The sequence below is a fragment of the Falco cherrug genome, chromosome 6, assembly GCF_023634085.1.
Source record: "Falco cherrug isolate bFalChe1 chromosome 6, bFalChe1.pri, whole genome shotgun sequence".
Lineage (NCBI taxonomy): Eukaryota > Metazoa > Chordata > Aves > Falconiformes > Falconidae > Falco > Falco cherrug.
In genome coordinates, this window is record NC_073702.1 from 79557974 (window position 1) to 79628840 (window position 70867).

General features: G+C 44.8%; 2 protein-coding genes across 4 annotated transcripts; one reads left to right on the plus strand and one right to left on the minus strand.

Annotated features, from left to right (window-relative positions):
- Window positions 1–1916: 1916 nt before the first annotated feature.
- On the plus strand, window positions 1917–25143 carry C6H1orf198 (chromosome 6 C1orf198 homolog). Its single transcript, XM_055714222.1, has 4 exons — window positions 1917–2405; window positions 10870–10920; window positions 20209–20760; window positions 22670–25143. The coding sequence occupies exons 1-4, from the start codon at window positions 2058–2060 to the stop codon at window positions 22724–22726; spliced, it is 1008 nt and encodes a 335-aa protein (XP_055570197.1). The 5' UTR covers window positions 1917–2057; the 3' UTR covers window positions 22727–25143.
- A 17478-nt stretch (window positions 25144–42621) lies between these two features.
- Window positions 42622–70046, minus strand: CAPN9 (calpain 9). 3 transcript variants are annotated; one of them, XM_055714132.1, is made up of 20 exons: window positions 69833–70046; window positions 65218–65287; window positions 64657–64775; window positions 63903–64036; window positions 63144–63312; window positions 61526–61609; window positions 61186–61271; window positions 59291–59368; window positions 54699–54859; window positions 53839–53996; window positions 52971–53179; window positions 52343–52379; window positions 50732–50812; window positions 50153–50210; window positions 49480–49544; window positions 47075–47143; window positions 45604–45682; window positions 44818–44934; window positions 43731–43789; window positions 42622–42941 (listed from the first exon to the last, which is right to left on the minus strand). In XM_055714132.1, exons 1-20 carry the CDS (start codon window positions 70043–70045, stop codon window positions 42915–42917), a joined length of 2073 nt encoding a protein of 690 aa, XP_055570107.1. In that variant the 5' UTR covers window position 70046; the 3' UTR covers window positions 42622–42914. The 3 variants fall into 3 exon arrangements, with proteins under 3 accessions (XP_055570107.1, XP_055570108.1, XP_055570109.1); XM_055714133.1 differs by lacking the exon at window positions 59291–59368; XM_055714134.1 differs by lacking the exons at window positions 64657–64775; window positions 65218–65287.
- Between the last annotated feature and the right edge of the window lie 821 nt (window positions 70047–70867).

Sequence of the window (70867 nt, forward strand, 5' to 3'; positions counted from 1 at the left end):
TAATTGTCTCCTAAGAACCAGATATGTGGAGAAATCTATCATTTTCTATACTCCTCTGTGTTATCTTAGACAGCTGGTCTTAGCAATACCATTTGAACTTTTAAATGGGAACATTAGCGTATTGCAGCCCCAACCTGTTAAGTGTACTATTAAAGAAAGAAGGATGAGGGGAAAAAATTAGGCTAAGCAATGAAAACCCATTCATCTGAACCTCAATATTTGTGCGACTGTAATATATTTTGAAGATAATAAACATTTTCATGCAGCAACCTAGGACAAAAGGCAAATAGGTTTAATCTCAGATAAATCTTCTAAAGATTTGATCTCTGATAAATCTTCTAATATCTTTACCTGTCTTTGGATAAGCTTGCTTTTGGTTTTGTGGAAAGGAACTATGCTTTCCTCCCCCACCAGGAAACTTTGGGGGTCTCTTGGGAGTTTGTTAAAGCATTTGCTGAGGTACCACACACCTGTTAGGACTTGATACAGGAAAAGAGACTGTTTGTACAGTGAACGAGGAGCTATCTGAAAGTGAGAAACGAGGTGGTGAGTTTCCAGGCAAGCTAAGGTTAGTTGTGTAGTTTGCCAGTGAAATTTGCAGGCTATGGAAGGTTTGGCGTGTGTTAATATGAGGCACAGAATAGCAATTAACAGAGAACTCAACATCTGAAAGTACCCAAAATGTTCTTACTGAATACAATTTCATCCCAAGTATTTTGTAACTCCCCCAAATACTGAGTTCCAAGTTTGAGTAATACAGGTTGCAAATGTTATTAGTGGAAAAGGCATATAGAAACCCTTGCATATGCCAGGAAAGAGATTCTTAGTCAAGAATTTTTTAAAGATGTTAGACAGCACTGATGGGCTGTCCTCTGCAGTAGTGGTGTGTTGGGGAGTTCCAGTGGACAACTCTGGCCACCCGTGGTCCCTAAAGGTGACTTCAGACAGCACCAAGCATGGAGAAGGGCCAGTAGAATGAGCAGGATGCTGGAGCGAAGGTCTCCGGGATCTCCCTGTAAGTACATTAGTCAGAAAAATAGAAGAGTAAAGGTTAAACAGAGCCCTACTCGACACAAGCTGCTCATAATACTGGCAACTATTTCAGAAAGCTGGAGCAGTTCGGCAGGGAAACATTCTTTGAAGATGTTGGTGCTGTGCTACAATTATTCTTCACCAACTACTTTCTGACACCCCACCCCACCCCCCTTCTCCCAATTCATGGAACACTGGGAAGAAAGCATTCTTACTCTTGCCAAAAAACCTAGTTATTTCAGCCTGTGGGAAATCTGTTTTACCAACATAACTAATGCGCTACTGCGTGGACTTGTTACGCTTGGGCTGCAACTTTTTTATTTTACCAAAATAATCCAGAGGCTTTGGGCCGATGTGCTGCTGAGCCCCAGCTGGATGAGCTAGCCCAGCCCAGGCACGGTGGGAGCTGCTGGACCGTCCGTCGCATCCAGGAACAAGTAAGGACTTAAAGACTTATTTAGAGCTGGGAAAGGCAGGTCCTTGGCTCCGGCGCCGGCGTGCCAGCCGAGGCAAGGCGTTTCGCGGTGCTCCCGGCCGTGGGAACGCTGCTGCCCGCCGCCCGCGGAGCGAGGGGAAGGGCCGCGGGGGCCTGGGGGGCGGCCGTGGCCGCAGCCTGCGGTTCGGCCCGGGCTCGGCACGCAGGGGGGCTGGCGCCCACCCGGTCAGCCCCACGCTACCGACGGTACGGGCACCGAGGCGAGCTCGGGAGGTGGCCTCCCTCCCTGGCTGCCTCCCCCGCCGGCTGCGAGGCGCGGGGAGAACACACCCCACCCCCACACACCCCCCCCCGAGGGCCGGCGCCGCGGGGGAGGGCAGCGGGGGCTGCCGCGGGGCGTGCGGGAGGCGGGGTGTGCGGGCGGCCTTTATAGGGAGCGAGGGGAGGCGGTGTTTGCAGGAGGGAAGCGGAGCAGGGAAGGGAGGAGGGGGCCGGAGGAGGCGGTTCCCGTTCCCGTTCCCATTCCCGTTCCCGCCGTGCGAGCGCGCCCGGCTCCGTGCTGTGCGGGGCTGGCGGCGGCGGGGTGGCCATGGCCTCCATGGCGGCGGCGATCGCCGCCTCCCGCACGGCGGTGATGAACGGCAACCGGCCGCTCGACGAGCGGGAGCGCAAGCGGTTCAGCTACTTCTCCTCGCTGAGCCCCATGGCGCGCAAGATCATGGCGGAGAAGGAGCGGATCCGCGAGCGCTACGGGCCCGAGTGGGAGCGGCTGCCGCCCCGCCAGCAGGACGAGATCATCGACAAGTGCCTGGTGGAGCCGCACGTCCAGGCCCGCTACGCCGCGCACCGCGGGGCCGCCCGGCCCGCCGCGCCGCCCGCCTCCTACCCCAGCCTGCGCCTCAACACGGGCCAGAAGGTGGTGCGCTTCGGCGACGAGGTACCGGCGGGCACGGGGGCGCCGCCGGGGCCGCCCCTCCCGCCTGGGCGCCCGGGCGGGGGCGGGGGGGCGCCGCCTGGGTGGGGGGGGGGGCCGCGCTGGGGGCGGGGGGCGCTGCCCGGCGCCGCAACCTTGTCCCGGCTTCGCGGCGGCTGGCGCTCGCCTGTGGCGGGGGGGCGGTTCTCGCCGGCTGGCGATAAGGCTGACATGTGTCCCCCCCCCGCCCCCACGGCGTTGCCGCTGCCCGCCGGGGGCCGGGTCAGGCCGTAGGGGCGGGGGGCACCGAGCCGGGGCTCGGCCGGCCGAGCAGGGGTGACTCCGGAGGGGGCCGGTACCAGCTTCCCCCGAGCGCCCGGCACGGCCCCGGCCGGCTCTGGCAATAGCCCCGCGCTGAAAACCGGCTCTAGGGAGTGTTTACACGGAGTTCAATCTCTTCCTTTTTGTTTCTAATTTTAGACGCAGTTAAAAATACGACATTGAAGGCATTCCAGCTCTTGATATTTTTGACACCTTAAAAAAAAAAGAAAAAAAAGTAGCCTGTTCCATGTCACATGCCAGTAACAACAAGGGTGTGGAAAGATAGACGGCAAAAACTATGAAGTTTGAAGCTTCTGAGAGCCGTCTATCTAATGGTGAAGCGTGGCAGCCCTTCTAGAAACCCATAGGTGTTGGGGTGCCTGGCCCGGAGCAGTGGGTTGTGTTACCGAGTGTGATCCCTTGGAGAGAAAAATCTGACTGTGCTTGCAAAGACCTGACGGTGCCCTCCAGATACCGTCTCACTTACTCAACACATGAGATTTCCTTGGTTTTGTTTTCTTTTATGTCCTGTTACGATCACAGAGCCGATCTCTTTCACTGTGTTCAGCTAATGTCTTGAAGTGACCTATTGTTAATTTACGTGGCTTCTACCAGGAAAAAATTATTCTGCTTCTGTATGTGGTTCTGTAGTCGCCAACTGCATTTAAAGAGAACAGCGCTGCTTTTAACCTCCTCACCGGTGTCTCTCACAATGGGATTTGTAAGATGTGTTTGAAGCACGTAGATACTTGGTATGGTGGTTCCTGACCAGCTTTGTGCTGGAAGGCTGCTGTCCCATTTCACCTGCCGGGGAAGGCACGCACAAGTCTGATCTGGAGTTAGAGAACATACAGTCAAGCTCGGTTTTGTTCAATCCACGATACCAGAAAATTCTTGTTAAATATTTGCTAGTAGTACACTGTAACTCCTAGTGAAGAAGAGGTGTAGAAGGACACAAGACAGCAAATTTGTTCGTGCAAGTAGTCTTTGAAAGGAAACCCAAACCTGAAGTTAGTTGTGAAAGGATTTAGGTTAACGACTGTGGAAAGTATGTTCAGCTTTCCCAGTCTCAGACAGCTCTGCCATGCTTTCTGCTTTGAATTATGTGGTTCTGGAAGGAAGGCAAGCATGTTGTAGGTTGTTGTGCTGCACTGTATGGAAATAATAATTTTGCTGCTTGACAAAACAGCTAGAAAGTCTGTCTGAAATTTGGCAAGTTGTTTTCTTTCCCCTCTTCCCCCAAAATACAGCTATAGTACAAATAATGTTGTTGTTAGCATTTGCGTAGCCATTAACTAGAGAAAGCATGGCTCATCAAAATACTTGATGCAAAGTGTTTAATTTTGGAAGCATCTGCCTCAGCTGACTTCCTCCTTGACTTCCAAGCTGAAGTTAGTATAAATCGTATTTCTGAAGAAAAGAGATTCCACTCATTTTGGCATCCTCCATTTCCATTTTAGTTCTTCCAACTGCACTACTGAGCCTTGGAGCCGTTCCTGGCTCCTCATCTGATAGCTTCCTCTCCCCCTGCTCCCTTGCTGGCATTCGACCTGATTCTTGGACATTTGCCCTGGCTCACTAATTGTTCCTCCTTGTCCTGCTGCTACAGAGCCGCTGCGGCCGGTCTCTTGCCATGTCAGTTCAACTTTCCAGCTTGCAAAATGCTTTGCCTGCAGAGCTTTTATCATCTGGCTGTCTTCTGCTCTGACAGCTTACTGGGCTGTACCACTGCTGCCTTTGTAAGGCGCAACGGCTGCGCATCCCGTGGTCACCCAGCGCTCTCAGGGCAATTAGATCGGTCCTGTCTGCTGGCCCTGTCTCCTGGTGTACGGTGTCCAGAGGCAAGGAAACAGGAGAGTAGGCTGCATACCTCAGAATCACTTGTTGATGTTGCAGCGCTTTCAGTGTGAGTGTGTCAGTCTGATGATGCTCTTGCTGACACCTGCTCCAAAAGCTTCATGTTTCCAGACAGAGCTCATCTTCCCTGTTAACTGATGTTGAAATCTGTAGTGATCGATCCGTGCTTGCTTAAGCGTGGAAAGTTGATCTCTTTCACCTTGTGTTCTTTGAAGGACTTGGGAGAAAGCAAAACAAGGATGATGAATGCTGAAGATAACTGATTTACTTATCCAGGACTCTCACCATTTCAGTCCCACTTTCATGCCTGTGACCACTTTTATAAGGTGGTCTTGTATCTCTGGTTCCCTCTTTCTCACCCCTCCTCTTTCCCATTTATCTTTTCTAACACCAAACTCGTCTCCTGAACTTGTAGCCCAGGACTGTAAGTTCGCAAACTATAAGCATCTCTTACAGTTTCAAAACACCTTTCAGTATGTTGGCTGTGTGGGAAGGCTGTGATAGAAAATAGATGTGCAGTAACAGGACCGTGGCATCCTGTAGCCATGATCCAGTCATTTTGTAGTGCTAGAGCACTGCGGCACCATGTGTGACTCTTAGCACACGCCTAGAGTCAGCTGAGTGTCACTGCTCCTTCCCTTCCATTGTCCTGTCCTCACCTGCGGCATTGCTGGTCTCGGAGATAACAACTGCAGCCGTACATGCACTGTACGTGCAGTTCCTAAAGAGGTACCAGGACACCAGAGCTGCTTTTTTTTCATCTCCCATCTTGCTGTCAAAGAAGTGGAGGTATTTTAAAAAGTCTCAAAAAGCTTCGTGAAAGAAGTAGAAGTACAGGAATTGGACTCCCTGATCCCCAAACAGCATTTCTCTCTCAAGCACAGACACTGGGTTGGGCACCCAGTTCGCTTGGCATCTACTTGCATGCACCATGCTGTCATGGTGAGGATGCACACAGGTGCTGACGCTAGCTATTACCTGTCCACCGTTGGCCTCATGGTGTCAAGTCAGGACTTTGTAGTCAAAACAGACCCCAGAATGCAGCAGCACAATAACCCTGATGGGGTTGCAAGTCTTGGTATTTTCCAACCCTTCCTCCTAGTGAAACCCAACATCTCTTCCCACTTTATTTTCTGGTTTTGAGTTGTGTGGTCTAGGTCGTGTGTGTATTTTTCATCTCTTCCAGGCTAATAGGGTCATTTAACACCCCTAAGAAAGCAGTTTTGTCCTGCCTGCTGAAGACTGATGCCCTGTCATTGCACATGGGCCCAGCACCACCAGACTATTCGTTGCTTCACCATAATTTTCTGTGTCTAAGACAGCCTAGGCCTTCTGGCTGAAGGCTTTTGGAGGCTGCAGCCTTCAAGCAGAGCCTCATCTTTCCCCACAAACCTCCAATTGCTGGCGTTTCTCCATTTATGTCTAATGCTCTTAGTAGTAGAAAATAAGGTTAACTGAGCAGAGGAAAATCTGGAAGTAGACGCCGGGGTTGGATATAAATGTAATATAAATGGGCTATTTTTGAAAGACGCCATAAATTATGAGCCATCATGAGGGGAATAGGTGGAAAACCAGCAGTGCGTGAGAGGAGGCTGTCACTGTTTGACCGCTGTTGTAGTCAGCTTGTGTTAAGAATCTGATTTGATGTTGTTTGACACCACTGGATGCTCCTTGTTTAGTTCCATGAAAGACAGTTTAGATACTCAGTTTGCAACAACTTCTCACTCTTCTCTTTTAATACTGTCCCTCTTTATCCACAGGTGTGTGGCATACATACGGATTTCAGATCTGATTTTTATTTTTTTTTAAAGGGATACTGAGTTTTTGAGCAGTACTCAGCAGCTCAAAGAATTGGACTTGAAATAACTAAACTTTTCATTGGAGAAAATGCTATGTGCTTTAGGAAGCAGTAAACATTTTACGTGGTTTCAAGGCAGGTAAGAGAGTGCAGTTAGCTTCATTCCTCATCTTTTAACAGCTGTCGTGGTTTAACCCCAGCTGGCAACTAAGTACCACGCAGCTGCTTGCTTACCCCCACCCCTGGTAAGGGGAAAAAAGGTGAAACCCATGGCCTGAGATAAGAATGGTTTAATAATTAAAATATAACAATAATGATAGTTTTAATGAAAGGGGAGACAACAAAAAGAGAGAGATAAATCCTAAGACAGACAAAGGTGCACGATACAGTTGTTCTCCACCTGATGACCAATGCCCAGCCGGTCCCTGAGCAGCAGTTGGCATCTCCTGGCTGACTGTTTCCCCCAGTTTATATACTGAGCATGATGTTCTATGGTACGGAATATTCCTTTGGATAGTTTGGGTCAGCTGTCCTGGCTGTGTCCCCTCCTGGCTTCTTGTGCATTTTCCTGGTTGGCAGAACATGGGAAACTGAAAAGTCCTTGGCTTAGAGTAAGCACTGCTTAACACACTGATGTTGTATTTGTTGCTATCAACATTAATCTCATACTAAATCCAAAACCACAGCACTGTACCAGCTACTAGGAAGAAAATTAATTCTGTTCCTGCCGAAACCAGGACAACAGAGAAGCTTGACTTACGTATCTGGAGGCAGATACAGTATTTGTTTTGCTTAGCCTTAAGAACTTTGGTACCAAGCCAAAGGATCGACCCTTTTATCTCCTACTTAAAAATGCTTTAATGCAGCAAATATTCAATATGGCAATAACTTTTATGTTAGGCCTGTTATAGATTTGTGCTTTTTAAAAATCAAAAAATGCAGGGCAGTTTTTGAGTGCAGTTAAACCCCAATAACCGGCAAGTCCTGTTCTGGTAACACTTCTCAGACACATTTGTTTGTGGGTTCCTGACTGCCTAGTTACTGTCAGCTGCTCTGAGCAATGCTCATGTCAGATACGCTGATACATCTCTACCAGCGTCTTCCATTTTGAAAATCATATGCAGTTTTGCAACAAGCTGCCTACATATAGCAAACACAGTGTAATTATTTTTTATATATTCTGCAGCTGGTTGTTAAGTCAATTGTATGACTGTATTTTTGCCTCTCTTTCTCTCTTTCCTTTTTTTAGCTATGAAATATGTTGCACGAGGCCCCATTTCTTACAAATAGGTTCTTTAATGCTGGTGAACAAAAGTTTATTTATTTGCCGCCTTTCTGGAAGAAGCCTTTTGTTGTGTGCTGAAAACAAAAGCTGATCAGATATGGATCTCTTCTAATCTTTGTTGATGATAAATAGGCTTGAAGCCTTTCTGCCTAGAATTTCCACTCATAATTTACTTTTGTGAATATTGAAACAGTTGATGCTTTTGCTCCCATTTTCTTCAAGCATGTGAGAACTTGTTTATTCTACAGAAAGGCAAAGTTATTTCTCAGATTTTGTTGGCAAGAAACATGAATTGGGCACATCAGACAGGAAAGTATTGAACTGGGGTGTTCTGCTTCTCACTTGGTCCTCTGCATGTCCTCTGTGTGAGGGCACGAAAGGCGGGGACCACAGACTTCCCCGACAATGGACAGAACCTGGTAACTGTCTCTTTCATCCTGGCTTCAGGTACACTTCAAATAACGACAGACAGCAGCTCCTTGAAGTTTTGCATCCTGAAACCATGTCTCACCCTGTTTTATCCTGTGCTAGATCCTGTGGAAGATCTCTCAAATGTGGGTTTACAGCTCCTCAGACCTGCTGGCTCTGAGGTGTGCTGTGCAGCCTGAGATGCAGAGACCCATCTTTTTAAGAAGAAAAAGATATGGCCCTTTTCTTTCAGGGAGCCTGAAGGAAAAACCTGTGCCTGCCTAACAAGTGTCTACTACTTCCATCTTTTGAAATAATCTATGAAAGTCTTAGATTTTTGTCTCTGATGAGAACTTGTTAACAGCCGGTACCAAAATACTTTTAATTCATTTCAGGAGCTTTTTGTCTGCCTCAGCTGGAGGTTGAGGTGCCAGTAAGTGCGGTGGGGGTTGAGAAGACATCAGATTCTATCAAGTGGGAAGCTGACTTGCTCTGTCCTGTAGGGAATGATGTATCCTGGTGCTCGCCAACCTCATACCTTCACTTTGCCTTCCCTTTGCTGCTGTGCCATCTCTCTGCGGGCAGCCTTTGGTCAGCAGGGCTTGTCTGCAGCGGTGGTGTTGTCACTGAGCTGAGGATGTGCAGGGAGCGCTGGGTGAAGAGGTGTCCCTCTGAGTGGCCTCAAATACAGGAAAATAAAGAACTGGCTGTCTCGGATCCGGATGAGGATAGTCTTGGCTGGCTCCCAGGTTTAAAACTGGTCCGCGGCTCATCTGAATGTCCTGCAAACAGCAAGAAGTCAGAGCTGCCTTTAAACTCTTTCGGTAAAACCCATGGACAGCTATGCCTATGTGCCTGGAGCTTTAAGGTGCTGTGATGGCATGTAGGAGCATTACACTGTTTGCCGGACTTCGTTTCTGCTCTTTACTGCCGTGGTTGATGTTGACTACCGATTTGTCCAGACCCCATGCAGACACAAGGGTTACGGTCCTGCTTTGTGTGTGAGTCAATCCAGTGGCTGGGCTCTCCTTTCTCTGTTCCTTCCCGAACCGTCACGCCTGCTTCAGAAATGAAGTGCCAGCCTCACCAGTTTCAGAGGCAAAGGATATGGTCCTGAAATAATTTTGAAATATTTTGGTGCTCGCCTGCTGCGAGGCATCCCACCTAAGTGGTGTGGTGTCCCCATTTGGTCAGCAGCACTCCACGGTGCAAATACCAGTAGGATTTAGAACAGATCCTAAAAAGCAGACTTGTACTCCCTTTGTTTCTCTTAAATATTAATAAATATGAGTATCCATCTCCTGGAATGAGAGAACCTGGTATTACACATATTTTAGGCAAAAAATTCCTGTACCAAACTTCCTTTTTGGCCAGAATGTGTGGTCGGGCAGAGCTCAGGCATTTCCTTTTAGATGGTCTCAATCAGCCTAGTTCTTTTAAGAGCATGGGATCACCCTCATGCATACCACAAATACTTTGCTACTAGAAACCTTGTGTTTCACAGATGAGTAATAATTGGCAAATGACAAGCTTTCGTGTTTAGAAGATGGTTTGAGATGCTTCTAACTGTGATTTCATAGCCCTTGGCCAACAAAATCTGCCTAGGGTGAAATAAGAGATGGTGGGTCAGGAGAATGCTATCAGATGTCTGAGAATTGTATTTCTGTAAAGGCAGAGGTCAGAAATAGGAGGAAAGGGGCAGTCATGGTAAGATGGGGGGTTCCTGTGTTAGCTTAAAGCGTGGTCTAGTTCTGTTACTCTATGATTCTGTTCTCTGAACAGCAGGAGTGTCAAACAAGCACTCCAGGTCTTGTCCTGTCTTCTCCTTCCCGGTGCATGGTTATTCCCGGCCCTTCTCCTTCCTGTTCAACTCCGGTTCCCCCCCGCCCCCCCCCCCCCCCGATGTACTGGGGTGTGCTCAGGATGGAGGGTGCAACTCATTACCTCTACCAGCATGAACATCCAGCGTGTAAATGAATCTCATTCACAACTTGGAATAGAAGTGTGATTATTTTGTTGCAAGTCTCGAAAAAATGTGAACAACATTTATTTATTTATTTTCGACACCCCACCCCCCACCCCCTTTTTTTTTTTTTTTTTTTTAATGTGGGTCACGTGTATTTCTGGAGGACTTGCCACGTACAAAGAGATAATTTAAATTTCTCAAATTGGGATCTTTTTCGGAAAAATAGCTCCTTACAAGAAGCTTTTTCAGACTGGGATTTTACTCTGGACGTTGTGTGGTTCTTTCAACAGAACTGAATACTCATTTCAGACCGATCGTCATTGAAGTGGCGTAATGACGTGCCTTGTCAGGGCTGGATCCAGCTGTGGCTTGGCTCGATGGACACACAGCTGTTTTGCTGCCACGTGACTGCTGGCTTGCACGTGTGCTCCTTGGTCTGCAGAGGGGAGGAATTGGGACTTTGTTTCCTCAAGGCCCCTGCTCCTCTGGTTACTACCCCTGTGTGTTGCTAGTGGCTAGTGAAGAAAACGCCTAGTAGAAAACTGGAAATAACAATACATTTTAAAGCTATCTGTAGAGAAACCATTTAAGGAGGCTTAGACCGGGTTAAACCTTCATATATTTTGTAAGTTAAATTGGTATACTAATTTATAATCTTCACCTCAGAGAACTTGCCTTCAGTCAGTCTTAAAATGTAATCGGTGCCATCTCGAAGTAGTGCTCTCACTTTGTAGTAAGTTCTGTGATAGTGGTTGTGTGCTTCCAGTACTGCAATGTAATGTCATCTGTATGCTGCTCCTACGCAGGTAAAGCTGCTCTTCTGATTTTTAGTCATTCTTGAATTTTATTTCAGGACATAACTTGGCAAGATGAACACTCGGCTCCATTCTCCTGGGAAACGAAGGTAAATATGCAGCAATTTTATTTTTAATGTTGGTTTGTCATTTTATGCTGTCCTTGTGCATTTATATTGTCTTCATTTTGAGACTTGATAGACTAATGTCACCTTTATGCTATGAGAACCGTGTAAAGTGATCGTCCTGCAAATGAAATGGGACTGGTGTGCTTCACTTTACAACAGAAACACAAAATGTACTTTGCCAACTGATGTTCTGGCTTCAAGTGTAGGTGTAAAACCGATTAATTACCAATTATTTGATTTTTTTCATTGTAAACTTTTTGAACAGTTTCCCATGTTTACCAAGACCGGTGTCTCAGGTATTTTATAAACACAACTGCATTTCATTGAAGTCAGGACTAAAGTAACTAGGAAATGGGGTGAGAAAGGTATACATATCTAATAACTTCATCAGATTCCTTCTTAAAGCTTGTCTTACGCTTCATCTTTTTGTTATGTACTAGAACGTAGTGAGACTTGTTAACATATGGGGCTATGCCAGAAGCATTGTGTTACTTTGATACTTCCTCTCCAAAAAGCAGCTCCTTCAGAAAATAAGGTGCTTTTCTGTGGTGGGCTGGTTTAGGGTTGATTTTTTTATTTTTCTTTTTTCCTCATTTTACCTCTGATATTTTGTTAAAGCATTATTTACAACATACAGCCTAACATACAGCCCGAGTTCTCCATCTTTCTGAACCTGCAGTTGAGGAAATACAGTTGTGCCATATCTGTGGTTGGAAATCAAGTTTAATTCTTCTTGTGAATGACAATCTGGGAGCAAAACCACAGCTCGCTGCCTTTCTCAGCTGGGTATGGTGGACACGTTCATTTGATCACACATTTCAGACTTCGTATTTTGTGGCTTTATCTGCCAGAGAAAGCTGCTTCTCCCCTGTTTCTTCCGTTTTTGCCCTTGAACTATGTAGATAATCTTGTATGAGCTTATGAATATAATCTTAGCCTAATGCAGAGTAATCATTTGGAAATGCCAGTGAATATTAAATTAATCCAGTTGACCCAGGGCTTGTCAGCCTTCCCAGCTCAAGGTCACTGCCTGTAGCTAGCATCCCATCTGTGCTTTGCAGATGCTGATTAACCTATAACTTGATGTGACTCCTGGGTCCCTGCAGCCTATGGTGCTGCAGTTTAAGAGGAACCATTGCCACTCTTCACTTGCATTGAAACTCCCTTATAAGCCGTGGTGGTTTGGGAGCCGGTGGAGGATTTCCTGCAGTGGAAGCCTGGTAGCTCAGGCAAGCCCTCCTGTCCTTCAGAAGCCTCAGAAGAAGCAGCTGAGGAGGCTTTTACCATGGGTGTACTTGGGTGAAGCTGTCAAGAAAAGTGAAGTAGTGAGAACAGTTTGGACCTCACTGACAGGGGAAATAAATCACAGCGTTGGAGACATCGGCATTGTCTCTCCCCTGCTTTTTGGTGCAAACCCTAAAACTCAGTTTTGGGAACGTGGCAGCTATAATTGCATTTCTAAACTCAGTCTTGACAGGATTTTGAGAGTTCTGAATAGCTGAACTTCCTGGAGACAGTACTTCGTGTAACACGCTGGCTAGTGATCCACGATGAGATGAATGGATTTTCTCTTTAATTGACAGTTGTCTTTTCTTTTAAATGCTTGTATGTCTAGTGAAGTGTTTTTCAACCCAGCCTGTGGTTTACCCCTTGCTGATTAAGATGGTTTTTACTATCCTGGTGTCTTAAAATGAGGGACCGAAATGGATAGATGCTATAGTTTCATGCATTTCTGTAATGAATGGAGGGTTGCAGAATGATATGGGGGACACTTATTGTGACTGCTGAAGAAAAGTAAGGTGGGAAGGAGGTTGCTTTAGAAATAATTGCCTCAGCTAATCAATTTCCCTCTTTTCCCCCTGTCCTTCCTTGCTGACCAGAGATAAAAGTGGTGCCTTTGTCACCTGTAGGGTGAAGTGTTGCATGACCTTTTACTTTAGCAAAACACTAGAGAATCCATTTTTCCCAGCTTTATGGGGTGTGGGTTGGGTGGTTAGTGTGGGTTCTTCCTTCTGGTTTTTCCCCAGTGCCTCATACTGTGTCAGTCTTGAAAGCAAATCCTTCAGCTGCTGAGTCTTCCATTTCTAAAGGTGGAGATGTTTCTTCATGCTTACTCTTTTAATCTCTTCCCTAACCAGTACTTTAATTAAATGATGCTGAAAGGCAGTTTCTCCATGAGGTACTGGCTGAGGAAAAAGTATCCTTGCCCAATCTGTCCAGCGTGGGGAAATGGTGAAGAAACCCGAATGAGCTGTTTAATAAGGGTTCCCACTGTTAGTTCAGGCTGTCAGGCTCCTTCTATTCCATCAGCTCAGCCCCATGATGGGTTATTCTTTCTGTAATATTTTCCCTGATCTCCCTTTAACGCAGAGGGTCTTGTTTGGTTTGGGTTTTTTGCATGTTATTTCTGCGATGACAAAATTGCTTCATTCTTTGCAGCTTTGCATGAACATGCTCTGGCTTACCCAAGGAAGGGAGCGTGGTGTTCGCTTTCTGCTTTTGCAAAGAAGAAAGTAGAGATGTAAATCAGTGAAACCAATAGGCTTTTTTCTTTTTTTTTTTTTAACATTGAGACTAAGAAAAATAGAGCAGCAGAATCCGTATTTTTGTTGATTATCTGTAACTAACTTCAGGAGAACTGAGAGGGTAGTGAGAAGAGGTGAGGGCATGTTTTCTGCAAGTTGGAGCCTCTCTCAGCTGTTACAGTGATGCCAGTGGTGATTCCAGTTGATCAGTTATGAACAAAATTTTCTGATGGTAGCTATTGCAGTAGATCCCCTAATTCCATGGCTGACAAACTCACCCGGAGAACAGTGTGCTAAATTCCTGTTGTTTTGGGCAGAACATTGCTGAAGGGCTTGATCGCTTCTGCCAAAAGTAAACTTTCCGTGTTCTTTTTTTAAACACAAATGTGAGATGTGGCCTAAGGCATTTGTAGCTCAGCGAACACTTGCAGAGTGCCTCCACCATTTTTAGCTGTTTTATGTGTTATTTAAAGTTCTTGTCTTTCCTCTTTATTTTTAAACCCTCAAACCAGGCAAACAAAGCAGAAGTACAATGTAAACTGCTGAGTTAGTTGTTAGATAGCATTAAGAATACTAATATTTTTAGTAGGAAACTGTAGCACTTCTGAGAAGGAAAACTACTTGGGAAGCAAGGAGTTCTGGTGGCACTGCAAATAAGCTGACATTTTAAAATTAGAGATTGAATTGGAGGGAGTGATTTGGTTCATGGGTGGAGCCCTCATGAACATAACATGTCTTGAAATGTGGCCTACAGTTTCAACTGGAGCTAAAGCCAGGTTTATGAATTTAGGGCATTCTATTTATGGCTTCAGGTTTAACTGAGATGAAAGCCGACGTTTTGGCTGAGTTTAGCCTTTGAGGTTTCTTGGTTTGTTTGAAGTAAAAATTCAGCGAAACTCAGCACGGACTCCAAGATATAAATGGAAAACAAAAATCATGGCTGGGTTTGGAAACGAAATTTCTCTGCAACTCTTCCTGAACTCAGAACTTTCTGGTTTTGTTGTCGTTTTTTCCTTTTCTTTTTTAAAAAATTAATTTAGTAGTGGGCAGAAAATACAATTTCGGTCTGCCACCTCAGCTAACATGTTGAATGCACAGAGCAGCATGGGGATAAGTTGGAATCTATTTTTAATTCATGCTGTTAACTAAAGTAAGTTTTATTCCAAATGCTTAAGATTGACACATGCACATCTAAAAATGTGTTTTGTTACAGGTAGAATAGTTGCAAAGGTAGCTTTAGAGAGTCCTTTTTGTACTTTTTTCTTTTTAACTTCTGACTTTTTCCTCCTTCAGTTCTCTTCTGCTTTCAACAGGCCCGCAGATATTTGTTGAAAAGAGAGGCTACCAGGTGTGTTTACAAACAAACTTTAAAAAAAAAAGCAAAAAGAGAAAGTGTCAGGTTCAGTCCCTTCAATAATCTGGTTGCTGCCTCCCTGCCGAAATTCCCTACTTATATTGCTACAGAAGTGATCTAATCCCAGCAACAATTTAGAAAGAAAACAATTGTTGCACTTATTAAAAAATGTGCTTTGCAAACTATTTCCTTTATCTAAAACTAAAAGACAGTCTTCAGTTATCCTTCTTTATACAAGTCCTAGTTGATGTTGTGGTTTTTTGGTTTGGTTTGGGGTTTTTTTTTTTAAATAGGAAGAAAGTGGCAGGAAAGAATTTCTTTTCCCCTTCTTCCTTAGCAGCCTGTTATTAGATTATTTTTTTGTTTTTGTTGCAAACTATGTGAAAGAAAGAAGAGTGATGCCTGAGGTGCTCGGTCATCCTTTCCCTTTTTGACTAGGCTACAGATGTTTAAAAAAAACATGGTGCTGTAAGACTACTGGTGATTATTAGTTCTTGAGCAAAAAAACCCAAACCTGTAGTAACAGTAGCTGTGTTCAAGGTTTATTTTAATCCGCATGGGCAGGTATTCTCAGCTAAGCATTCTGTTACCTGCATCAATCTTTAGGCAGTTGGGTTTGAGAGTAAACCCATGCACATGCCAGATTCTGTCAGTATGATTCTGCTCAGGCTAACAGTGGCAGATGAGAGTGCTGTTCATGTCACTGAAGAGTAGATTGTGACATTTCTTTCAAAGCTCCACACTATGTATCTCTGGGGTTGTTTGTCCTTATGGACTAAAATTACTTAGATTGGGTTTGAGTGCTTTGCTCTGTTTTTGCCCTTGCAATTGGTCTCTGCTGACCTAAGGATGTCTAAATAACTCTGAAAAGACCCTGAAAACACCCATGGTGTGCACAAAGCAAAAACTGCACCTACTTTGGGTCCCATATTTACTTTGGTTTTGTCCATTCAGGAAAGCAAAGTCATCTTTTAAGTCATTTTAAACTGGGCTTTCTTACCTCTGCATATATCAGGCTATGCTTAAAACAAGTTGCTTTTGACAGTGTTTCTGCAGTTATAGTCCCAACAACTTAGATTTTTCAGGCTGCCAAGCAAAACAATTTATTTTGGCTGTGTTTGCTTGACTGCTTAGTAAAATACTATACATTCCTGATGAGTGCATAAGATACTTAAGGGAAAAAAAAAAGCTCCTGCGTTCTTTTTGATCATCTTGTTTTTAATACTGAGACCTGATTTTATACAGTGTTATTATATCATAATTTTCTTAGGGTGTAGTGCCTCTCTTCTAGAATACATTGTTTCCCATGAGTATATACAGCCACTGTTACGATTTGGCGGATTATCCCTGCCTTGAGACTGAAATTAGGTCTAAGTTTTTTAATCCAATAATATTCCTAAACACCTTAATACGGTCTTTTTAAGGAAAGATGGACACACAACTTCCGAACCCCTGCAATTTTTAATATTACTTATATTTATTATTAGACAGAGAAAGAAGACCCAAGACCTAGGCATCCTTTATTTTAACCCTTGCAGTGGTTTGGGATCAGAGGGATAAGACTGAAAAGAACACAGACTTCTGGGTTTGCTCTGCCTCAGAATACTGCTTTGTGCGTGCTTTCATATGCACTTTTTCTCCCCCTCTCTCAATGTGTTGAGAATGACTTACTTTTGCCATGTCTTGAAAATACTACAGCTCTTGCTAGCTTTTATTCGAACTCTGATAACTTTTAGAAATTGCAGTTAGGACTGTACTAGCCTGTCTGTAAACTCTCGAGACTTTCTGGGCTGAACAGTTCCCAGAAATACAATTTGGACAAATGGTAGGAAAAAGAAAGTGGTTTTATTGTATTGCTTAGATGGGGAATTAAAAGTACAGAAACTGCAGCTCATTCAAAGTCATACAAAATCTGTGAAAGCAGCTGGGGACTGGAACCCTATCTCTAGAATCCCGAACTGTGCCTAAATGACAAGTCACTTTGGACCATCAAGTTTTTTTTGGGGTAACTCTCTTTTAAATGTCACTTCCTTCCCCCTCCTGCTGACCCAATCAATTTCCAATTTGCAATCTGATATAAGAACCTGAGAGCAGAACACTAATTAAACTCCCATTTCTAGTGTCTAGTGACTCATTAGAACGTACAGTACTAATCGTGACTTAGACGTCAGCGTGGGTTGTTTCACACATAGGTCTTCTCCATCTCTACGTGAAATTATCTCCCTACTTACATTGCTGTTCTGTTGGGATTTTTTTGGGGGGGAGGAGGGCGCTTATAATATTTTATTGCCAGTTTTGTGACTTGAAGGATATTGCATATTAATAATTTTCTTTCATCAGCTACATTTCTTAGGGGTTCAGATGTCTTAAGTAACCTTGCAAGTCAAATAGAAGCATTATATATTTCAAGGAAAATAACTTTTGACTGGTCCACAGAAGTTCTCAGCTTCTTGAGCTAAATGCTAGAAGCAGAATTATTCATCTGACCTCTCAGGGCTGTATTTACATCATGCTGAGATGCAGTGCTTTCAGAACCTGTCAGGGTAGCCTTGTTGTTTTCACCCTCCTTGGAGGAGAAAGCAAATTCCCAAAGAAGTATTTTCATTCAGATTATTATGTGTCAGGTCATGAACTGTTTGATCTCCGGAGCATACTGTGACACAAATATGCAGTCTTAAGTGTTGGGTGGGCCTTTCTTCTGAAATGGAAAGGTACATACCACAGTCTCTGCTCTGAAAGGACAAAGAGGGCACCCTCTCCAGAACGTGAGTTGGAAGGGTACAGCTGCCTGAAGCTGTGCTGCAGTGCCACTCTCTTCTCTACACTAAAGCAGGCTGCCGCTTCAAAACCAGACCTCTGAGCTGGTATTTGGACCTGTACGAAACAACATAACACATGACCGCAGGGAGAGGCTTTTGCTCCACAGCATGAGAACCTTTCCAGGAGGCCTGGCTTGGTGTTGTCTCTCTTGCTGCCATTGAAAGGCCAAGCTATCTTGTTGGTTTTCCTTTTTCTCATTTCGGTTGTAGCAGACCCCTGCTTCCCCTCTGTCAGTGTTTCTCCTGGATTTTATTTCCAATGCTGTTCTGGTAGATCAGGGACTGTGGTGGCCCCTCTGGGCACTGACATTCCCTCTCTCTGGAGCTGGGGGGTGAAGGAATCATTTTACTGGAACTGACTGTTGTGGTGGCCGTTGGCTACTGTCATCTCTAGTATGAGCCCCAGGACAGGCTACTTAGCAGAAGGAAGGTTGCTGAAGGATAGAGAGTAGCACTGTTTTAATTCCTACATGGTAAGTACTTACGTCTAACAAGATGGAATTTTGTTTGGTTTCGGGGTTGGTTTTTTTTCTCCCCCTTGGATATTGGGGAAGTGCAGGTCTATTTTTTATTGTGTTGTGGGTTTTTTAAGCTGGGATTTTATAGGTTCTGAAGTCTTAAAGCATCATCTTAACTTCAGGGTGGTAAATCTCTCTTCAGTAGTATTGCCAAATGAGCTTAGGGAAATAAATCCCTGTATTTGAATATAGGGAATGACAGTCACTGTAAATAATCCTCAACACCATTGCATTCATAGTTTGTTTATGCAGAATTTATCTAAGGAAAAATCTCCTGCTGTTAACTTTATATCATGAGATTTGTTTTTTTTTAAGTAATAAAAATTAATAAAATAAAATTATAAATAAAATTAATAAAATAAAAAATTATTAAAAAGTAATAAAAAAAATTGGAGCACTAAGGTTTTTCCTCTTTAGCTTTTTGCAGGCAAGGTGGGGTGTTGACCTGTTTGGTAAGAGTTGTGTGTGTCCTTGCACTCACCTTATTCTAGCTGAGCTATAATTACTTACAGATTGTTTATGCTCTGCATCTTTTGATAACACAGTATATTCTTAATGAAAACATGGAACTTGGTGCTTCCTTGCCTGTAACCTTGAAAAAATATCTAATGTATCTAATTCTTTAGAAAGGTCAGATAGTAGTCCATGAATCAAATATTATGTAGTCAGCTGCTGACTGTTTATTAAAAAAAAAAAAAAGTTTTATAAATAATCAATCAGTCGCTGAGTTAACATTTGCACTTTGATGAGAAGTTTCTGAATATTAAATACTAGGCGTGTAACACCTGCTAGATAGAGAGTTCCTTTAAACTTAACATGCACAATAATGTAGGACTTGAGATCAAACACTTCTAGTGAAAATGATATGCAACTAAGACTTGTTTTAGACTCAGGCCCTTAGACGCTGTTGTGGTTTTATTCAGGAAAGGCCAGGTAATGAAGTGGAATGGGGAAAACATCGCAAATCTGTAATGAACTTCAGAAGTATCTATTAACTGCTTATAGAAGAAGTTTGTGTTTGAAATGTCCTCTGAATTTTTTGAGAACCAGACAGATCTGTAATAACAACAGCATAGCTCTAACAGTAAATGTGATTTATTTTTTTTTTTTTCATCGTTTGTTTAATTTTACAAACAAAAGTCTAGACGTTAGGTTGTTCTTTTCTGGCGCTGGCTATGATGCTGTGCTCCTGAATACAGTAACGCTTAAGTGTTCTGCAGAGTGAAATAAAGTTTAACATCTATTAGCCTAAAGAGTGTCCAGCTAGTTGACAACCAAGATTACTGAAGTGGTGGTAAGTAAAATGAACATTTTGAAGTACTGTTCACTTTTGGGTGGCTTTGGCAAGATCTGTGTGTCATGCTTTAACTGTGGTCACTTGCTTCCTTGACCCAGTGTTACCTTTCAGAAATGAGTACAGCTATCTGCACTGCAAGTAAAAACAAAAGGCGGCTCTGGAATAAGTGAAGAACTGGTCTTGCTGGAGTTGTTTCCCTTCCTTCAGAAGGGCATTAGAATTATAAAAAACGCTTATCTATGCATACCCATTACATCTAATCCTTTATCTTGGAAGTAGATGGAATTGTAACATGCTGCCAACTATTTCAAAGACTATAATGGAAGATTGCCTTTTAAAATACACTGTAAAGCTTTTTTGCTTTATATTTTCTTGTAAAACATCTATGGCTTTCAAAATGCATCTACAACTGTTCTATTTAGCACCACTATTCTAACGTTTTAGTGCTGTGCATGCTGTGCACTGCTATCTTGGATGGCACTGAGTAACTTCAATACAATTTGCTTTCTCTGACTCCTCTGCAGCAGGTCTAGGACTCTTACATTTGTTTGCAGTTCAGACTTTTAAAAATTATTATTTTTATGTAGCTACAAAGATGGATATTTATGGAGAAAATAAGTTAGCTTTGCTGTGATATGTAATGTCTGGGAGTTGCCTGGCCATGGGCAAAGGTGTTCTCTATATGCATCAAGACCAGAAGTTCAAAACTGCGTCTTTGAAGGGCTTTGAAATACTGTTTTTCTTTAACCCTGAACAGAGTCAGATGGAGTTCAGCGTTGCATCTCTGTCCTTACAAGAACAAGGTGGTGCCCAGTTGCAAAACGAACAGAGGCAGCCTGTGAAAGCAGCACCTGGTGTCCAAGTCCCTAAATCTTCTCAGGCCAATAAGACGCCTGGCTCTGATGGGTTGATAGCATCCAGAAAGGAAGAGGAGTCCTCCTTCTGGAAGATAAATGCAGAGCGCTCAAAGTTTGAAGGAGACAAGTCTGAGTTCCAGTCCCTGACCCCCAGCCAGATCAAGTCCATGGAGAAAGGAGAGAAACCGCTTCCTTCTTTTTACAGACAAGAGGTGGCTCCGAAAGAGGTGGCAAAAGCTGAGAAGCCCAGCATACCTAAACCAGAGAAGTCTGTTGCCCCCAGCCTACCTTCTGTATCTTTTGAATGGGAGAAACCTCAACCCACTCAACTCCCTGCTAGTTCTCTAGATGACTTCTTTCTTCCTGACCCACCACAGGACCTGGCATCTTCTAGGACAAACAAGGAAGATACTGATGGTACTATACTTACAGATACACAAATGCCTGGACAGGTAAGGACTGCTATAACTACTGTCCTTAGATTTTAAAACTGTATAGCACATTAAAATCTGACCAGATCTCTCTGGAAGATTAGGGACTCCATAAAGCATTAAGCCGTAGCTAAGTTTGCTGGCTTTTATCCTGCGAATTTTAAGAAGTCTATTTAACCAACATGTTAACTGCTACTGTTTGTTTCAGTCAGATATTTTTTCATGTAGTAAAGTGCATAGGATAAAGGTGTCATTTAAATATAATCCCAGAAATGCTGACGTGGCATCCAGTGGCCAAATGACAGCAAGCTACCAATCAGTTTGGGATAAAGAGCTTGCTATATCAAGTGAAAGAGGGTTGGTGTGTGTTTTTTTTTCTTGAACGAGCAAAACACTTAGTAGAAAAAAGTGTTTTAACTTTAAAAGTCGATAAACTGAAGTCTGGGATTGGTACCCACAATACATGGTGAATGGCGAACTAGTTTCTCAGCTGTTTTAAGTGGTAGCCCAACAGCCACTTCCCAGTGTTTTGTCCCAGGCAGCTGGGCTGCTTTCAAACGTGTTTTCTCTTAAAGTCCAAAATGGAAATGGAATGAGCTTCCAGAATTAGCCTTCTTAATGTTTTTTTTTTTTAATAAAAAAACCCAAACAACCCCACAACAAAAAATGACCTTAAGCGGCTCAAATAGCCAATTGAAGCTATTTAAAAAGCAGATGGTGATCTGTGAGAAAAGAAAGGGAACAACAGGGTATGACATGGTGAGGGAAAGAAAAGGATGAGATCTGAAGCCTGAAAATTGTGAAGTAGAGGAGTGGCTCTTCAAAGAGAGCTGTGCAGTTCTGTTTGGAATCTGTAGCGTCAGTCTGGCATAAGCTTGACATATTACTGTAGACCAGTTGCATAGCTTTTTCTCTACCATATTTTCCTGATAATGGCTGTTTAAATTCCAAAGAAGGTGATGTAGGGTCAGAAAGATGCGGGATGAGGTAAATACTTGCAAGAGAAGTAAGTGGCAGTGCTTGGGAGAGAACAATACTTAAGCCACTTCAGTATTTGGAGTGCTATATTTAGGTGGTTTTTTTTTCTGAAGCTAAGAGATAATGCTTCTTGAGCTGTTGTGCTACAAATTGTGACCACGGTAGTCCTTTAATTTTACTTAAATGGCTTTATCATATTTTCCCTACAAATTAATGGTTTGTTACAGTTTTAATTCCTTTGTGAATGTTCTCTAGCAACTGAAATAGTTTGAAAAGCCTAATTTTTCTCTCTGTGGAGAAACAATCCTCCCACGTCAAAATGTCAGTAGAGTAGTGGAGAAGATAGTATGATAGAGTTTTCTCTGTTTTCTGGTTTATCTTCCCTGTTTTGGAGAAGAGTGCCATGCTGTAGTAAGATAATCCAGACACTTGGCTGTGTCCCTTGAATAGTCTTCCTGAACACGAAAATCGCCTTAGATGTCATGGCTAGAAGTGCAGCACTGCAGGGGTGAGCACGTTCTTGATAGCCTAGTGAAAACTTGTCAGCAGCGTTTACACTGTGTAGTTTTCTGGAAACAACTGGCTGTCACTGCGACAGACATTCCATTGAATTAGTGATGCTTATATTCTGTGTTTGTTTCATTCTCTGCAATTCCCGCTCTGGTCTAAAAATTGATCTTTATGAATTTGTCCATGGGGAAACAAAATGACATTTTGCCTGCAGACCGCTGTGATAATTTTGGGTTTATCCAGAATTGCCTTTTTCATCATTGTGAGTATTCTTCCATGTCCAGCGTTTTCTGGTGTAAGTTCTAGGTATCCTAGAGCAAGGTGAAGAACTTGAAATATTGGCAGACATTTCAAACTTTCTTTTGTGAATAGGCAGTCAAGTACTGAGTTTTGTAATACCATAATTAACAACCACATCTTGTTTCTCTTTTCTTCCTTGCAGACTAGTACAAGCAATGTTATCTTGAAGACTGGCTTTGATTTTCTAGACAACTGGTAAAAGATACTTCAAAATAGATCAAACCAATTTTGGGGAAGGAGTTGAGTATCTTTCTCCTTGTATGTTAATTTACTAGCATTTGTGTCTTTTTCTAGAAGTAACTTTCAAACTCTTAAATGTTGCCTTTGTATAAACTTTTTGTAATACCATATATGTTTTTTTGTTTTTTAAACAGTGATAGAAGTGTGTTTTCATTTGGATATTTTTTAATATCTGTTAAAATTTTTAGTAGCTACTGTATTGAGAGGTTGGGAGAAGCTACCATACACATGTTAAAGAAAAAGAAATGAGAGTCTCCATATCCTAGAAATGGAACCTACAGGACCAGATTGCTGTTTTCATTTGAAACCTTGTTAGTACGGCTTGTTAAGAAATAGCATTGCAGATGCAGTGGTTCCAAATAAGCAAATAATTCTGAACTTCAGATAACTGGCAAAAGCAGTATGAAAAATAAGCATACAGAGGAATTGCATTGATTTCTAGACTTCTTTTAGTTTGAAAGTAACTTTTGTACCACTTATGTGAAAATGCTTTTCTTTTGAAGAGGGCAAAGGCATTGCCAAAATGATGGATCCAAAGAAGCACCGTGTTTGTACCGTACAAATCTGCTAAAATAACGTAAGAGTGTTAGAAAAATGACCTGGGGAAATGACAGGTGTTTCTGGTCTTCGGCTTAAAGACTTGGGGATGGGTGGAGGGGAATGGGACAACACCTAATAAACAGGAGAAACTGTTTTCAGGGAACACAAGCCTAACGATTTCACTGCCTCCTTACTAGAGCATAACTTCGTAATAGTAGTGCTGGAAGAAGTGCAGCACTGAGAATTGCTGGAGTGTAGATTACCTTTGTGTCAGGAAACCCCTATGTTTATAGGAGGTCATAGCGGTATAAGGCTTCTTTGTTTTTAAGCAGCTTATTGTCTCAAGGACTCATCAACTTTGGTGCTTTTTCCTCCTCGCGGGTGCATCCTCTTCAGCGTTCAACATCTGGGTTACGTTTGTTCCCGAGGTGCAGCAAGGCACCTCAAGGTGGCCCTCAGCAGACTTGCCTCCAGTTCTGCTTTCAAAATGATCTTTGTTTGGTGTTTAAAATGTAGAGAACAAGACTAGCTGTTGTTTGAATCTGTCGTTTCTGAAATGCAGCATGATTTACACACTGACTCTCACTGTGTTTACCTCACCTCGAAGCCTTAATTCCCCCTACGCACAGCCAGCGACTGGTCTGCTCCAATGCCAAAGGTTTGACCTTTCCCCTTTACCTCAGCAATAGTCCCGTAGCATTTGTTTGGGGTAGAAGGCAAAACAGGGTCTCAGATGGGTCCCAGCCAAGGCTATAAGAAAGTCACCATCTCCTAGACCATAATTGTGCTAGGCTTCTCATGGATTAGCGCTCGAGATTCGGTTCAGTGCCAGGGGCAGTTAGATGTGCAGAATTGGATGCTGCAGGATTTTCTTCTGCCTGTTACAGGAAAAGCTCAAGATGTCCTGGAAGAATCCTTGCCTCTAACTGGTGTGCTGCTTGCTCTGAGCAAGCAGGGGATGCTGACAGAGCAGTAGAACTTACTTGCTTATCAAGGAAAACGCTGTAAGCTACCCCTCTCCCCTCCAAATAAAAACTAGAACCACCAAGCCCCAAACCTCTAGTTTTTCTAGTGTTTTCTTAAAAGGTTTCTTAGCTAAAGAGGAAGATTGCCACAGAGTATTAAGTCATTGTGTAGCCTTATTTGTAGACTTCTGAAAGCTTCTTTCCATGCTTCCTAAGATGTACAAACTCCTGTAATTAGTGGACATTGTCTCTCTGCATTCAGCAGTTCAAAAAATACTTGCTGTTTCTGCCAGCCTGGACTTTACTGCTGGCTTTTTCTTAGCTGACCTTTTTTAGCATTTGCTACAAGCATCCAGCATTAATATCACTTAGAACAACTTTAGCCCAAATTCTTTAGGTGTATAATTAGCGTGGACTGGCACCTTCTCGCCGAAGCTGACAAATGTGAACCCTGGGGTCTACAGTTACTAGTGCAACTAATTTTCTGTATGTTCAGCTCCTGAAAAGTTATAAATCCAATGTGAAGATGTGGATTCTAATCTTACTTTGATATGGGGACAGCTGAAAACGAAGTATCCTACTGTTGAGGAGTGTTATTTTAAACCTCTGCTAAATACCTTAAAGCTTCTTAGGGAAGAACCTGGGCTGCCTGCCTCTTCCATTGGCTAACTCGACCCTAATACACATTGGGACCAGCTGGTAGAACATGCTGCAGAACTTTTTACTTATCCTGGTAGGTTTTTCCTGTGCTTTGACAAGAGTTGATGCTCCTTCTTTCTTTAATATGTTTTTATTAAACATTCTTACAAAAAAATTGTACTTGGTCACATTTTATATTAACAATGTTTTAATAAAGTCACTTTAAATAGAACATTCAAGGCTTTTGTGCTGCTTTGTGAATTGTCCTTTCTATTCTGCTTTCCTCAGTGCCGTTGGAGTTGTTTGGGGCATCTTGAATCTGCCTGAGAGGCAGCCAAGAGTGATCTGGTTTAGAATGTAGAAACTGAATTTTTCAAATCAGAAAAAAAAAAAATCAATACAGTGCAGCTGTTTTTCAAGCTTTTGAGTGAGGCCGTTTGGGGAGGTATCTTTGCTTTATCACTATATGTGACAGCTGGGGACAAGATGAAATTTGAGACTTCTTATAAAGGCTGAAATCTATTTTCACTTCACTGTAGCAGACTTAAACACAATACACGCTGCCCCTGCCCCCCATCTTCAGGTGATCCAAAGCAGTATCAGGATCAATGCTGCAGAGGCAATTTGAAAACCATTATGTCATGGTTTAGCCCCAGCTGGCAACTAGGCACCATGCAGCTGCTTGCTCACTCCCCCTGAGCAGGATGGAGGGGAGAACCAGAAGTGTAAAAGTGCAAAAACTCATGGGTTGAGATAAAGACATTTTAATAGGTAAAGCAAAAGCCACACAGACAATCAAAGCAAAATAAGGAATTCATTCACTGCTTCCCATCGACAGGCTCACTGTACAGTGCAAATCGGAACTGGCAATGACAAACTTCCAGGCAGTTTTCCTGCCGGTTGATGGTTAAGTATGGGTCTTAAAAGCACATCACAAAAAGGAAGATGCTAGCAGAGGCCGCTGGGTCGTCTCTCATTCTGCCTTCTGTCTTATGCAGCAAGTTCTCAAAGCATGAAATAATCAAGCATGCAGCTACAAGGATAGTTTTTCTTCTGTGTGCCCACACCCACTTCCAGAAATGCAAAACAACTCAATTTGGTTTATACTTGAGCTGAATTTCTACCAACAACTAAACAAGAATTTGAAGAAGAATTTGCTTTGGAGAGACTCAACAGCCAATTAATGGGTGGTATTTCAACGATATTTAGGATCTGTCCTACACGTAGTTTGCTTCAGTCTTGTTTAAGTTCCGTCTTATTAAAAAAGTCCTTTCTAATAAAGGCAAATCCACAGCATCTGTCTTGGTGTGTGGAGTCATCGGGTCTCATGACTGAGTGAAGACTTGTAAAGTAGAAAACACACCGTGGCTGCCTCCCAAAGGATAGTGACTGATTTATTTATTGGTGACTTCAGCCATGGTTGCTGAGGTTCAGGCAGCACAGACCTGTCTGAGGTCGCGGCTGTGGGTGCTGGAGTGGTACCCAGCAGGCAAAGTCCTGTCGATTGCTCAGTGACAGCATCTCCCAAAGAGCTCACAAGTCACATCCCCGAGATACAAACTCGACTTTGCCGGCATTATTCACAGACAGGCCCACAGGCTTTGCTGTCCAAGTTTGCCTGTGACCCACTTGAATAAATATGTTCTTGTTCTTATGAGGACAAAGCCGTAATTTGGCTGTCCTACATTTGTGAGTTAATGAGTTAATGCCAGTGAAAGCCCTCAGAGGGCAGGTAAGGCGGGCACACCTGATTCTTCTCAACAGGTCGCTTTTCTATTGAAAATGTTATTGTCCCCTTTTCACAGGTGGGCTTTACACCTCAACACAAAATACAACCAAGTAGTTCACAATGAGGATCTACACCTGAGCTCCCACCATCTGGGGAGCTTTGACAGCACCCTCTGAGGGCAATGGATGTGAGGTGGGAGATGATCACAAGACTTGTTCACATCCCTAATCCAGCAAGCAGTTCCCCAGCAGTACTGATCTGCACCCAAAGGATGCTGATCTGAGACCAAGTTTATTCCGTCCTAATGGAGCAGAGAAGGAAATCTCACGGTTTCACATCCTTCTCCTTCAGCGGACCCTCTGTCCCCTGAGATCCTGTTCCCAGAGGCATTGCTGCTCCCTGCTCTCCCTGCTGTTCATGGTGAAGATGCCCAGGGATGCTCATCCGGCTCCTCACCAGGTTTTCTTGCCAGGGCAAGTACACGCATTCGGCACAGTAAAGATACCTTCTCTTAGGGCAGCTGCTAGGGCAGGCAGCCGCTGCTGCCGCGAGCCAGGCTTGGTCTGTGTCTCAACTTCAGCCCAACAGGTTACTTTTAGAGCTTACCATTTCTCTGTAAGCATCGCTGTGGATTTTACTCTGAATGTCTTCTGGGGCAAAAGATTCCATTAGGCAACCTCTAAATGACAGCATTTATCAGTTCTGCTGCTTAATGGCTGCAAAACTTGGACCTCATACAAGACCAAGATTCAGGGCTAAATGCCCTTGGCAGGTCAGGATTTTAGTGGGATGACAAGAAGTGAAAAAAACATGTAGCTTCTCTGAAAATAGCTTACTGCAGTTTTCCTATAATACTTGTCTCCAAAATGAATGAGGGAATGAAAAAAAAAAAAAAAAAAAGGCGGGGGATGGAAAGAGTCTTCTGTGTTTTTTGGATGGTTCAGCTATTTCAGTGACCAGCCAGAGGTTTACACAAGGGCCTGACCTCAGCCTTAGCTTCGCTTCTTACCAAAAGTGGCAAGAGTGCTGGCGACCCCGAAGTTCAGCTGCCTCTTTGACTCCTGGGCTTCTCCTCTGAGGTCCAATAACCAGAGTGAAGGCAGCCTTTGAAAATTTCCTCCTTGCGGCTCACTACGAAGTATGTCACAAGGGTTGTTTTTGTTGCTGTGAAATGCTGGCTGCTGTGAAAAGATGCAGTGGCATGCAGCATCGCAATGGAGACGGGAGAAGAAAGAAAGGTGATGGAAGAAGGAAAAAAGTTCAAATAGGAGCAGAAAATTTCGCCATGTGGGTCCTCTCCACCCTGACATTTCCCAGCGACATGAGCTGATGTGCTGGCTCTGGTTAGCTTGGTGGCAAAATTTATTTTGACTTGCAGGAAGCCCGGACTTTATTACAGCTGTTTGTTATTAAAGGATTGACTGAACATCCTGCTCTCCTTGCCACATTTTTCAGAGCTGACATTTGCCAAGAAGGAAACTTCTGGTGAGTGCCTATAAGCTTATGTTTAAGGAACCCTGCTCCGGTCCGTGCGTTGTACCGAACCCTTTGGCTTCCACCCCAGTTTGGCTGCAGCTCAGTTCCTCCGGAGCACAGAATGCTGCACATGCTTGTGGCCAGTAATTACAGCTTTTTTTTCACGTCTCCATCCCGCAGAAACCAAGCTGTTGCCAGTGATTCAGAGCACCTAGGAGCTCCCCGCAGGCTGGCACCGGCACGGGTAGCAACTGGTGATGGCAGGAGGGGCTGCCTCCTGCGGTGCTGCCTCCGAGCCCTTCAGCAAAGCCCATGACCTGCAGTCTGAGACACCCTGAGCTGGCTCCAGCAACTGAGTCTGGCCAAAGTCACAGCAAAAGTACCAACAGATGAGAGTTTCTTGGCCCACGGCCCTGCCAGCACAGGAGTACTGCTTCTTGCTTGTCCTCTGTTTTGTCCTCTCTGCCTCTCATCTCACGAGGCAAATGGTCTTGCTGTCACTGAAAGTCATGCAGTGTCTTATTAGCAAGAAGGTGTAAGGTTGCAAAACTTTTTAATAATGTAGCTAGGTGCTGGTACTTGCTTTCACTGGAGCACACCTGGCATATTAAATTTTGTGTAGATCTTGGCTATATTTCCTTCAGAAACCACTAAAACGAGTTGAGAAAGGGGCAAAAAATCCCAGATCAAATAATTTTGAGTGTCCAATCTTTGGTCAAGTTGTATTATATCACTACCACCGGCCTCGACCCAAGCTTTGGGTCAACCCACCAGTTTTGGTACCAACTCAGTTGGGTCTGTGGCAATCCTGCAGCAGCCCCAGGGAAGCTTCTCATCACTAAGATTTCATCAGTAACATTACAGGATCACAGATGACCAAGAACAGGTTTAGCAAAGAGCAAAGTATGCTCCTGAATGGTCTTTCCACCAGCTGGTTCAAAACCAGTCCTGGCTGGGAGCAAGCAAAGCCTGTACGACTCAGCTGGATCAACTTCTCCCCTGCAGCCCCATGCAGTCCCTCGTCACTGGCACCTCTCTGCCAGGAATGAGGTTTGCTCCCCTGATTTCCAGCATGGCAGGGACTTGCCCAAGCACCAAGCCAGGTCCCTCAGGCCTACAGCCATGCTGCAGCGACTGAGACCTCTCCCTGCCCACTGCTCTAGGTCACTCCAAGCAGACAGCTGTCCATTTTGTGTTATCGGGGCTCTCCAGAGCTCTAGGGGCGGTTTGGTGTTGACGGATGGAGCAGGAACTGGAAGCTGGCAGGGTGGGCACTAGCTCACCCACCTCCAGCCCAGCCTGCTCCAGCACTGGGCTTGCCCTTTAAAAGGGAGGTTTCCCCTCCCAGGCTCCGGGCTCGTTCCCCAGCAGCCCGGTTTGTTATTACAGAGCAGCTTAGCGAAAGGCCCCGTGCCAGGATGGGACGCTTTCCCTTGGAGGCATCTAGCTGTCAGCAGCACTAAGCCAGGCACCAGAGCCCAATCTGCAGCCCACCGCGGAGAGCCTCATGACCCTCAGCGCACAAAAGCATTCCATCCTGAGCCGCTACCTGCACCCCAATTTTCTGCCTTCCTGCCAAAGCCCCCACCCCGCAGCAAGCACCTCAGTGGCCAGGACATAGGAAGGCTTCACCGGTTACAGCAAAGTCTCCTAAAACACTCAGTCCCTGCACAAACTTCTCACACATGTCTGGAAAATCAGGCTCAGAGGTTATTTGCAAAGCACGGCCATTACCAGACCGCTGGATTTTTGTGGGCATTCTTTAAATGTGTTATTTTTGTCTCAACATCTTTTTTTCCTGCCCTAAAGGGTGCAGAGCCCTGAGATGTGTGGAGCCAGCCCTTGGTCCCTCTGTTGGGATCAGCTCCGAGGTGGGCATCGGGGACCCCAAGGTCAGCAGCCTCCCACTGCCCTTCCCTCGCACCACGGCCCCGCTCTTTTCTCACCCCAGCACCGCTCCCTGAAGTCCAATGACTTTCACCAGTGTAGTGCCAGAAACGTAGATGGAAAAACTGGGTCGTGATGGTAATGTCCTGGTAAGGGAAGTTACATGATGATCAACAGAATCAGGGGTGGCTTCTGAATCTGGTCTCACAGGTTTTACCCAGCAGTTGGTGACCACGGCTACAGAGGACTTAAACTGACATGAAAAAAATCCAAATCCTGACTCCTTTCAACTGTACAGATGCAGTTAAAATCCATAAAAACAACAGCACCGAGTCCTTAGTTCCTTTGAAATGAATCCCCCAGGGCATTACTTTTGCTAGAAATGCCGTCAACATCTACTGCTAAGTTCACTGGGAGTCACTTCTGGTTTTAATTATATAGCCCTTATAACATTTCCTCTGGCACTCTCTTAGTATGGAAAAAATGAGTATAGGATATAGACAGATAAAAAACCTATTAATTCCAGGACCTACAATGCCAGATCAGTATAGTTGCAAACAGATTTGTCTCCGTAACCCAGCCCAAACAGCTGGCTTTCAGTGTTTGGATAGGAATGTACCAAATATGACAAAAATGTTGTTATCTGGGGAAGCTAATTTTAGACACCACTTTTGGCCAGGCAACAGAAATACTTTGGGAAGAAATTATTAAACTTCCAACAAAAAAATTGTTTTTGTAGGACGCGTTGCACCCAGAAGTGGTCTCCCTGTTAAGTCCATCACAGGGAGACTGGAGCAGCCGCTCAGCCGTGCTGCCACACACAGCCAGCGGTGCACATCCATTCTGTTCCCTCTGCGGCTTCCCCCTCTCTGTACCACCACCAGCCTGGGGACCACGATGGACCCGAGCTCTGGCTCTCCGGGTACCCCTAGGACACGCAGCCCAGCCTGGCCACCACTCCACCGAAGAACACGGGCTCTGGGGAGCTGCGTTTGCCAGTGGCTCCCACGAGGCCGGGAGAAGTGTTTGCCAGCACCGGTGCTGTCTCAGCCTCCAGACCAGCACTGTACCCTCGCTGTGGACCCCCTCATCCACCCTGGAGAGATGAGGATTGGGCACTGCAACTGGTGGGGGAGCAAACCAGGTTCCTGCCCCATGAAAAGGGAAACTCCAGCATTTCAGAGCTTCCCACTGTCCCAAGATGGGGCCGAGATATTTCACAGTTTAAATTAAATGTATTTTATTTTATTAAATTAAATTAAATTTAAAATTTAAATTAAAAAATGGCAGCAAAACCAAGGTAGAACCCAATGGCTCCAGCATCTGGCACACAGGTGATGCGGCTCAGTTCACTGCTCTGCTCACCCAGCTGAGCCACCCATGCAGGGCTGCAAACCAGCCCGGGTGAGGGCAGCAGCTTTCCTGAGATGGGGGAGAACCAGACCCCAGCTGCCGGAGTGACCCAAGAAGAAGGGGCAAGATGTGCAAGTGCCTTCACCACACAGAGCATTGTACACACAGTGATTATAACCCAAATAAAGAGGGAGGAAATGCACATGGCACATAAACAAGTTGTTAAGGGAGAGGTGCAATGAAAGATGTTTAATTGATCTAGAGCTCTGCAGTTTAAAAATTCATAGGCTTTGGGTTACTTCTGTCATGTTTAAAAATCACTTTTGAGTTCAACTGCCTCAGCACTTGCACCCAGCTACCTGCAAAACGTGCTCAGTTTGAAAGCCCTTGCCTACAACTGACCTGGTTTTGTGTAATACACATTTTCTTCCCGTGCCCGGTCTTTGCAGGAGACAGCAGGACTCAGAACCAGCCATGGTTGTAGGGATGGGGTGTTCACGGTCCTGAAGGACACCAAGTGTCAATAGGATGCAAACAAATATATATGTATATTTTTAAATTCAAGAAGTCAGGGCTTAGAAATGCTCGCTTTTGATAGCAGCAATCAAAACACTGAAAATCTGCCAGCATTTCCCCTTTCAGCAAAACTCTGAGGACTGGGGCCAGCTCCATCTGTCACACCATTTCCAGAGCAGACTGCAGCACGGCACAGCTCTCCACTGTCCCTTTTGGCAGCCGGGCTGGGCTTCCACCCCGAAGCGCCTCCTCCTTTGCTCCGGTGCCCAAGGGGTGACCTGGGATGGGAGCCACGGACAGCCAGGCTGCAGCGACCAGGGCACTGCTGCGGGACACCTCCGCTCTAGTCTTTGCCGACAGACTTGACGTGACTTCAGATTGGTCACTTCACCCCAAGGTGCCCTTACAGGTTGTCCTGCGGAGATGCTGTCACGTGTGTGTAAAGCACATACCAGCCTAAGGACAGTAACGTTGATGTTTGTTGCCATCTCTTGAGGACCAGCTAGATAAAGACCATGGGGGCCTGCAAATTAGATTTTTTACATGTGAAATAGAAAATGAAAATAGAATATGAAAGCTTCCTGGCAAAAGCAGTTGCTAATAACCATGGTAATGCCTCTCATGGCCTGTCTCAGCCTCGGTGAGACTAGTGACAGCAACATTTCCCTTCCCAAACTCCTCACAGCCCGCAGTTCACTATGAAGAGCCAGAGGATGCCCTCCTCTCTGTTGACTGTATGAGCTGTAGCCCAACGAATGAACTCGTCAATTTTGTTATTACCATTTTGTTCTGGTGTTGAAGGCATTCCAAAGACCTTTTCTGCATTGAAATCCTCCAGATGTTCTTTTGGAAATGGAAGGTACATTGGGACTGCGGTTCCGAGACTTCCAGCGGACAAAGCAGGAGGCTCTGATGCTGATATCGAATGGTGAGGCTTACCTCAGCTGAATGCTGGCATGCACCTCAAAGCATCATTTTAACCTCCTGAAAAGCTGCAAAAAACATCAACTGAAGTCACTTGGAAGGAGCCTCATGGTGGGAAGTGCAAGAAATAAGCCTTCCAAAGTCACTTGAGATGCTGGCAAAGACGTCGTTGTGAACACTGACCGAAGGCATGGGCTGGTGGTGGAGCAAACATCCCCACGCTTTGATGGGCTTCATGCTGGGGACTGTGCAGAGACACTGCTGCGGTACGAAATCATGGCCAGCCAGTTTATCACCAGCAACCTGAAAACATTTCTCACACTGAGGTGTCCCGCAGAGGTGGCCCCCACCGGGATGTAATAAAAGCAGATATTTGCTGGAGCAAGTAATTTTCAGTACAATTGATGGAGAAACTTAAATCCAGAACACACTAACGAACAGCAAAGACTTCGCAGCTGGCAGACACACCTGAAAAGGAGCTTCTATAGCCCGTGAGTGTTTCTGAGCACTCAGGCATAGTGGGAATGGGCTCGACGGGGGACAGGACACATCCTGCTGTGCACACGTGGTGACCCTCCCTAGGGAAGGGCTTCCTGGCTCGCAGCAAGGGTGCCAGCATGGACCCTCTCTCCCTGGTGTTTCTGTGTTTCTGGCAGGCGGCTGCTGCCCCAAAATCCTGTGCTTGGGAAGCAGCGGCTCATTGTGCCTGCAAGGGAAGGCAGACCTGGCGTTTCACCCGTGCTCGTGCTGACAATTGTCAGAAAGAGAGGCAGCACCTCCAAAACGCCTGGGTGTGCACCCAGGGCCAACCTTGGAGCTGCCTTTGGATGCACATTCTACTCGTGGATCTATAGCTTTTAAAATTTATTTTTAACCTCCTTTGCAAACACAGCTGAATATCCTGCCCTGTGCCCAAACACGACATGACGCCTCTCCACTGACGATGTCCCGCTGAAGGTCAGTTTTGTGGCTTTCCAGGCGACCTGCAGAGCAGACCCCCTTGGATCAGAGGGGGACCCCCGGGCTCTGGGAGTCACCTCACTGCCAAGCATCTTGCCCCAGTGCGACAGCCAGCAGGGACAGCTGGAGCAGAGGAGGGCACCGTGCGCTGTCGGTGCTGAAACGTAGCTGGCACATCTAATATTAACCTCAGGAGCACTAAAAGCCCTCTGGAGTTGCAGCATCCTTGGTAAATCATCTAAATCAAGGCTGCCTGGCCTAAAGCTGGCTCTCAGATAGGAAAGGTTTAGCCCTGAATTTTAAACATAATTTTGACGGAAACTGAAGTTGTCTGCCTTCAGCGGTGACCCAGGGCATCTGAGCTTGCAGGGACTGGGTATTAGAAGAGACACCAAGAAGAGGCAAAAATGCCTGGGATATTTCTGTTTTGCTGTCTAACGCAGATTTGACTGGGAATAGATCTATGTGTGCAATATATATCCAGAATGAAAGCTAGAAGCATGGACGTAAGCAGCAAATACCTGCAGGGTGCAGAGCAACCTTCAGGTCTATAGATGGACACCAGGGACAGCTGGTTTCTTGTTTCAAGAAGACCAATGACATTGCAGAAGCTTCATCAACCTACACAGCAAAGGGACCAACTGGGAAAAAAAAAAGGCATTTTGCTTCGAGTTCTGCATTCACTATTGCCTGCTTGGCCCAACCACTTGGCCAGTATTTGGAGTTTTGAAGGCTGGCTCCCATTCAGAGGCAAAAAAGTGATGCAAGTTTGATAGGGCCTTTGGTGTGACAGGGTTTGTTGATGGAGAGCACCCACAACAGCGGTTTTGCTGCTTCCCATGGGCTCTTCCTTCCAGGCACCACATCCAGGTTCCCTACATGGGCACAAACACACATGCCTACGTCTTCCCCTTCAGGGCTCCATGAAACCCACTGGATATTTTTGTTGGCTTTTCAAGCCTGACATGTTAATGAGTAACTGAAGAAACTGAATATTCTCCTGGGGACAGAGGTGGGTCCGTGGCTACAGGCAATTGTCTGTGCAGAGCAGGCCTGGAGCTTTGGTACCCCTTCCCAGTTAATTGTGAAACCGGATAATCCATGCATGGTGAATCCAAAGCTGGCTGCCAGTACCTTTAGGGGACCGACTGCCTCACTGCTGGGGGTTGTTACTGAAGCCTTGTACACAAACTGGCCTACATATATATAAAATACATGTGTGCACATATAAATATATATATATTCATTATATTTTATATAAAGTGTATATATATATATATTAAGATGCCTCTGAAGCAGTGGTTTTCCATGTCTCCCTCCCTTGTTTGTGCATCTGAGAGGTGCCCAAGGGCAGAGAGATTATGGAGAGAAAGGAATACAGCTTAGTTAAAAAATGCAGCGTTAGAAAACTAATGCTAGGTCTCCGAAGGTCTTTAAAACATTAATTCCCAGTCATGTGGTAGTTTTGTGTTAATGTTTTCCAAGAGCTGGTTGTTAGTGAACAGGGAAACTACCAAATTAACAACTATAGAGACTTAATTGTCTGACCACTTCCAATCATTTGTTAGGGAAGGAAATCCCTGCCTGTAAACAAAGCCAGCGTAGAGTTATTTCATGTCAGAAGCAGTAACAACACATCAAAGCATTCACAAGCCATGAGTTAGGGCCACTAAAATTATCAACAGGATTTAGACTTCAAAAAATAATAAGTGGGGGTTGATCTTTATTTGTATTCTGGTTTCTGAACCTTTAAGGCCTGCTCAAAAGACATTTTCTAGATATTCTCCGTAATCATAAAAGCTGAAACTTCCAGTAAAAAAGCTGGCAATTCTCACTTTCTCAGAGGTTTCTGAAGAAGCTGAAATTCTGTGACGCTGACTGAGCAGGCTGCCAGCAAGGAAGGTGCCTTTCTAATGCAGACTGCAATTCTGAGCAGGAGTGGAGTGATTTCCACCCCACATGAGGCACAGACCATCTTTTCAGCGAGCTTAAACCACAGTCCATGTCTTTCTGCTGTAACCAGGGCACATGCACCTTGTCTTGTGCCTCCTGGGCCATCTGAGGTCCCAGGTGTTGCATGGTAGTGGTACCTTGCTGGAGAAATCTGCTGTGATCTATGGAGGGAAATAAGGATGGAGCCATGTTTGCCTTACACAGAGGTTTTCTCCCTATGCCTTGGGTGCTGGGGGCGCATCCCTGCATCTGCCCACAGCAGAGGGGTCCAGCTGCTGCCTACCCAGCCTCTCACGTCATCCATGGGGCATTTGGGGTGCAAAGTGGCCGCATCCCAGCAGCAAAGCTGCTCTGTGCACGCAGATCTTCAAATGGGCTTTGACACCATGAGAAGGTTTTTTTACTCCCAAACAGGCATCTGTTTTTAGACAACGCCGAAGTTAGATGGCTGCCCTCTAGGATATGCCTGGAAGAGCATGAGGTCAGCTCTAACGCAAAAATTATACACCATTGGGAAAGTCTCTTTACAGTGCTTTCCATAGGTGTCTGACTAATAAGTTTAAATGGTTTTTGTGGAGGTCTTTATAGGCTAAAATAATGAACACAAATATCCCATCCCCAGAAAGTGCGTACAGATGATCTCCTTTTCCCAGAAAGGCTTGCCTCATCCATTGTTCCTCAACAGCACTGGGCTCTGTGGGACCCTCAGTGCCCCTGACAAACAGGTCTCTTCTCAGGCCCTTCAGGGTGGGGATGGACTTTTTGCTTCTGGTTCCCAAGGCTTAAACCCATGACCATTGCAGCTGTTTATGGCTTGCACGCTTCCATCGCACTGGCGGAAGGGAGCAGCACATTTGCTCCCTAGTGGGTTGGGCAAACTGGATTCAGTCCACTTGCAATGAAATGCTTGTGGACCACAGGGTGAGCTGCTGAGGGAGCTGTCACTGCCTGGCTCCTTGCAGGCTGCCCATGGCACGCTCAGCCCAGCGCTCATTTTCTTTTCCTTGCACTGAGTGCGTGCCTTTCCCCCAGGGGTTGTGCAAACCGCACCGCAACTCTTTTCCAGCCAGGCCAGCCAGCCATGCACCCGCTTTCAATCAACGTTTTTCTACTGTAGCTCTTGTTGGCTCAGAAAAGTGCTTTGACAAGCTTGAAATTTCCTGCCCTGGGATGGGATAACATCTCTTTCAGAGTGCCATGGGTTCTGTTGGAGAGGTGTTACCCATGAGCTGCAGAGAAAGCTGGACCTAGGAAAAGGGTCGGGAACTGAAACAGCCCTTGGGGCGGCAGTACTAAAGATGTCCCAGAGCTCCTGGCTCCAGCGTAGGGCACAGCTGGGGTCACTGCCATTGTGGCACCTTCCTAAAGACACTTCTCAACATCTGTTTCTTGTGCCCAAATGTTTGCTTACCCCAGTTCAAGAAAATACAGCATACCTGACATCCTTGTGAGGAATAAATTTAGACACTCTTCAGCTGAGCCTGGTGGGGCAGAAAGCTGAGCTGAGGCTGCAGCTGATCTCAGGTCACCCACTCCCCTTTGCCCAGTGACGTGAAGAAACCCTCCCTGAAATGGGAGAAGTATTTATGCATGCCTTCACGCTGGAGAAGAAATCTGTGGGGATGGTGGTTTCTGTACAATGGCCCCTCGAGTTTTGCTTCCACTCTCCTTGGCCTGTGTCCTGCTAGAACTTTCAGTAAGCTATTTATCAGGTAAATATGTAAACCAGCCATCATCATATCAACATATGGTGACAGTGACCGAGAGCTGCCCTATTAATTGCTGACCCCATTTCTATTCCAGTCACTTGTTTTGTCCTCTAGGAAATGAACGGGATCAGTCATGATAAATCCATTCTCTGTGACACCAGATAATCTGTTTTCAAGCTGGAGTGGATGCTGAGATGCCCGTCCTGCCAGCTTGCTGCCGGATGGCCAAGGGGGTTGTAGTGCAATGTGGCTGCATCCCTGAATACTTGTGTTGGTGCCCCCTTGTACAATAAATGTGTTTTGCGACACAGTATTGTGTCCTAAAATGCCCTGAAGTGGTATGGCACATTCCACTCCTACATCCTGTATGGAAAGGATGCATCTGTCTAAAGGTCCCACAGATTAATTCCTGGATGGCTGACAGCCTTTGATTTGGGTCTTAAACCGATGCAGAAAGGCTGAGTGACTGGAGGAGACTGCAGAAAGGTAAATGTTATCTGAGCTGCTCAAGTTTTGAGCTCAGATCTCCTGTTCCTGCTCTAACCACTGGGTTATGAGTCACTGTGGTGTGGTGGTAGGGGTCTTCTCAGCTCCCTACGCTGGAGATACTTTGCACTGAAACAAAGCGGTCCTTTGAGATGTCACGGATGGCCGAGGGAGTGTACAGGTATCTAAAAATATGATTTTGCTGCAAACACTTAACCATTGAGAGGAGCAGAAATCGCAGCGGGTGCCCTGAGTGCTGGGCTGGAGAGTTGGACACAGCTTTGCTCTCTGGCCCCAGCAATGCTTACTGCTGCCCTGCACAGACACGGCTGCAGCTGGCAGGGGCTGCAAGAGCCAGCTCTGTGCCCTCAGCCTTCCGCTGCCACCCCCTCGAGCAGAGAAGGCGGCTCAGCTTGGACCCTGGCTGCCAGCGCCCCTTCCAAAGCCCTGCACATGCCATCACCCTCGCTCAGCTCCTGGGACAGACCCTGCCACAGCCCGTGAGACCCTGCGACATGGGAGACCATGGGTCCAAAGCGGGAAGTGCCCTCCCAGAACAGCACAGGCGTTTTCCCCTGGGGCGGTTTGTTTTCGCTGTATTTGTGTCCCTGGGACCCAGCTGCTTAGCAACTGGATAAAATTGTCACAAAATGCTGGCAGCACCCTCCTTGCCAGGGCAGGGGCTGGGCTGTGTCCCTCAGGGGGGCTGTCTGCCAGGAGAGGTGGCCATGCGGCACTCGTGGGGGGACCCCATTCCCTGTCCCTGTCCCCGCCAGTGGGCTGTCCCAAAGGTGTGAGGGAATTTGGCCCTCAGGCATGGCCAACACCGCTCTGCAGGCAGGGTATGCAGGCAGCTTCCCCGCCGGCTGCCCGCAGAGCAGGCGGCACCCTGGGGGCAGGTGAAACATGGGCACTCTTGCTTAGGATGTGTCGTTAGATCTGGGTGGATAAACGTTTTTTTCTCTCTGAAAAACCAAGAAAAAAAGTACACTTGGAGTATTCTCACGAAGCACCTGGAAATGAAAACATTCACTACTCCTGACCGTGTATTAGGGGGAGATGGGGATGAATGCACCATCTTACTTTGGTTCAAGGCATTTTAAATAAAACCAAAGAAAACGACATCTGTTCTTTCGGCCAGAAGAACAGGCATGTGACTAATGCCTGCTGCTGTCCTTGCCCCTGTTTGATGACTCTGTCTCTACAGAAAATACAGAGGCATCCAAGCTGCTCAGGAGGCCAAACCCTGCTCAGTGGAGCTGACTTCCCTTGAAGGGCCATGCAAAGGGCAAAGGATAAAAATTAATTAGTTTTCAGGAGAGCAGTTTATAACACACTTGCTTTTATAAGTAGCTGACGTGCAAAAGATAGCTGTTGGCAATTGCTGACAGCTTGTGTGTTTACCTCAATCAGCAAGTATTTGTAATTAATTTAAAAAATGTTGAAGTTCCAGCCTTACTGGGAACGTTATAAACTGCCCTCAGCACTCTGATGTGCTTCCAAAACATATGCTGCCACGAGTCAAAAAGCACAATAAATCAAATATTTCAGGGGCGAGACGGGGGAGGAGTGGGAGTGATGATGCGGCTGAAATTAACATTATTTAGGTAACTCGGTATCTAATCACAAATATTTAATTTTCATGACTGGAAGTAACCACAACTGTTATAAACGGGGTAAACTACTGTATCACTTCTAGCATCTCTCCTGCCTGATGCCACAGCACCACAATATGGAGGGTTGGCCAGCAGTGGGACAGCTGAACTTCACTTTTTCCCTTTTCTCCCCTCACCACACCTACAATGCCTCATGCACTCCCTGTGCTCACACAAGAGTTTGCCCCCCCCAAACCTAGCAGAGATTAAAATAAACCAGTGAAAAAAATATACATTCCTGAGACAAGTCTTGCTGTTGAAGACTCAGCAATGCCGAGCCACTCCTTGGGAGCTTTTTGAAGAAGCAGGGGATACTTCTGACCAAAATTGTGGCCATAATGTGTATTGACAGTTTCTGTCTCTGTTTGCACAGAGACATGGCAGAATGCAATTTCACTATTTTTCTGCTTCTTTGCATTCTTACAGCAGTTCTTCGTGGTAGTTTTCACTAACTATATCCCTCCTGGCCTCGTCAACAGGTCGGGCAGGAAACCTTCAAGACAGGAAAATGCCATTGACAAATCTACCGTCAGGGCGGTAAGGGTGGTGGGGCTGGCTGAGCTTGGGACAAATGCCAAATGCCCCCCCCTCAACGAGCTTATGCCTTGAGTTGATGTTGTTCCTTTAAATTGCCATGTCTCTGAGCACTGCCCAAAATCTTGGGGAGCTGAGGCTGCTGAGAGGGCACTGGGGAGCAGAAGACATACCCAGTCCCAGGGCAGCAGGCAGCCACCACTGACATCTGGCCTGAGGCTTTAGCAGCCGGTTTTAGAGAAAGATTTTTGGTTCTGTGATGGAGTAGGAGAGCGTGGTCAGATTGCAACGCTATAGCTAAGTAATTTTTAGTTTTTTTCCAGTAATACAACTATGAAAAATCCTTCTTATGTTCCCCATTAATACTGCTATTAGCAGATAGGCAGGAGTCCCAGCGTGAGCCAGGTCTTGCTAAGGAGGTCTGTGTGTACCACATTAGGGAGTGCACCACTCACACGCATTTCAGATCATTCTAAGTGATTTGTCATGGCTCCTGTAATGGTGCAGAGCCAAACATACCTACATCTTATTCAGAGAAGGCAGCAAGATCTAGCTTTAACTTCAAGATCCTTGACTAAAAGAAAAGAAGACCAGTAAGCCCAAACCCCTGCTTCTGGGCACCGAGCTGCCCTCCTGCTCAAACACTGGGCGGGTGCTGTGCTGAGAAGGACTATCATTTTTGGATGGGGCCGTGAAGTCAAACATCTCTCACTCACCCACTTGGTCACTCACACGAGCAGCATAATAACAGACCAAAAAGAAACCTTACCAGGGTTTATCTAATCCTCCATCCTCACATGCACTTACTTCTAAAGTCACTTCTCCCTTTTTAAGGTGGGCCTTACTCCAATGCAGAAAGAAAATGGTCTGGTGCATAGGACAAGGAGGAGCAGCTGCTGTTCTTCCCCTTGACTTTAGCAAGGCTTTCAGCACAGGCACCCAAAATATCCTTATAGCCAAAGTGGTGAGATAGGGACTGTGCCGCAACAGCCTCTGGGTGGCCGTGGGCCAGTTTGGTTGTATGTACGGGTTTTCTTCCGCTTAACTCCCCTTACACACACCTCTGCTGTGTAGACCCCAAGGTAGGATGGGGCCTTGGCTCTGCAGTGAGCTGGCTGCCCAGGAGAGGGGACTCAGATGTTAGTTTTCAAATTCCTTGTGATACAGCCAGCCAGCAACTGCTCCGAGTGGGCAGAACACACCTCAGAGCGTTTTTTTTTTCTTAAATGCATGGATTTAAATGCAGTGAGGATTTTTGCCTGTGCCCCATTGCTCCCACCTCAACATACACCACTTTCTTATATCAGTCCTGACTCTGCCAAGACATTCCCAGCTCTATGTAGAGGAACAGAAAGCTACACTGGCGGTGCCAGGCATGGAGACATCTCCTTTCTTCTGCATAGCTTGTGGACGATGCTGTGTTACAACAAATTTGTATCCACATCTAAGCTTGCACAATGAACCAATTAAGGACCCATGATCTTTCATTTCAAATATGTGGCCGAATGTTTATAGGACAGTCTAGATTTTAATCCAAACTTTCACAAATTTAGATAGCTGCCTCCCGTGCTGTCAAAAGGGCATACAATCAGCACATCTGAAAATCAATACACCTCATGGGGCTTAGTAACTTGGTTAATCAAATACCGCAACCATTAGCTTTTGCTCAGCTTCTAGTTAGCTTCAGAGCATTCTCTGCATAGTTACAAGATTATAATTGTTAGAAAAAAAGAAAGTGGGTGTTTTAAACATCACAATCCCTATGTTTTTTCATTGTTTGAGCTTCACCTTTACTGCAGCTTGATTTTTCTTCCATAATTGCTCATTAGGTCTAAATCTAGAGAAAACAACCCCCTGGCTGTCTCAGTGATTCCGGACAGTCGGGAATGCAAGGCTATTCTAGGGCCATCTGTTTCACTGCAAGAAAGTTTTTAGAAAACAAATCCAGACAGTGGATTCATTATAAAATAGACATAAATTATGAAGATAATGATGGAAACAAATCCTATGAAGACCTCTTAAGTACCTGGCTGCTATTACTGTTATTTTTTAAGTCATCACTGGCTACCTACATCACATGAATAATACTATATAAGTCACAGATGCAAAATCGCAGAGATTGGCTTGTGAGACACACTCTGGCCACAGAGCGAAGTGTGTAGCAGAAGAACCTTGTGGGTAGCAGAGGAAGGACTAAGGAAAGGTGAGATGCAACAGTTTTCCCTAAGTTAAATTACTGATGAATATCAAACCTTAGCTTAAGCATCCTTCTTTGGAAACCTGGACCAGGGACCTCTGTCATAAATATTCAAGGATGAATTTTAATCCGTACATTCCCTAGTCTTCCTTCGTTTGCAGTCCACCAGACTGCAATTCATATGGTTCTAAGGGGACTTGTTATGTAGCCAACAGCATGCTTGGAAATAAATTCCAAACTGAACAAAGTTTTATGCAACCTTATATTTTCAAAAGCATCTTACAGTAATCTGTAGCCAAGCAGCAGGAGAGACTTCTAATCACTGTAGTCCGTGCTGTGCTGAAATTAAATACAATCCTATTTCATAAAAACCTGTGGTCACTCAGGGACATCAGTTTCAGTCTGCTTGAGAGGCATGTGTGCCCGATCCAAAACCAAAACAAAAGTGTGATCTGACTGTTGAACTCATCAACAAGGCTGGAGACCAGAAAGGACGGGCAGCATGTATATTTCTCTGCATGAAATCTCCTGGTAATGTTTGCATGCAAAGCGGACCTCAGCTGCTGGGGCAGAAGTCTCGGCAGCAATGTTGCAAGAAGCTCCCAGAATCCAAGGCAGACTTCTTCAGATGTTCATTGCCAGGTTGATAAACTAATACAGGAAGAAAGATCAAATTTACAATAAATTATTGCAGGCCTTTCTCCCTTCCTCTCCCTTTCTCCTAATGGAAGAGAGATGTTCAAAAGCAGTGCCTTCACTCTGAACCCCCCACTGCTTACTTGACTTTTGTGTCCTGCCTTAGGAGAGACCTGAGCCAGCATTTGCTTTTGTGCTTGGAGGGAAGGAGGCAGAGCTCTCCAAGCACTAGATGCTGATAACAGCAGTGATTTTATCTGCATCCCAGCAGTCCACACAGGCTCCCACATACACTCTGCCAGGGAATTCATTCTGCCTTGCCCCAGGAAGCTTTGGGTTAGTGCAAAATGAGAGACAACGCACATATGCAACAAGGAGACAAAGAGAGCACAAGAAAATAAGAAGCCTGTGCTGAGCAGTGTGAGAAGCAGATGATGGACATACACAGGAGAGGCTGATTTGATCCCGGGGGGACAAATCAGGGACAGTGAATCGCTGCTGGTTCCCCTTTCCCCCATCAAGAGCAGGCACCTGAGGAAGGAAAAAACAGAGAATCTAGAAAGGGGGATGGGAAGTTGTCAATACACCAGAGGGCAAGGAAGGAAGGAAATAGCATGGAGGAGAGGCAATCAGTGCATGCACTGTAAAATCCCAGCCCTGCTGAATCCTGCAGGTGCCCCCTCCACTCTCACAGCCATAGATGTCACCTGAAGTGTCATGCAGAAATACTCCAGTTCTTACAAGCGGACAAAGCTCTAGAGAAGCCCCATCATTTTGTCAGCGTTTCTGAAGCTGTGCTCATACCTCGCCTATATTCAGGTTAATGAACTCCTTGTTTTTCACACTCAGTGCTTGGAATACTCCTGAAATGAAAAACAGGACAGCAGTGCTATAAATACACCTCATTCATATTCATACATGAGCTCCCCATCCCACAGTGGGTGGCCGTGCCAAGGAGAGGGAGGGCCTGGTGCAAAGGCGGATCACTTCGGATTGCTCGGTGGTGGTAGCTGCTCTGACAAAGCAAAGTCCTTGCAAGAGGCAATGTCTGGCTGACTTAAGGCTTTTCTGCAAGTCTCACTTCAGGACTCGGCTGGAAGAGGGTGCCCTGGGTGTGCTGAACAGTAGGATTCGGATGATACTCCAAAATGAAGCCAAGCAATTTGCCTTTCTTTATATATCTTGTTTAACTTTTCCCTCTCGGTAGTTTACTACTTCTGTTGTCACAGATCAAACCAGAAAGTGAAGAGAAGAACAAAACAAACCAAAAAATCAGCGAAGAAAGTTGATTTTGCTTCTCATAGAGTTGCATTTGATTAGAATTTGGAGCCACACTAATGAACCCTTCAGCTTTTATCCAGCCATTTTACTTATCTCTACTACTGCTGCTCTGGAACGAGAGTGAACCTGCGCACAAATGAACTGACACCTAGGGTGCCTTGAGCTATAGGGCACCATATCTTCAGCCAAAAGCAAAGTTATGTAAAATGTACAGGAGATAACTGTTCACGTGTATGCCAATTATCCCTTTGCATTAGGCACAAGCAATATTTGAACCTTGAACTTCTGTGATCCCAAATTAAGCTCATGGGTGAGCCACAAGAAACTAACATAACACGGACTTTGCCAGCATTCTTCACATGCCTTCTATGTTGCTGCAGAGTTTATGAAGCAGGCTCTTTTCACATGGGGAAATTTTCCATTAGCAGCAGAACATTTTTCACTTTACAGGAGAAAAGCCACCCTAAAAGCAAATGCTAAATGCAGCTCCTTTCTGTTAGCCATGTACACACTTGACCTCAGATATTGTGCAATATGCTCAACAGTAGCCGAAAGTGAAACATTTTTTTTTTTCAAAGGAGAAGAAATTCCAGAGGAAGAAGATACTCACGACTTGCATTCTCTAAGCGAATTAAGCAGTTCAGAAAATCATCAAATTCAATCTGGAGCTGTTCGTCAGAGTATCGGAGGACAACCAGTTGCAGCAGGTAGTTGTTGAGCTGGTATCCTTCCCAATGACACAGGCACAAAGGAAAAGTGAGCAACCTTGTAGGCCGGGGAAGAATCTGCAGACCTCTACCAACTAGTCTTGAAAACCAGTTAATGGGAGGATACTCTGTGGCACACACCCATCCAGAAAACAATCTGGCCACAAAGTTCTTTAAGCTTGCAATGAATAAAAAACTCTGAACAAGAAATTTTGCAGTCACTGCAGTGTCTAGCCCATGCACTTTTTGGTGTATGAGGGACCATTCTGTATCCTTGAAATTTGGAGGGATTTCTGCAAAACTGGGAGCTTTAATGAAAAGAATTTGTGATGAAATACAAATGCACTGACTGCTCTGTATAACAAACAGCTCGCTCACTGTTCCTCTGACCCTTGAGTAGAGACAGACTCTGAAGTGGTTTGTTTCAGGGTCTAAACCTGCACATGTGCAGCCCTGTTGTAACAGAGTTCAATAAAAATGTAAACATTCTCTGACTGCCCTGCAGTGCTGGGGATATCTGGGGCAAAATTGGTCCCCTTAACGTCCTCTCTAGGTGCCCAAGTCCTCTCTGGGGTTTAGAACTCCCCTCTTTTCAGGGGTACCTGGCCTGCATAATTGGTTGCAGCCGCCTTCACCCACAGACGATCTGCCCAAAAGCTTTCCCAGATAAAATGCGATGCTTGTCTTACCTGCAGCTTTAAGAGCGCTGCGAAGCTCATAGGAGGACATGGAGCCAGATTTATCAAAGTCAAATTGAAGAAAGATATTCTGTTATGAAAGGAGCACATGAAAAGCTCAGTATTTGCATACAAAAGGGAGCGCAGATATGGCATAGAAAGGCAAGGGGTTTATCTCTGTGTAACGTAAGCATTTAAGAAAGCTGGCAAGACTTTAGTCTAGATACAGTCTGATTTTATAACTCGAGGAGCAAATCTGGGTCCCAATTCTCTTTGTCATATGAATAGGTTGTTGTGAAACTTAAACGTACTGCCAAACCCAAGCATTAAAAAATAATGAGTTGGTTTTCATAAAATGTTCCATGATTTCTTAAAAAGTGATTTTATCTGGGAAGGATGTATTGTTCTTTGTCTTTTAGCTCTTAACTGACACGTTCTCTTAATCTCTTTTTCTGTTTATCTGTATAATTCTGAAGACTAGAGACAAATCGTTTAACAAGAAGTTAAGATTGTCACTTACTCATTTTCTTCTAGGTATAAAAGATCTAAACAGCAACATTCATGATACAACCAAAAGAACTGGTACAAATGGTTTGAATTTTGACCTAATTATTAAGTAATTATTAAACTGGAGTTAAATTCCATCATTTTAATGAGACAACAAACACAAGCCTCCCTTGGAATATGAGTGATTTAGAGCTGTCATCACATCCAGCTTCAAATTTTCCAGCAAATATACATGCAAAGCTTCCTACAGGATACAAGGATCTCTCAAGCCCCCCTTGTTAAAAAACAGTGTGTCCTTTGTTAAAAGCGATGTGACATTATTACCCAGAAAAAGTGTTTGCCATTTCTGGTGGACTAGACATGAAACAGAGAACTGCGTATTTTGAATGCTTGGAGAAAGCATCGATTCAGAAGAAACTATTAATGACCATGAGGAAACAATTATGATGTCTTTATTTGACTATTCAGTCTGTGGCCTGATTCTACAAGCTTACTTATTCTTACTGCCATGGAAATGTGTTTAAAATTAGAATCAACACTTTCCCAGGCTTCAGTACAGTGGACTCCTGAGAAATCAATAATGGAAATGCAATGACTTAGGAAATGATTGTTTCCTACTAGTCATGAATCATCAGTTTCTTCTTCCGTACAACAGCAGTAATGGAAACTCCTTTAAGTTTTATTTTGATTGGCTTGCTTATTAGTGCCCATTACATTTTTTATCCCAAACGTAGTTGATTTGCTTACAAAAATCTCTGTTATTTCCAGAAAACCATTATGGTTTAGCATCACGGAAAGCTAAGAATGTCTTTGACTATCCAAAACAAGCCCCCACACTTTTAAAACAGTTGTTTTGAGTTAGAACTCATGGCTTATAAACACTCCTGTCTCCATTTTTGTCTGCGCATACAGAGTAAACTATGCAGGAAATAGCTAATGAAATGGAGAAACAAATACAATGAATAATGTCACCTACTATCCATTTCTTCATTTTTTCCCAGAAAATTTTGAACTCATTAAATTCCAGTTTCCCGTTGCCACTAGTCTGGTAATCTGAATCAAGGAAAAGGATTTGTTATATGAGAGTCCAAATTCTGTCTGAATTACTCAGCACTGTTCCTTTAAGCAGAAAATGTGAAGTTGCCTGGAAAGCCTATGGTGCCACTGAAACCAATACTGGGATGGCTCATAAGGTGCAGTCATGGCTGTGGCTGTGCTACTTGGGGAACATTATGTGATATAAAAACACAGCTGAGCAATACAGGCTCCACAGGAGAAAGACAAATTGTTCTAAGGCAAGAAGAGCTTTGGTTGTAAATGGGATATAAATGATTCAGAGAATTAAATTACCTAATTCAAACAAATTGCTACTGTACTCGAAGGAGTTAGTCAACCAGTGTGCTATTCAGTATTTTTATCTAGAGACCACGCTTTGTTGCAATGGCTCTATCAAAAATTAATGGGAGTGGTGGGGTGAGGTTGGCAAAGTCTGGTCTTCATGGCCTGAAAAAAAGGTCTGTATAGCGGGTCTGAGAGGCAGCGACTAGATTTGCCTGGCCTGCCCTGAAGTGTGAGGGTCTTCATACCTGTTTTACTGAGTTACTGATGTCACCCAAGCACAGCTCACTTGCAGGACGGGGCACTTGCTCTGGAACGCTGAGCAAGGAATGGGCCCATTTGCCTTCTCCTTTCCTTCTCCCTTGCCAGGACAAAACTTGTGCTCAGATGGACGCTAGCTCCGTCAGCATTCACAAAGGTCAAAACGTGCCAAGTGGGGTCTAGCTAATGCCTGCCATTACTGAAGCACCTACACTGTTGGCATTTGGAGGGCACCCACAGATCCCATGCTGCAAAAAGTTTGTCTTTTTACCCAGCCAGATTCTTCTTCCTGGGGTCATGTAGAACTTTGCCCTCGCTCCATGCCACTGCATGGTGACTGTAGCCAGGGAATTCAGTGGCATGTGACACGGCAGGGACTCTGCCAGTGTTGACCTGGGTTTGCATTCATGTCATTTTGCTCCTCCATTGTGCTCCAAATACCATGTCCAGAGTGAGATGGTTGTGTTTGCATTCCTTGTGCTTCCAAAGCAGAGGAAGAGATGTCTCCCCATTTATTCAAAACTATGCAGAGATTTGCTTGGAAGCATTGCAAATCATGGAAACTATTTAGTTATATCCTAAATAGTAAACCTAGGACTGCTGCCATGCTCCTGGGTCAAGTGCACACCCTGGCTCTGTCCCAATACCATGTAAGGATGAGACGAGAACATGGACCAGCTCCCTCCTGAAGCTTGGTATTTAAGGGAGGAAATTTAGGACTGGTCCTCTGTTTCTTATTGCATATGCATGGTGACTGATCTGCACTGAATTTTAATGCTGTGGACATAGCTTTAACAGGGTACAGTTTTGTCTGGTTTGGTTTTCTGTTAGAAATGTTTGAGAGGATGTTACCTCTGTCATGGGCTGGAACAACAAAAGCAAAAGATAAGAGCTTCTAAGCTGAACAAGCAAGATGTAAACCAAATATTAGATACTTGCCTTGTTAGGACTGTACCTGTTATGTCTCACGTGTAACAAAATTGTCTATCAGGAAAGCACACCGCAAAAAATAGCTCTACCTGAGCAGAAGCCATGCTAAGCAAACTCAACAGGCACCAGAACATTGCAAAGGATGAATCTGGTGGAGGAGTACCCAGGGCTGTGATTCATCTCACCTAATGTCTGAGCAGCCATTTAGCATCCCTCACAGTTAGGTGCATCCAGGATGATAATTATACCACCCTTTTCACTATCTACAAAGGAAGTCTAGAAAGCCAGATTAGATGTAGACACCTACACCACAAATGCCTAAATTTGGACAGACAACTCTCGCCCACCTGTCTGCTTCCTGGAGTTCCAGGATCTAGCTGAAAGACCAGATTTTCCAGCTTTTAGTCTGCTTGTCAAAATAACCACAGCTTTGATATCAGTAATTTTCAACACTCTGCTGAACCTTAATTTCTGACCCTGTCTGGTGAATTTAACCCTCCAGACAACAGACCTTTCTTGACCTATCTCTTCTAGACCTTTTTCAAATAAAGCACAGCTTGAAAAATGCACTGTTCTATACAGAAGTAATCTGAGAATTACTTTTAAAAGTGGTCAGCATTAAAGCATCTACCTTTAAGTCTGCAGCAGAAAAAGGTCTGTCTTGAAGCTCCTAACCCTAAATTTCTAGAATGAAAATCATGATACAACTTCCGTATAATCTTTTTCTTTGGGTAATGTTTTGGCACGACATTACCACATTCAACTCTGGTGGTTGCTATGACAGGTTCCAATGCTATGGACAATTACATTCACTATTCACTTAGCCTCACGAGCACGTATTTGAAAGGATACATCCATAAGAGAAATGATATTTCGGCATGAAATGAGACTTAAGTTCTTGAATTTGATGTTCTTTGCTGAAAAAAAGACAATAATAAGAAAGAAGTCATTGGGTAAATCTGCCTTTTATAAACTGAAAGTAGAAAACTGGTTTTCATAAGCAGAGATAGCTGGCTCTTATTCCTCGTAGGAGGACCTGTATGGTGGAAGATGAAGACAGCCCTTACTATAGAGAAGTCACAGTCCAGATTGTGGACTGAAGTATTTACTGAAGTATTTACTGAAAAGTAAATAAAAGAAGTATTTACTGAAGATCTGACAGGAAATACTGTCCTTGTTTTGTGTATGAGGAGATGAGGTTCAGAGGACACCAGGTTTCCCATTATACAAAGGGTCTGTAGCAGGGTGATGAACCACATTCAGGTCTTACAAGTCTCAGCCCAGCACCTGTCTTTCCACAGCAGAGCAGCAGTGCAATGGAGAGCTGGTCTCACTGAGCTGGCATGGATCATGCTGGAGGCAGGGCAAGCTCGTGGTTAGATCATGGACGCTTTCCTGGATCTGCACTGGCTGGCTGGAGGACACCAGGCAGGAGTCATAACACAGCTTTTATTTTTCCACCTGTAAGCGAATTTAATGGCAGCTTTTATAAAGTTCTTTACTGCCCTTAACTTAGAGCACTTACTTTTTTGTAATACAGCATTCAGAACATATTTGAGTTCTTCCGCAGCTATCTCCATGTCCTAAAGTAAAAAAAAAAAAACAACCAAAAAAAAAACCCCGCAGCATCTGTTACTTGAATGCTTCTTTAATCAGACATAAGAAAAACCACAGAAAGCACAAACATCACCCATCTGTACTTTATTGCAACTCAGGAAAAGAGAACCATACAAAACCCCCAAAAAGGCTAAACACTAAAGGGCTGGCGAAATACAAAAGTGCTGCTGTGCGTAAGACTGTCTGAAGGAGAACTTAAACAGTAACCATTGATTCAAGGAAAAGTAAACTGCAGCTGGACACCGAACCAGGTAGGCTTCCCTAGAGCCTGAGCTCTAGCTTTGGTCCACCTGCTTGCTCACCGGGGACTGCCCTCTTCTGCATCTAGACACAAGGCGTGGTGACATCTGGTGCCCAAAGAACACACTACAACTACGCATTCTCCTCCCCAAACGCGTCATTTTCATTTCACCTGGCCCTGGGTGGGAGCAGAAGTGTGTCCCCTCTTTCTACACCTTGCTGTGGCCCACAAGGGTTTTTCACTCACCTTTCCTGAAATCTGCTCAAACAGTGCCTGGAACAGCTTTTCTTCTTCCGTTTCTTGTGGGCTTGGGCTTGGGTTTAGAGGCTGCAATATCAACACGTAAGTCATTGTAAGAATTGTAAAACATGACATTTCTCCTGCACATAGCCCCTGAGTGCATCAGGGGACTACAGTACCTCTTAAAATAAGGATACACATGCTCTCGAACACTGCTAGACCTGAGGCCTCCCAACCATCTAGCTGTCTGAGGGGAGCCTCACCTCCTCATTTCCTTCACCCATGGGATTGTGTGGTGTGCCATTGTCCTGGCTATGTCAAAACCAAGAGCACCCATCCTGGAAAACACCACTGCTCTCATCCCACCCCTGCACCACTCTGCTTCCCCAGGCCATGCACAACCACAGCTCTACAGAGCTCATTCTAGTGGCATCGTCCAGGGACCTCTCTCCCTTCTTGAGAGCACCAGCCAGAGGTGGGTGCACATTGGCACATCACTCAGCGCCATCCTGAGCCTGGATGCACTTTTGGCTGGCTGCCAGCTCAGTGCCTCAGTGCCCTCACAAGGGTGTAGAGTCCAGGCTTCAGTCTACACTGATGAGCAGAGAGATGCAACGGTGTAGAGCCACTGCTATAGTTAGGATGACCATGTGAACAGAGAGCAGCTCTTGGGCCAAAAAAATGGGGGAAAAGAAGGCAACAGCACAGCACAGGAAGCAGAGAATTGAGCTTCGTTTTCTCTACCCACAGAAGAGCCAACATGGGTGCTATTTAGTGCACTGTCACCAAAGTGGCACTGGTGACACTGCTTGGCCACTCACACTTTTTTTTGGCCGTATATATGTTCCTCACTTCCTTCTGCACAAGTTTGGATGCAGTCCCTTGATGGTACTGGGACAGGGGAACAGATTTACCTTGCTACTGAACATGGCCCTGGGATCCCAGGAATGGAGATGCACTTGTTAGCTGGTCCTCGGAGGAGAGCTTTCGGTAAAGAGTGACACATGAGAACCTGGCTTAACTTGTTTCCATGGGAAGGCACACCACAATTAATGGCTTATTTGCAGGGATACACTTAAACAGGAGCTGACTCAGATTCAGCTGCAATTACTGCTCAGCAGGCAGACCAGGACATTCAGAAACAAAAAGAATTTAATCATTTCAGTAGGCACACATATGTATCAAGCATTCCTTCCTAAGCCCTGAGGATACTGCTAAGCAAAATAAGGATATTTGTATGCAAAACGAATGTAGGTCTGTGGACATTCTTTTGCCTCTTATTTTTTCATAATAAATAAAATTCTAAAAGGTATGAATGGCCGTGTGCCTCCCAGGTGCTAACGGCTGGGCTTTCAGCCCACCCATGGTGGCTGATAGCCACCTCTGGTGCTGGCTGATGCCGACTGCCTTGAAGCAAGTGCAGAAGCATAGCAATTATGATTTTGATACAGCTCTTTTACCATATTCAGCAGAACTGACTGCTTCAGTCACATACACAAAGCTGGCAATTGTGTAACATTCCTGTGAAATGAACGTGTTTTAGCCAAAGACAGTAAAAGCAGTGTGTGCTGGCTTCTGCTGAGCTATTTTCTTGCTATTTTAACTCTGTGGACTTACCTCAGGGAGATCAATGGCAACGTTTTCATCTAGATCCCTGGAGAAAACAAAACCTTATTCGGTATCTGAAGATATACAACATCTGCCTAGGGTGAAAGTTTGCTTATTACATTTTCCAGAGGTGAATGATAAAACTGCATTTTTTACTGAACAGTTTAAGTTTAGATAAAATTCATCAGACAATCAGATATTTGCACTGTTTAAATTTTGGTATAAGCCCTTAAAGCAGTCTTTAAGCAGGACTCAGGGAGGGCATAGCTGTGCATGCTGTCTGCTCAGGAATTAATTTCATTCTTTATTCATTGTGAACTCACTTTTTCCTCAATACCCTTTTTTAAGATAAATTTGTCATTTGGATAAACTTTGGGAGGAAACAAACACTGCCGCATTCACAGATTCCTGAACAGTACCAGGCAGCTAGCAACTTTTCCTTGTCAAGCTTCCACCAGATTCACCATGGCAAGCCCTGTTTCCTCAGGTTTAGCAAAAATGGGCAAATGCAAAAGCAAGCCATCAGGAGCTTTCCCTGCCAGGGCTCTGCTGTAGGGACGGGTGCCCAGCAGCCAAACTGTCCGCAGCAGCCACAGCCCCATGCATAGGTGAGTACCAGGGCTCACTGCTGACTTACTCGGTGATGGCCTTCTTCTCAGAGAAAATCCTCAGGCAGAAATCTGCCTCCTGGTGTGGCTCAAATGTGGTCGGAACAAGAATGTAATCTCCTGGCGGCAGCTTGAATCGGTTAGATACTTCCCTTAAGTTAATGTAGGTTTTGCTCCTGGCCTTGGAGGGGTGGTACCTGAAGAAGTCTTTGCCCAAGTGTCCGTCTCTGCCAGGGTTCTAAGAGTGGAAACAAAGGCAGCATTGCACTGTCTGGGGTGTGCTGGGGGCCATGCTTGCCCCTTTCCCAGTCACAGAGCCAAAGTCTGCCTGGCACAAACCTCTCCCCTGGCTGTGACCCTGACTCTGATCCGTTCACCCAGGTGCTCACAGCAACCTAGCTCCCACCTTATGGCAAGGACCTATTGCTGGTGGTCCTTTCCTGCCCATAAGGCAGTCTAAGAGGACGCTAGAACATTGTCTTGCTGCTTAAACATTCCTCACCATTATATATCACCGTCTCAGACAGGGTGTCACAGAGCAGTGACAACAGATTTGCCAATCCCAGCCTCGCTCAGGGTCAGGCACTCCTGTGTGTGATGCACCCCAAGAGGCTCATAAGGAGCAACACCCCCTCTCGGGGAGCCAGGCAATGGATGACAGAATCATGGGACTGAGGAGTCTGTCCTGATAACCCATGGCCCTGTAGGGACTCCTAAATCCTCCTCTGAGAGGGCTCCATGCCGACCACATCAAAATTCTCCATGGAGCTCAATGCAACTGAGATTATTTTAAGAGCAAGGGCTCTAAAACCACATGATGACTGACAGGGGTACAAACTCAGAGAAAGATGCTAATACTGATAGTGTGGCTACTGCACTGTAAAAGTAATAAAGTACCTCATAAATAGAGTAGCCAATGGTTAGCATTTCAGCACCAAGCTTCTTGAGTTTACGGCGATCCTTTTGCATCAGTGCTGCTATGAATGTGCAGTCATCTTGTCCATCGTCTTTCTCTGTCAAATGTAGCTTGATTTGTGGATTTGTCCAGAAAGTCTCTGCCAATGTAAAGAACACCAAAGAGTTTATTTCCTCAGAATAATAATACCACCACCACTACTACTAATAAAAAAAAAAAAAAAAGAAGACAAAAAGGACAATTGAGCTGAGGTTTTGCTCAAATTTAGTTTTTCCATTAGCTGTCATGCTTCTTTCCACTAAGCTGTGCAGAAAACAAGCCAAATCCCAAAGTCCTTCATGGAACTAGGTGTAGAAAAGATTTTAGGGCTGATACTTTATTAAGTTACCATGGTTTAAATAAAGTTGTCAGATGGGATTTTGTTAAAAGTACATAGCTACAATGATCTCATAGTGCTGGTGCCAGACCGGAGTAACACAGTTCAGATCCATGTCACTACTTCGGAGCCACATAAACATGCTGGCTGAACTGGATTTTTGTCTCATTTTACACTTACTGCTGCAGTTTCAGTGAGTTATTTGGAGCTAGTCCTGATCATGCAAATGTAAATGAGAGGCAAATCAGATCCAACAAACTTGAGAGCAAAGAAAGCAGCTTTTTTACCGCAAAGCCTCAAGTCGGACCATATGAACGTTTTTCCTTTTGGCTGGTTCCTGCTAGCTGAGACTCAGCTGGCCTGGCCTGCACCCACAATTCTGGCTATGGGGTAACAGGAGAGGTGGCTGAGGGTGGGTAAAGACTTCAGTGCCTGCTTCTCATTTTCAAAGCAGCGTGTCTTTACCTAGAAAATTTCTACATCCTCCTGCAGTGGATCCCCGGACCCAGCTCCCTTGGTGGATGGTCACCTCCCACTTGTGGGCAGTGCTGTCTTCCAGGGCATCCGGAGTCAGGTTGCAGATCTCAACTTTATCAAAATGCACTTTGAAGTCTTCAAATTTCATCCTGAGTGAAAAGACGTGGGAAGGAACAAGCAGTCATTCACTCCAGTGAAGGTTGTCCAGCAGAAGTCTTTACTCCCCAGAGTCCTAGGGCCAGATCACCAGCTCACGTGGGTCTGAATAGTTTCAGTGACCATGGACAAGTGCCAAAGTGCACCAGGGGAGAAGCTAGCTCTTGCTCACCGTGGTGTAAAACACAAGCAACCTTATTGTCTGGGTCTCCTTCTGATATCTTTTACACCTTTCTTTTTATACTACAACTGTTGATTTTATTCAATCTCGGTTGAGTATAAGATGGAAAGAAGCGACACTGGCACAAAGCCTATGGTGAAAAGAGTTACTTCACCAACACCATCCTGGCCTTAATGGCTGCATCTATATTGCTGAAGAGCCACCAAAGGATGGCAGACATCTGTGCAGGAGCTAAGTCTGCTTACAAATCAGCAGTGTGTTCCATGCCAGCCGCGTGCCAGCAGTACAGGGGACATATGGTGATGGATTAGCCAAGCCATGGCATGGTTAATCTGTCCACACTGCAGTTAAAGTCCCATTTGGGCCTCTGCTAAGGTGCCTAGGCTCAAATTGCTCACCCTCCCCTCCTTCATGGGTGCCTGGAACCTCGTCCTAGCAAAAACATACACCAAACACAAGAGCTAAAAATTGTGTTCCAACTTGAGTGGTGGCTCCAACCTGCCCTTGAAGGTGGTATAGAAACTTCAGCCTGCTACTGTGTCACATAGATTGCGCTATATATATTTTATATCCAAGGTGGATACATATACATGGCCATGGGAAGGAGGAAGCAAATGCCACAATATGGGTGGTTTTGAGCTGCTAGGCTGGGCTGGTTGAAATTAGCTTGCTCAGCGTGCCAAGAAGCAGATAAGCAATGTGATTTTGTCCAGCAAGTAAAAGGGCAAAGAGATACCAACAGCCCTGCTAGCCAAGGAGCCTGGTGTTCAGGACTGAGCAAACAGCCAAGCGAAGGGACAGTCACAGCCAGGCACCACTGGGCATGGTGTGCAGCCTTGGGCAAAAGAAAAGAGCAGGGAAGCTCTCTAAGAGAAAGCAGCTTGCAAGGTGGGCGCTGCAAGGACGGGAGGCCTGTATGCTCTAAGACTGAGGGTAGCCTTCATAGGCAGAACTTCCCTCTGTAAAAGAGTAGAGGTATTAGACCTTCCTGAGGGCGATCTAGCACCCAGGTGTGTCCTCTGCTCTCAATCACTATCTGCAAGAGCCCCTCTCTCTCCACGGACCATAGAAAAAATGTACAGAAATGGATCTTCTCCCTAACACTAACTTCTATAACTATCCTTTTCCTCCAGTGTCTGATGCTTAGCAACAAAATGGAGTAGCAGGAGAGCAAAATCTCTCCAAGACCACACATTTATCTGTGGCAGTGGCAGCAGATAGGACCCAGCTAGTCCTCAGGGTAGTTAACTAAACACAGCTAGCTCCATTTTTCTGCTGCATAAATAATAGATGTCTGTGGTGGTCTTAATTTACACTTGCTATGAGCCATTTTACAACTTGTTCTCAGTGTGGGAAGAAACAGCAGGGTTTGATTTCCTGAGCCCTATCCTCTTTCTTGTTGGCTATTCCCACATGCTGCTAACCCTAGGCACGGCTGATTCTCACTTTGATGCTCAGTACACTAGAGCAGGTGCAGCACAGCAAAATCTATCTCCAAGTGGCTTGGTTTCCTGGCCACACTATGCAATTTTGGGCTCTTTGGAAACATACTGCCAAGCTGATGAAGGAGTTGCACTTTATAGATCAGATTTGGCTCCTAAGAGGTAAAACACCTGGTCTGACTTCCCTAGGACTGTACTGGATTTGTACTGGTGAAGGGAAGAGAAGACTGTGACCCTCTGATTTTGGGAGGGAAGGGACTAAAGTGAGTGAGAAGCTGGTTTCTTAGCCAATAGCAGCATGACTTCTTCACATTGAGTAGAAGCATCTGGACCAGACTGAACGACTAATATGTAGCCAACATATCTTTGGTGTAATTAATGAGGTCAACCAGCCTTCAGCATATCGTCATGAAGATTTTCTTCAGTTCTCAGAAATTCAAAGAGCAAAAGGGACAAAAGGTCTTATTAGATGACGTTTCTGACCTTGGCTGCCTTATCCCATGTTGTCCTCTACAGTTGTGTTGCCTTTTTGCATTGACTGAAGACACTCTGATGTTATGACACCTGTCTTGCTTTAAATGTTTCATAGTTTTTGATCTGATTTCCCTTGCTGATGAAGTCTAACACAATACACGAGAACAAACAGGTATATGTCTACTTTCTTCTCTTTCATTTAACAGAAATGAGCCTGTGTAGGAGAAATGACCATTGCTTTGTGTGCAGTCAGCACGTGGAATGAGCTGGGTCCAACACCTGCAGCACAGTTAAAGAAGTTGTTCATGAGTGCATAGTAGGTTTCTTAGGCTGTCTTTCAGCTTCCAGACAGCCCAAAGGGCTCGGTGACTGTAAAACTGAAGTCTACTTCAGTAAAAACTGGTTGTGTTCAACAAGGAGAGGAGCCCCATTGCACCTTATGTTATTTGCTAATCCCAAAGATAATAATGCATGTCATTGAGATCATGTTTTGAACCCTTGAAGACCTAATTACTTTGCTGCTCACTATTTCTAGCAGCAGAATTCAAAGCACCTCATAAAGATTACCCAAGCTTTCCAGGGAGGCAAGCCAAGTGCTGAATAGACCAGCCGAAGGTCCTCAGCTGCAGAAGCAGGAATATACCTCATTTGCCATCTCCTCAGCTAAATTGCATCAGCAAGAACCACAGTAGGAGCAAACTGAAAGCTGGAGAGAAGCAGCTGTGTTCATCTTTTTCCTCATCTGACCTTTTTAATGTCTTTAGGGATACATCACATTATTGCACATGTAAAGTCTGTATGTGAAGCCTGATGGGGAAACCATCAAGGTGTGGCTTACAAGGGGGCAAAGAGGCAAACACTCCTTAGAGAAATACACAGAAGTCAAAAGGTGTTAGGAGAAATAAGTCTGATGGACTGGGTGGAGGGTTTAGCTGGTATCAAACTTGCCTGGCTGGTTTTGGAAGCATTTCTTTCCTTATGCATATGATTTTTGTCCACTTAACCCCTTCAGCAGAAATTTCAGTCCCAATGGCTTTTGTTTCTGCTCTGAATGGCTGAGATGCTGGATGAGGAAAGCCAACATTTGTCTGGATATTCCCAACTTCATTAATTTTTATTGGCCTTCCAAGGACTTACTTGTCAGCTCAGCTCTGTTGGACAGATGACTTTTTAATCAATTTCACTGCTCCTTTGATGCCTAGTTGCACACTTGTACCTCCATTACACAGTCAGGATTTAAGTCATGCCCTGGTATTGAGAGACTTAATGGAGTTACTTGGGTTTCAGGTAAAGTCTTTGCCTCCTTTTCATTCACCCCACAAGCTCCAGCTGTAGCCAGGTCAAAACCAGACAAAACCAAAAAACAAACAAACCAACCAACCAAAAAACCAAACCAAAAAAGCTTTTTGGAAAAACTGGAAATGCCCTACTGCATTTGCAATGTCAGTAGGAAAATAACTCAAAATATCCTATGTAAAAATACTTAAGAAATAGATCAGCTATTGGATATACTTCCCTCCAAAGTTATCAAAGTTTAGGGTAAATCATTTTATGGAGCAATGTGCTGCATTGTCTATCTCAAATCACATTTCAGGCCTAAAGCTGAACTTTGGTTTAACTTCCGGGAAAAATCTAGAATAGCTCCACTGCATAAGTCTCTAGATTTACCTCTGTGTAAAAGAGATGAGCATCTGGCCCTAGAAAATGTGACTAGACACATTGTCAGTAGTGCACAGCACCATTGATACGGGGGGGAATCATGTGCAAGTCAGCCATCTGCTCTGTCTGAGATTGTGAATTTGGCATGAAGAACACTTCACACTTCTAAAGCAATTTCCACCGCATTTTCTTTTTCCCATTTAATTTCATTTTTTCTTGAAATTTTCCATCATTTCACACAGATCCTGGTGTTCTTTTACTTTCCATAACAAGTACCACTGCTTCTCGGGATGTCCTTCCCTTCCATTGTATGCCTAGCATCAACCTTGAAGGCATTTCATAGGTGATACAGAAGATACATCGCTCCCTTCTGTAGAGCCTCCCTTGGTTCATGGCAAGGATTTAAAGGGTGTTACCTTCATGGCAGACACACAGTATTTGAAATATGTTTATTCCATTAACTAAGCTGACTTTTAAAATACCTTTTGTTATTAAAATAGACATGGGCACAAATGAAACACATAGAAAACCAAATGAGCATTCTACCTGATCTCTCCTGAGCAGAAACAGAGCATTTCCTCACACAGACTTCTTCCTTATTGCTCGTTTTGGCCACCTGCACCTTGATTTCTGACTAAAGCCACACACTTTAAAAACCTGTGGCTTACCAGAACTCTCCATCATCCAGTGCTGTCTGAGATAGGCGTCTCTGCTCTGACAGGCTGACTGAATGCCACTCTGGAGAGCTGCAAGAAAACAAAACCAGGTTTTACTACAGGTATGTGGTGATTAATTTTCTCTGGCTCAGAATGACTGGCTGGGCACAGCAACAGGCTGTTCTCCTTCCAGTTGTGGTTTATTTGAGTGGCTCACACAAACACAGATGTGTTTAAGAGGTTTTGTGAATCCTGCTATCACTCATGGTCACAGACACCCAACTAACGTAGCTGGAAGCAGGACCAGGCCAAAGATCCCAAAGCTGCTCTGTAGTCCTGTGTGAGTTATTGCCTGCGTTCGGAGCTGGGACTGTTGTCAGTTGTTGGGACTGGGCATAATAGGGTTATTGGTAAACCTCAAGATTTTGGTAGGTCACATCCCTCCTTAAATCTGTTCTCCATCTGTAGCACCATCTCCCTTTTTATGTTTGTCAGTAATTTATGGCCAGATGTTCCTTCAAAATCGAGTCAATGGGAACCAAATAGACTCTTTCCCCTGTACAGAGAGATTTACTGGAGTAACTGGGGTTCCAGGTAAAGTCTTTGCCTCCTGTCATTAACCCCTACAACTCCAGAGGTAGCAGATCAAAACCAAACAAAAGTCTGATACAGCTTTTTGGAACAGCTAGAAATGCCCTACTGTATTTCCAATTTGACATAAACTGGGAGTAGCAGGCACCTTGTGTTGAGCTTTGTAATTACAGGAACCATTGTGAAACGGCAACAGATTCCTGTGTTGACCTGTGAGCCCCTCTGCATCTTGAGTTCCAGGAAACCTCCCAGGTGCAGAATCGGAGCTCTGCTTTGCAGCGACAGCCTTCCCAATGAACAGCACAAATTGACACATGCCTGTCCTGATCTCAACCTCTCAATTTTTTTTTAGATTTAATCACTCATTATATATGCCAATTATCCCTATTTTCTTTTTCAAGATAACAAAAGATTATAGCTGATGTGGAAATATTTCATTTATTCCTGAGTCATGTTAAGGATGGGGACTCATAGCAGTCCTACAGATGGCTGTGTCTCAACAGTTTTAAAGGGACAGGCCGGTTACAGCTCCTCTCTTCTACATCTGTGTGAATTAAAAAAAACCCTAACTTAGTAGAAGAAAGTGAAACAAAAATGAAGCCCTGAATATCTGCAAAAATATATTGAGAAGTGTAGGGGGAGGGGGGGAAGGGAATGCAGTGTTGTTTTTTACTATGTAATTTCTTTTTCTTTTGTATTATTTGTTCTTTGTTTACCTTCAGTAGTAAAACCAGACTGGTTTTCAGACCAACCCTGTTGTGGTTTTGGGTCCTTCCACAACTTTAGTGGGTACCACATGAAGAGGGTCTCATTTAATGTTCATATATAACCTGTAAGGTTTCTGCCTATTCCTGACATGTTTAGTAACCCAGAACAATAAATGCAACTAGAGGCTCATAAACTACTTACAGGGGGTAATACAATATCAGTTTCCAGCTTATCTGCAGTAGGTGTAGTATGAATGTTGTTACAAGCACTACAGCAACAGGCTTGCAAAAAAATAAACAAATAATCATCCCAAATGTCTAATTTCTCCTAAAAACTTATCTAAACTTGTCTAAAACTTATCCCATTTATATTAATGCAAAATTTCTGCTACTGCCAAATTTTGGGGGCTAAATTTGCAATGTCCCCATAGTTGAGCAGCTTTGAAAATACTGAGAGTGCCATGTTAGTATGGTAGTAATACTGCTAGATATGTGCAAACCCTTGATTTAATTTTCTGTGGAATAGCTGGGGCTACAGAAAGCTAGCTGCGCAGCAGCAGCTGGGATTTGGCCTTCACAAGGCCAGTGTGTATGGGACAGCACACGCACTTGTCACTCCAAGGGCCATTCCACTCCACATTTCCCCAGGGGTTCCTTATCCTTATGAGCTGCACTTGCCGGCCCCGATAGCTCACCTGGGGAAAAACAAAATAAAGAAAATACCAAATGTCAATAGCTAGGGAGCAGGACTTCTCAGTCTGCAGAGGCTGGACCAGCTAGTGTTAACAGCTGGGCGAAAGGTGCAGACTGCTACAGGAGATGTGGGAGGGAAGGATGGATGGGAATTTGGATAATTCCAGTAGAATAACACCCCATGTCACCTGAGGGTGGGGGGCACTCCCTTATCTTTTCCCCCAGGTCTCTCCTTGCCCCACACTGCTGAACATACCTCACTGATGCCAGTCACAGAGTAAGCGTGGCCCTTTATAAGGCCAAAGGGGGTTTTGGCTTCTGACTCTGCAGCACTGCTGGTCTGAAAATGGGAAAAAAAGTGTGAATCTGAGTGAGACAGCAAGTGGTGCCACCTGGTCCCTTCCAAGCATCAGGTGGGAGGTCAGTGGCTAACCAGTACTATGAAAAGGGAACTTGTCTGTCTGCTCAATACAGTGATGGGGCAATGTGATGTCCTTTGAGGACAGAACAGGATTTATTATTTTTTTTTTAAACATTGTCCACTTAGAGGGAAAATAATATAGTTTCAGACTGAAATACAACATCACAGGGGCAGAGAAGGTATCAACATCATCTACGTTTCTGGGATCTCAGTCTTAACTCCCATGCAAATGTAGTTCATGTCAGCTAAGAAGTGGGAAAAGGTGCTCTCGGACTGAGATCAAGTGTTGATATGGTCTCGTTTCTTTTAAGAAGACACTGATGGAGCAACGATGGCAGTAAGGGGTCCCATCAGCCAGCTGAGTATCATACTCCCTCTATAGTTCAAGAAATATTTAATTAGTTTTTGCAAGCAGCAGAAGCTCATCAGGAGAGAAAGGGAAACTCAAATCAGGAAACAAAAACACTGAACCCCAAAGCTGAGGGCACAGTCTTGAGTAAAAGAGTTCATGGAAAAGCTTTGCTTTCAGACAAGCAAGCAATTGGTTTGAGATGAGAGGTCTCCCTCAGCCTGGCCAAATGTTCGATGATGGGGGTCTTGAGCAGACCCCAGCTTGGGCACTTCCTTTGCCTTTGTTACAAGTGCCTGAAAGGGAAATTAAACATTTTGTGCTTGGTGGGAGTTTTCATTTGCTCTGAAGCCTTTTTCTGCAGCTGCTCATTCTGGTGGAGAAACCTGGCACACTTTTGATTCTGAACTGCCTTTCCCGCTGAGCACAGTCACCAAGGAACAGCAGCAGGGCTTTCGCTCTTGCTGTTGAGCAGCTCAGGTGTTTTTCACCAGAAAGCCAAAGATGGCTCCTTTTACCCTGGGTCAGACACACTGGCAGAGCAGTTTAAGTAACCTATGCAGGTGCTCCCCACCAGCAACATTTTGTCTGGGAAAGCTGAAGGTTTTAGTCTCTGGAGGGATAAACCTGACATACCTTAATCCCTAGCCCCTGTCTACAAATAAATGTGTTGATCCTGAAAACTGTCTTGAGTCCCCCAAGTCCCCACAGGTGTTGTTACAGAATTCAGGGCTGAAAAACAACAATTTTATAGTCTCTGGAACCAGTAAGTCCTCAAGAAGCTATGGCCATTTTTAATGCTAAGTGACCAAATAAGTCAGGAAATACAGCTCACTCACTGAGTGCTCATACTCATATCGTCATTGCCTTAAATACAATGGCTGTCAACTGCTGAAAAGTGATGAATATTTTTCTTTTCTTTTTAAGAACGGTATGAAGGACTACGTTAATATTACGTATTTATCAGTTCATAGCTATTATTTGCAGAGTTAAGAGCATATCCATTTACTCGTTATTAATTTAATCAGCCTTTAAAAGCAGCTTTTTTAAAATGCAGAAACCACAAAACTAAACTGAGAAATCCAGACCCCAGTTCTTACTTACGTCAATAGAGCAGCCCACCATTGAGCACCTTTTCAGAGCTTTCTCTAGGATTTCATAGAAGTTGTCAGGAGCCTTTTTGACCTCGTACATTTCTCCTACACCCCCAGTGAAATCTTCCATGGCTTCTATTGTACTGCCTCCTTTCAGAGCCTCGTAGCTGCCGTTCAGCCTGGAAAAGACATGCGGATGTGAGATGTGCTTTCAAAACTTTGAAGGCACCCATGCTTGAGAGCTTTCTCACATGGGTGTAAAATTGCAGCAACGGCACTGAAATCAAAAGAAGTACCCCAGAATGTACCCAGGATATATGGGAGGACCATTGGGATTACTCTGCTTTCCTTGTTAACTGAATTTTTAATTCATTCATTTCTCCATATCCTTAAAGCCTGAGGCTTTTTTTTCTTTAGTGCCAGTTGTCAGGCTGGCAAGGACCGAGTATCACTGTCAGTGATTTGCTACCTGCCAAATAATTTAAAAATGATTTAAAAATACAGTTAGCCAAAACTATCAATTGAAGTCTCAACAGAAAAATGGCAGGATTCAGGCTTTGATCCAACTCTGTTGCTGTTAGCTGGGCTTGTATCTAATGATGTGCTGGAAGTCGGACCAGAGATAGATGTAACATCTTTAGATTAGGGCAGCAGCAAATGCAAAAAAAACCCACCACCACCAAGAAAAAATACTGGATAACAGCCGTTCACTCGAGTTGTGAATACTGTATGTACAAATAGCAAATTATGTATGCGCAGTGTGACTTACTTGGCATAGGCTTTCTCTAGTAAGGCACTCCAAAATTCGTTGCGTTCAGCTGAGTGCAGGAAAACCAACCGGCCTTTGAAGGTGGGTAATCGGTCATCGATCACGACATCCAGCCACTCGTTGTGCTGCCAAAACTATTTAGAAAGGATGGGGCGTGAATTTGCTGACAGCATGTCATTTCCTAGGCATAAGACTCTGGTGTCCCAGCACTTCTAATCCTAAATTAGTGACAATCATAGGCCAGATTAGAAGTCATATGTAAATCATCTGTTCCCACTATACAATGCTAGGCTGCTCCGAAGGAAGGGAAGAAGAAAAAGTCTTTTCTTATCTTAAGAAAGACTAAGGCTTAAAGTGTAGAGCTGTACTGTAGCTCCTTGTCTGGATAACATCTCTCATATATCCACACAAGTAGTCACCACATGATTCAAGACACCTTTAAGATACACACATTCAGATCCTAGTCCGACTCCTTTAAGGCTTTATATCCTAAGTGAGGCTTGTGTGCCCAGGAAAATTAGAAATTAGTTATAAATCCATATATCTCTTCACAGAGTAGAAGTGGCTATGTGCATGCCTGTGGAAGGCTGACATAACCCTCTAGGTTGCTTCTCAAAACAGAAACAACAGTGTAAACTCGGTAATCCCTGTTTTTCCAATGTCTCCTCTGCAAGGACTGGCAACCCCACTGAAAAATAGTCCGTGACATGTAATGACAGAAATATGCTCATGCTGTTCCAGAAGTTTATCTTACCTGGAAGTGAAATATTCCGGCATAATCTGGCCCAAAATCTTGATCCAGTGGCACCACTCTTGCTAGTGTTTTTTCATTCAGCGTGAGAGAAGCTATGGCTGCCAATAGCCAGCAGTCACCTGTGAATTGAGAAGGGGGAAAAATCCCTCATTTTCTTTTCTTCAGGAGGAGAAGGTGGTGGTGTAGGGGGCAGAGGAGTTGTTATGGCAGTTAGCTGCCACCCGTTTTGAAATCCAAGGCAGCTCCTGTGCCCCCAGGAAGCATGTCCCTTTCCTGGCCAGAGCAGACTGTGCTGCAGTTTGGAGGTACTGGTAGACAAAAGGCTCCCTTGGGCTCACAGTACCTTCAAGTGGAGATCCTTCCCTGATCTTGAATCCCACGGCACCAGGATGGTCCCTGGCACAGGTGGGAGGATGCTACCAAAGAAGTGAGGGCTGGCGGTACGTCCAGCTTCACTGCTCCCACCAGTTCAGGAGGGGCAACATCCCCTCGTATGAGGATATTCCTGCTGCTCCTCACAGGGTATGGGCATTAATGCATCCACCCGGGGGAATCACTCACCAAGATCCCCTTGGCAAATGTCAGTTTTTGTGGCTCCTCCAAGGATAAACTTGGGGTCTTTGACAATGTCCTGTGAGAGTAGGAGACATGCAGAAATGGTTTAGAATGTGCCAGAAAAATACCACCATCACTCTGAGCCCAGACTTGCAGCACAGTGTGTGCTACATTAGCTATATTATCCTGCAACAGTGTAGCCACCACAAAAACACTAGGTGGGGAATCCTTGCTAATTAATTACGGTTGTAGAGCAATTATAAAATCAACTCTACTCATTTTTTTTTAATTAGTTAGCTGTTAATGAAAGGCTGGCATTCTTTATTCATCTGTAGGCAATTGTTAAAATATCATGGCACAACCTGGTCCAAAATCTCAATGTTAGATTACAACCCTGGTTAATTCTTTTTTATTATTTTTGTTTGTTTGTTTTCCTGAAATTATTAGAAAAACTAAAATTGGCAATTTACCTTTAAATGCATTATTAAGCCTTTTATTTACCTGTACCATAATACTTGCAGCATATCATGTCTGACAATCATAGGACCATTTCCTCCTCAAATAAGCAAACAACAAAGGTAGACTCCAGCCTTGTTTGTTTTACAGTTAATTTCTAAGAGGAGGTAACAGTACCCACCCTTGTGTTCTCAGAGGCCGGAGGGACTGGTGCTCGTGGTGGCATTAAAACAATCCTCAAGCATCCATTTGCATGTTTTAGTTCAATTACTAACACCACAGCTGGATAGAAAAATTACAGTGGTAAGCCAATAAATGTGGCAGGAATTCCTCTCTCTTTTCTCCCCTTTCCTGTGAACTGTAGATTGAATTTAACTGTTTGAACTGAATAGAAAAAGGAGGAGGGTATCTAATATATCACTAGAGGTATATGCCTGTAGTTGATCAGCCTGACCTGGTAGTTAGTGCAGGTCCTATGGCATGAAGCAGACCCTTCTGCCTAAGCAGTAGAAACTTGGAAAAAAATTTAAAAAACCCCAAACCTAAAGTGGGGTGGAGAGGGAAATAGAATAACACATTTAGTCATTTAACCCCTGCATCTGCTTAGAAGGAAACGGAGTTGCTTTTGGTTCATATCACCGCATTTTGTGAGGCCATCAGGGAAGGATATTGATAGTGGTGGCCGGCTTCTTGCACTTACTGCTGAAGCATCTGCTGCTGGCCACTGCTGGAGCCAGGACACTCTCTGTAAAGAACCAGCTCTGCTCCTGCAACGCTCACCCTGCAGAGGCAATAATCAGGAGGAAGCTGGTTTGCCTATTTTTTGTTTGCCTTTGCTGGGGAGGAAGCAGTGGCCACGTTGTGCCTTAGCCACAGGTGCCCTGGGGAGGAGGTACTGCAGCACTGTGTGCCCCTGGTTCGTGGAGCAAAGGGAAATCAAACAGCAGCTCCTCCTGCTTGTTAAATACACTCAGTCTTGTAGGGACTGGACGTGAACAATAAAAAACACAGATCATTGCCTTTAGACATTAATATAACAACAGCTGATAAAGTAGCTGATCTTTAATAATATGCCTTTTTTTAGCACCATTGCTCCTGGGAAACAGAATTCTTGTGGCAAGGACTGTATTTAGCTGTTTCCAAGAAACTCTGTGTGTTAGCAAGGGACAAGATAAAAAAACCTTTCCACTGATGTGGGCCTGAACATTAGATTCATGGCTCATTGCTTATTGCACAGCTCTACAACTGACATATGGAAAAACATCTTCAATCTCCTATGTGTAAAGAAAACAAATAATAATTTTAGAAAAATCAATGAAAAGGATTGAAAGGATTTTGAGTGGACCTGTGCCATATTCCCTGCTACACGTAAGAAAACTGTTCTGCAGTTTTTAAGTGGATGTTAGAAAAATATTAATTTTAAAGGAATTTTCAGACTGGATGGTATGATAATGTGTATCAGGGCTTTCATCATATTAAAAGACAAACCCCAGAGGTGGATCTTGCATACACACACAGCATTCAGTAATTCAAGGATTTGCCTGCACAAGGATATTACTTAGAATTAAGGATGCGCAGCCCTCAGAGAGATGATTCTCCTGATGCTACATCAAAGCTGTGTTTCTTTAGTCTCAAAAGAAAACAAATTGCTTCCCCTGTGCCTCTCATATTGGTAGGGGGGGTACGTGGAGACCTAAGGCAGGCTGAGGCTGTTCAGATGGCCTCATTCCTGTGATTACATTTCTCTGTCTGGTTCCAGCATACAGTACCTGTCATACCAGTTGCCAGTGGTTGTCCATATTAAGAGAATTTCCTTCTTACCTCCTTCTGTAGACCATAGACTCATTTGGCATTGGTAAAACACATTTGTCTTTCCTCTTTTTTCTTTTTTTCTTTCATTCTTCAACTTATATGTCTAACTTTCCCAGATACTGAGTTGTTAAATTTATCCCAGGAGCTGAATTTAGATATAAATTAAGAAGGGAAGGCAAAAGGGGAAATACAATGACAAAAGGGTCTTCAGATTATTCTAAAATTTTAATAAGGTACAGTTCCAAAGGTTTAATTTGTAATGAAAGGAATGGCTAGACAAAATCACTAAATATCTTTTTTGAATCTTAGAGCACTTAAGATTTATGTAGGAAGAGCTACTCATCTGGTGTGGATCCACGTAGCTCACGTTGCAGTGGGAAATTTACAGATTAGGGCTAGCTGAGGGTCTCATTCACACTGCATACAAACGTGTATACATTGCAGGTATATGCATGTCAAAATAACGAGAAAGCCTTCTCTGCTCTCATGAATAAAGGTAAAACTCTTAACAGAGTGTAAATCTGAAGACTAATATTATTTGGCCCTGCATGTATTGTGCTACACTACATCCAAGCTATTGTAAAATAGAGACAGTAAAAGCCAGTCACCGTGAAAAGCGCTTTGAACACAGGTACCCTACACAGAGGCTGTGCTCTTGGGCTCGCCCTCTCTGGCACCACGACTTTGCTAGCTGAGCCACAGCAGCTAACCTGGCACACACTCCAGGCCTGTATCCCACTGGCAAAGTAAAATGTTCACTTGAAATGGTGTTACAGTGCCTCTGTTTTGCTGCTGTTCCTGATGGGTGACAGAGATGAAACTGATTTAGCTTAAGTGCTGAGGAGCCAGAGAAAAGCATAACTAAACCCCTGTCCTTACACACCCTCTCAGCCTCCCCTGAGCTTTATTTCTCATTCTGCAGCTCACAATAGTTCACCTTCTTGCATGGTGGGAACTGGAGTGTAAAGAAAAGCAGATACTATTTCAGGTAACTTACTCATCCTGGAAATGCTTCCAGTTCAGTGTACAAAGTTCCTGAAGAAGACTGTGACAACTATGACAGACAGAACTGCTCTCCGCTGTCCCTGGGTACCACACACAAGCTCTCAGCTGCTCCTGGTCACATTTTGCAGTGAAGTTTAACTATTGTGAAGCCCCAAATGGAAAACAAGACAGACTAGCACCTAATGGCTGCCAAAGGAAAACCATTCTTTCTGATTTAGTGTCACAGGCACTTGCATTTTTCATGCCCCGCCACACCAAAAGCATCTCAGCCCCAGAGCTCCATGCTGTGCTGGGGGGCAGCCCCACAGCCCACCCGGCTTTTGGGGCACAGGTAGGCAAGGCAGGCAACGCTGCCTATGGGGGCTGCACATACCATGTGTAGGGATCTCTTATTTTTTCATAGCTGAAACTTGTCCAAGAGTAGTAGATTTAATTCTGCTCTGTAGTGGCACTATGTTAATTATCAGTCGCTGAGGCATTTGAATGCCTATCAATGTGGATTAAGTTAAGCCAAAAGCTTATTTTGTTCTTTTTCTTCCTTGGTATCAGTGTCACCAAAGGAAAGTGCTCTACTAAGGGAGAAGCTTTCAGACTATGAAGAAAAAGAGAATAAACATCAGTCACTGGCAAAGAAATAAATGTAGACACAAGTTTTCTTTGGCTAGTAGTTACAGAGTTAAGTGAGGAGAAGGAACCTGGAGCGATGTTGGGTTTGTGATCTGAGAGCATGTGACTAGTGAAGCTTCAGGCTCTTGCTGTGTTATTAATGATTGTTATGCAAGATGCATTAAGAGATACTCATCAAGCCCTTGGCTACTGCTGAATAGCTCAATAACCATGGCATGTATTTGTAATCTCTCAGTGTTTCACCATGGAAGCAAGCAAGTATAAGAGTCTCAGACTCTAGAAGTTAAAAGGTTTGATTTTTTTTAAGTTTAACCTTAATTATTAATTTCGTACATTCAACAACACTTGACTCTTACATAGCTAGAACATCATTGTAATGCATTTGATCCTTAATTCCTCGCATGTGCTCTTACTTTCATCTTAGCGTTGCTTTTGTTTGGCAATAACATAACAGAGAAGGCTGATTACAGGTTGTTTATGCATGTACATAAATACATATGCATGAAGTGTGCCTATACAACAAGCTACATCCGAAAAATGGGGTGAAGCCTTCCAACCCTTTTTGTCCCACAGCTTGAGCTCTTTGTGGGTGGTGGGAAGGGTCTCCTCCTGCGCTTGGTCTCTGTCTCCATGAACACGCCATGCGTTTGATGTGATCCCAAAGCGCAGCGGTGTCTGGCTTTTGGTAGGATGGAAGGAGAGAATGCAGCGGCATACTCACCCCGGGCCTTTTCCAGATGAAGGGGACAGGTGTCCTTTCGCTGAAGAAGAGAGAGGAGTTGCAGGCGGGGAAGTCGGGGTCCTCAAAGAGGACGCCCCTGTGCAGGCACTCCTGCTTCAGCTCCTCGTAGGTCTTCCCCGAGCTGTGGGTGGTGCGTGCAGCCCCGGGCAGTGCCGGTGGCCTTGGCTTCGAGTCCTGGTACACGTAGGGCATGGCTCCCTCACACCTGCCAGAGACACAACCCGGGAGCCGAGGCTCAGCAGGCATGGGGGCAGAAGAAGGTGGGAACAGGAAGGAAAAGAGGAGGGAGCAAAAATACCTGTAGTGCCTTGCAAAGGAAAAGGGGGAGGAAAGGAGCGTGCTGCAGGGGATCCGGCAATGTCCTCCAACCCTCCTCTGTCGCACCTCCTTGAAACACAGTGTGAGACTGACCTCCCACTGCTCCAACAGCAGCCAAGGCAAACGCCCTGAAAGCAAACAGGGCAGGAAAGCGGCGGCCCCGGCCAGGCGGGGAGCGGCCCGCTGGTGCCCTGTCCCCCCTGGGGCAGAGCCGCTGTGCCCGCCCGGCAGGGAAGGGCGTGCGTGGGGCCTGGCACCGCTCCCCAGCGGCCACGGGCTGGGCGGGAGGTGGCCACTGGGCCAGGGATGACTTTGAGCTATGCAACACCCAGCCAGAGCCCTTCAATTGCGTGGTGAGCCCTGGGAGAAAAACCAGAGCCACGTGGCGGGCTGTAGCCGCTGGGCCAGTTTGCCTGTTTCTCACAGGCGGGACAGCAGCCTGGCACTACTGGCGGCAGGGCCACCGTGGCGGGCAGGTGTTGTTCCCGCTGGATGATGTGCAGTAGGGACAGCAGGGCCGAGAGGTAGCCATGGCCAGCGCTGCTCTGCCGGCTGGGGTCCGGCCGCAGGGCAAGGGCTGGGGGTGTGCAGGAGCTGGGGGGTGGCTCGTTGTGGGGCTCAGAGCAGGACGTGTGCCGAGTACCAGGGCAAAACCAGGGCAAGTGTCAGAAAATGTTACCCCAGGGAGGGATTTTA

Bases quoted from the DNA above. Each gene is read 5' to 3' on its own strand.
- C6H1orf198 (XM_055714222.1), top strand. From the start codon at position 2,058: ATGGCCTCCATGGCGGCGGCGATCGCCGCCTCCCGCACGGCGGTGATG. The intron at 2,406-10,869 runs GTACCGGCGGGC...ATTTTATTTCAG, and splicing joins TGGTGCGCTTCGGCGACGAG to GACATAACTTGGCAAGATGA. The intron at 20,761-22,669 runs GTAAGGACTGCT...TCTTCCTTGCAG, and splicing joins ATACACAAATGCCTGGACAG to ACTAGTACAAGCAATGTTAT.
- CAPN9 (XM_055714132.1), bottom strand. From the start codon at position 70,045: ATGCCCTACGTGTACCAGGACTCGAAGCCAAGGCCACCGGCACTGCCC. The intron at 63,313-63,902 runs GTAAGTCACACT...TGTCTTTTCCAG, and splicing joins CTAGAGAAAGCCTATGCCAA to GCTGAACGGCAGCTACGAGG. The intron at 54,860-59,290 runs GTAAGCCACAGG...CTTTTCACTCAG, and splicing joins CTGGATGATGGAGAGTTCTG to GATGAAATTTGAAGACTTCA.